The following is a 68,934-nucleotide window of genomic DNA, read 5'->3' as shown; positions in this document are numbered from 1 at the left end:
TAGGGGAAACTCATCACAAGCCGATAGCAGTGAGGAGCCAACAAAATGTCACTCAGCGCCTGTATGGAAGAGAAAAGCGATGGGCAGCAGACTGAGGCCCCACTAAGGAAGGCTGCGTGGGGGCGTCTGGTTAGAGTGTGCCCAGCCGTCCTCTAAAGACCAGCACAGCAACCCACACTGCCACCAGCACGACACAGATTCCCCAGCGGCCCGGCCGCCCTCCCTGGGTGTTTGCCGGGTCGGCGGGGCTGACTGCACATGTGTGAACTTTCTGTGGCATTTTCCCGGCCTGTTTTCCGATCGTGCTGTCTGACTTCCTATCTCTCCGTCCCGGCGGGCTCTGAGCCTTCTCCCTTCCCTTGCTTCCTTGCCTGACACCCTGTGATGGGCTTCTTTCTTCACGGCTGGCCCCTCCTCCCTCCGTTAGTCCGGAGGAGCCACGAGGGCAAGGGTTTGGTTGGTTTGCCCCGTCTGGGGTCTCCTGCCCCGAGGACTGGGCCTGGCACGAGGTCAGCGCCAACTAAAGTTGGCATGCACACACTGTCACTTCTCATTGGCTCTGCGCTTGGCCAATTTTCCCTTTGGATCTTTTCCTTGGCCTTGACCTTGGTGCACCGAGGTTACCCGTTGGACTGCACACCCCAAGGTCAGCACTTCAAAATTAGCAGCCACTCTGCCGGAGGAAAAAAGAGGCCTTCTCTCTTCCTGTAAGGAGGAGTCATAGTCTTGGTAACACACAGGGGCAGCTCTGAACACTGTCCTGGGGGGGTCACTGTGAATTGCACCCTACCCTTTTCGTGGAGCGAGGTGTCGATGTGAAAGCAGGAGCAGGCGCAGCCAACGTGGACTGTAAGGTGGCCTTGGAGACAGGCCAGCCCCAGCAGACATCGGGGTGGAAAGGCTGGGACCCTTGGGGGCTCCGGGGCGGAGAGGCTGCTTCCCAGTTGGGCTTTTCCCGTGGGGACAAAGCCTCGGCCGTGGCTCTTTGGGTGAAATGGAGTCCCTACGGACATAACCTGGGTCCCACCGGAGCAGGAGGGTGACGCGCTCCAATGGTGTTTTAGAGCGTTCAAGCTAGATGCCTCCTGGTGGACAGCTGAGGCTGGAACAAGGGTGAGCGTGGGGTCTGTCAGTCTGCCTCCTCCAGCCAAAGACTGCGGTGGACAAGAGTATGGGGTCGGCTGGGGTGGGTGGGTGGGCTTCAAAGACCTGCGGGAAAACAATAGTAAAGAGAGTCGACTTTCACCAGAAGCGCTTGACGCCCCCTCATCTACCAAGGGAGCTCCTGGGGAGCTAGTAAGAGCGCAGTGACCAACCTAGAGACGTGCTGCGGAGGGTGTGGAGAAGCAGACTCGGTCTTTGAGAGCGGAGCTGCGAAGTTTGGGTGTCGCTGCAGAACTCTAGCCGTCCCTACGAACTGGGACTGAGGAAGGGAACTGGAGCTGGGGGGGCCCCGATGGGCGCGCTAGTCACAGAGAGACATGACTGCCCAAACTTCAGTGCCCAGGCCAGGGGGAGAGAGAACGAAGCCCCTGACTGTAATCCCCAGTGCCAGGGAGCCTGGGTGACAGATGTGCCCACATAGGTCAGGCGCTGTGGGCACAGAGCTGGGGGGAAAGCAGGTCCAGGAAGAGGGGATGAGGGCAGAGAATAACCTGCCCAACACTGGAGTCCCTGAGCCCAGTGCACGTGTGTGAGCGGACAGGTCTCACAGTGGCCTCTGCCCTCGGACGTGTGAGCCTGCGCTCCTGCGGAGGAGACCCACACACTCTAAACCCTTGCTGGCCAGTCTGTTCCAACGATGCGTAGCAGGCGGTCCCAGAGGTCCCAATAGAAACATGCTTCCTGGGGCTCTCCAGGGCTGGGACCTCTCAGAAGAGGCGGCCAGGCCTTTCTTCTGATGTGCCTCTATGGACCCTAATCACCGGCATTTCACTTCTCAGTGAGCGTGTCAGGTACTGGCACCACCCAAAGGCTCCTTAGAGTGGAAGAAAGGGGGGCTTAGGGGTCTGCAGGAAGTGGGGGCTAGGAGGAGAATGGCCGGCCATCTAGCCCTTGGAAGGCTTCTGCCCTTCTCGCGGCCCTTCTTGCCCTGTCCTAGCAGGGCTGTCCCAGTGTCGCCTTCCCAGGTCTCCCAGGGCCTCCCAGGGCCTCGCCTCCTGCCACGGAGTGGCAACAGCCAGCCCGCTGGGCCCACCAGGATTGTGTTGCCTTTCCTGGATGCTCCCCACACACACCTGACATTCAGCAAACCATCTCGGGGTACTTGATGGTCACCAGACACTGAGCCAGCCGGCCACCTGGAACAGATCATAATGTGGAGGGGGATCCCTCCCCGGTCCCAGCCCCTCTGGTCTGCCCAAAGAAAGGAGGGCCTTTGGCCGTGGAAAGAACAGCTGTGTCACAGAAACAGCCTGGCGGGGCCGGGGGCAGGGAGGCTGGTGAGAGGGTTGGCTGTGAAGGTGGCCAATCCAAGGGCCCCTTTTCTCTGTCTTCCCTCGCCCACAGCCCACAGCCCACTCAACACCCAACCCACCGCCATGGAGTCGGTTCCTGCTCACAGCGCCCGCTCCAGGGCCTCTGAGATCCGTATCTTGACCGGAACAGCCAGCCGCAGCTTTCTGCCCAGGAGCAGCTGGGGGTCTGACCACGGACCTTCCGGTCAGCAGCTCACTGCCTAGCCTACAGGGCCACCAGGAGACTCACTGCCAGTGAGGGGATGCTGACTGACGGTGGTGACTCTGTAGGACAGGCTGGCACTGCCCCGGTGGGTTTCAGAGATGGTGACTCTGTATGGGAGTGGAAAGCCTCCTTCCCGGGAAACAGCTGGTGGTTTAGGACTGCTGTATCCCAATGGGGTTGAAAGGTCATCGGATGCATGTACCAAAGTGCTTGACACAGTGGGTCAAGCCCTTGGATAGAGGGGTACCCAGATAAGGCGGGCCCTTGGAGGTGTGGAGGGATGGTCACAAGGGAGGGGCTCCAGGAGGCAGTCTAGTCGGGAACAGCTAGGGAATGGGGGGTGGGGCTTCTTGGGGGGGGTCTACCTAGGGGTGGGGCTTCCTGGTACTGGGAGACCAGCCCACGTCCCCTCCCCCACTCACACACACCTGAGCCTCTTTCTTAATTACTGAATTCATTTACATGTGAACAACCCTTCACAGTTTCCAAAAAATGATTTCCTGGACTGGCCCTCAGTTGGATTACTGAAACAGCCAGGGCGGGGTGTGTGTGTGTGGGGGGCGCTGTGCTGTCCCAGCCCCTTCCCCAGCGAAGTGACTGAGAGCTGAGACACAGGGAGACATGACTCACAGGCCAGCCAGCAGAGGGGACGCCCCAGCTGCCTCAGGCAGGGAAGGGGAAGGAGCCCACGGTGGGGTGGGGTGGGGGTGGGGGTTGTGTGAGCAGTTTCTGTTTCTCTCCGTTGCCTGGAACCTGCCATCCCTGCCAGACTGGGCCTGGGGGAGCTGTCCCCCCGCCTTGCACTCCCAGCAGCGGCCAGCCCTTGTTCCTTTGACCCATGGTCTTATTGCTTAGCGTCCCCTCCCTTGGCCAAAGGGCCAGCAAGACCCTCCTCCCTCTGTGAATCCCCTGCCTCTCCTCCCCACCTCTCCTTGGGTGGGAGGCTGCTCAGAACCCCCTAGCTCCTCTGTTTCCGGGCGTGGCTCTGCCAAGGTCCACCCTGTGGTCGGGCACCGAGGGCCCTGCTAGGAGCCCCCCCAGAGCTCTGTGATCAGCAGAGGAGGGTGGGGGCATGGGGTGGGCAGGAGAGCTCTGCAGGGGGGTGTGGGTAGAAGAGGCATGTTCTGGGCAACCTGAACAAGAAATGCCCTCCACCCACAAGTCCTGGGCTCAGGGCGTGACATTGTAGGAGCCCCTTCCCCTCTTTGGATCCTAGTCTCCTGGCATGTAAAGTGGGTCCATGATACGCCCTGGGGCGAGGCCTGGGTGAGGAAGTGCCGGGGGCCATGGCAGCCCCTCCACTCTAGTCCCGTGACAGATCCCAAGGAGGCAGGGTGGGGGGGCCCAGAGGGACCTCAAGAGTACCCTGCAGCTCCAGTGGGGGGGCAAGCCCTGGGTGGGGAAGGGGTGTCACAGTGCTGACACATGCCACCATAGGACCAGGCAGGCTTTTGTGGGAGGAGGTGGTACCGTCCCGGGAAAGGTGTGTGTGAGTGGGGGGGGGGGGGGCGGGGAGTGAAGCAAACAGCGATGGGAAGAAATGAGCTCGGCTCCACAGAGGAGCGTGAACATGAGACGCGGCCAGATGAGGGGGCTGGTGGGAGCCAGGTCTCCCTCAAGTGTCCTCATCACAGAGAAGCACTGTGGCTGCACTGGGGGAGATGACAGGGAGGGACCGTGTGCGTGTGCGTGTGCGTGTGTGTGAGATTATCAGTCGTCTGATGGAGAGATGACGGGCTTCAAGTAATCCTGAAACCAGCTGGTTAGTTTGGAAACCTCGCTGTCACCTCACATGGGCCCCTGAACCAGCCTGCTGTGTCAACTGCAGTCACTCCACTGACTGGGGTCCCAGGCGCGGGCGGAAGGGACACCCTGAATCTCTGACCCCCGCACAAAGGAGGTGTTTTGAAATGTATTTCTCTCTTCTGGTGTTTTCTCTCTCCTTTCCAAAGAAAGTAATTTCTGGACCTCAGACAAAGGGGTGAGCGTGTTTGAAGTGGTCTCGCCTCTCATCAAACGTGGAGGGGTGTTCCCCAGGCCCTGCAGGTCACTTGGGTTCTGGCCCCTCTACTTGATAACCCTGAACCCAGTAGCCTTGTGGTTATGAATGCGCTGGGCTGAGAACTGCAAGGTCAGCAGTTGGGATCTGCCAGTGGCTCCCTGCGCACAAGAGGAGGCTGTCTCCCCCCGTAAAGAGCACCAGTCTGGGAGACCCACAGGCGGTCGCTCTGAGTCAGCATCCACGCGACAGCAGTGCGTTGGGTGGTTTGGTTTCTCCCCACCCCCATCTGTCGTTTGCTCTCCGGCGGCTCATGTGCTGCTGTGAGGCTGGAGGATCAGCCGCCATGGATTTCAGCTGACGTTTCCATCGCAGGCAGACGAGGACCCACTTCTAAAGACTGGCCAGTGAGACTCCGCAGGTCACAGCAGGGTACGGTCCAGTGCTGGGCTGGGCGAGTCTCCCCCACCAGGTTGGAAACCACTCCAAAGACACAGCGCTACACCCGTAACCTTGAGCACATCAAGACTGAAGGTGGCTGGCCAGGGTGACGTTTCCCACGTGGGGTTGCCGCGGGCGGGAGCAGACGGGCCAGCAACAAACAGACAAGGACACGCACAAGTGTTGCCAGACCGTGATGTCAGAACGTGGTGGGGCACGTGGTTGGACGTAGCTAGCACCCCTGAACACATTGCCAAGTGGTTCTTGTTTTCGTGGCCAGAATGAGGCAAGAAGCACTGAGGCACCCGGAACTGTGGGAACGAGAGGAGGAAGCTCCCGGGGTCAGAGCCGGGGTGGCTGCAGCTGCCCCAGGGCTTCTTGTCGGGCTCCTCTGGCCACCAGGGTCCAGGGCATGTGGGACAGGGGGACAGGCTGTGGGGGCCGGGGACTGACAGGAGCTGGTGCTGCTCTGTGCCCCAGCCCCGCTGGGTGGAGAGGGTGCAGGGAGGTGGCATGGGGGTGCATGGGGTGACTATCAGAGTTCTGTGGCCCTTCTAGGAGACATCTGCATCCAACCGGGTTGTCTTTGAGCAACGGAGAGAGTTACGAAAATACCACCGAGTTCAGGGAAGAACGAAACAGAACGCTGAGGGCGCTTGCCCACCTACACACCACAAGTGCATGGGGAAATTAATTACCCGTTAATTCCGCGAATTGTTATTTTTGTTATTTTAAAGATCATTTTAGTGGGGGCTGGGCGGCTCTCACAGCTCTGATAACAATCCACACATCAGTCGTATCAAGCATATTTGTCCATAGGTTGCCATCATCATTTTCTAAACATTGACTTTCTATTTGAGCCCTTTGTATCAGCTCCTCTTTTTACTCTCCCTGCCCCTCTCCTGCCCTCTTGACCCCTTGATAAATTATAATTATTTTCATATCTTACACCAACTGCTGTCCCCCTTCCCCCACGGTTTCTGTTGTCCAGACCCCTAGGTGTGGGTGTGTGGTTCCCCCTTCCTCTCCCCCTCCCCCTCCCCCTTGTCTTCACCCTCCTGGTATTACTATTACTCCCATTTCTGTTCCTGAGGGGTTTATCTGACCTGGATTCTGTGTGTCGTGAGTTCTTGTCTGTACCAGTGTACAGACTCTGGTCTAGCCCACAGTGAAAGGCAGGACTGGGGTCATGATGATGCGGGGTGAAGAAGCCTCTAGGAACCATCTGTGATTTTTTTTAAGCCCTCTTGTATTCTTGGGAACACAGAGGGGCAGTTCTACCCTGTCCTCTAGGGTCACCGTGAGTCGGAATTAACTGCATGGCAGTGAGTTCTGTATGTGTAGGGTGTGGGCATGGGGTAGGTGCATGCTGTCGTGTGCGGTGGTACATGTGTGCTGTGGATGGCATCCGTGTATGGTACAGGGTATGTGCAGAGCATGGGCATAAATGTATGTGGTGTGTGTGGATGGGTCTGTGTGGGGCCTGTAGGGGTGTATTTGTGGTATCTAGTGAGTCTGTGTGTGTATGTAAATATAGGAGTGGCTAATCATGGTGCATGTATGTTGGTGTATGTGTGTGTGTGATGCATTATGTGTGTCTGTGGGGGTGTGATGGTATATGTAAATGTGGATGGTACCTGGAGGGTGCGCTGTGTGTAAGAGAACTATGTGGCAATGGCATGTGGGATGGTGCTGTGTGTGGTATCTGGGGTAGGAGGTATGAGGCATGTGGTTGTGTGTGTGTGTGTGTGTGACAGATGTGAGTTATGGGACACTTGGTGTGTGTTGTCTCATGTGTGTAAGGTGTGTGGTGTATGGTATATGTAAGATGGGTGTGTGTAAGGAATTATGTGTATAGTGTGTGATGTGAACAGTATATGTATTGTATGTGAGATGTGTGAGTGGTTTGCATATGGTTGTGGCATGTGTGATAATGTGTGTGTTGTATATGAGAATGGGTGTGACCTTGTAAGGGACATAGTGTGGTTAAAAAGTGTGGTGGTGTACATGTGTGATATCTAGTGCATGTGCTGTATGTGAGGTGTGAGTAAGGGGTACACCTGTGGTTCTGGAGGATGTGGTGGAGTGCATGAGGTGTGTGTGGTATCTGATCTGTGAGGTTGGTGTGCGTGTGTGTGCAGGTGAGTGTGCGTGTGTGAGGACATGAACCTTTCTAGGTGTCCCCGGGTCACTCAGGGTGACAGTGGCAGCCTCAGCTAAAACAGGGCAGTAATCCTTGGGAAGCCTAATCCGATTTGGGGCTCTAATCCTCCCTGATCCTCTCCAGGCACTTCCTGTCTGCATCCGCCCCCAGCCATCTGGGCTGCCAACCCACATCCCAGCACCCTGTGCCCCTCAGCCTGGCCCTGTCGCCTCCAACCCCCCACCCCTCTTGGGGCTGCAGGACGGGAAAGCCCCACCCTGCCAGAGCGAGTGCCCTCTTCCCAAGTGTCAAACCGAGGCCAGGGGTGGGGTGGGGGTGAGCACCCATAGCAACAGCTGGCACTTACAGTCCGTCCCCAAGTGCCCTGTTTAGGCAGCAGATGCACTGTGGGTCTCTGGGTCAGGAGAGAGAACAGGGCTCCTCCCTCCCCGCGAAAGCTGTCCACCCTCTGCCCAGGCCTCCCCCACCTCGTTTCCCCATTGTGCCCCTGCCCAGTCTGCCCACAATTCTTGTGGGCTCTGCCCCCTCCACTTGGGTTCATTCTCATTGCCCACCGCATCCAAGCCTCTGCCCTCTGAGTCACCACACCAGCTCCTGACCAGGCTCTGGGGCCACACTGCCCCCTACTTCCCCACTTCCAGTGGGGGGGTGTCTGTTCGTCCAAGTGTCAATCACAGGTTCCCTCCCCTTAGTCAAGCCCTTCCACCTACTCCTACTGTTAAGCGAAGACCAAACTCCCCCTGGGTCTCACCAAATGCCCAAGGGAGTGCATTCCTCTGCTTTTGGTGATGCCCCCTGAGATAGGGAAGAGTTATGTGCCAACCTGGCTGATAAACTCATGTGGGATTAACTGAAGGGTGGAGGGATAAATGACTCAGTGAGCCTTGCCTTTTTAGTTCACGGGTCTCTTGCTTTCAGCCAGTTCTCTGCTTCAGCTGGCAAGACTCACTTCCTGCAAGACATCTCTGAGTAGAAGCCACATGGACCTACCCCAATGCAGCCCTGGTGCTGAAGCAGCTGCATGGAGACCCCTGCCAGCGCTGAGATGCTTACATGCTCACTGATTTGGCTTTCCTCCTGCAGTCGGCGTCATTGTGCGTGTTTTGTGAGATGGAGGAGGACTTTGTGGATTGGTGTTGGACATATGGGCTAATGTTGGACTTCTGGGCTTGGACTGGGTTGGGATGCTTTCTTAATGTACACTTACCCTTTATATAGAATTTTCTGACATATATATGAGTTTCTGTTGATTTGTTTCCCTAGTTTACCCATACTAACACCCCTCCCCCTCCATCCAACCCCTTCCCCGGCTCCTCTTGGTCCTTCTCATTCCCACACCGTGGACTGCTCCCCTCCCATCCCCCAGCCTTCCGTGGCTGCTCCCATCTCATGCATCACATTCTAGCTCAGACGCTGTCTCTTCCAAGAGGCATGGCGACCCCGGTGTCGCCCACTCCACTTATTCTCACCCTCCCTGGGGCTGCTTAGCCCACACCTTCCAATGTCTGCGGCTCCACAATCAATGCTTATGGAGGCAGCAGCCAGGATTTGCCCCTGTCGTGTTGGGCAAATCTATCACAAGAGATCTTGTTAGAGTGTTCAAAGGCCAAGGTGTCTCTGAGGAGGATGGCGGGCGCACCTGACCCAGGCCACGGTATTTCAATGGCCTCATCTGCCTGTGCAGGCTGGACCTCAGCAGACGTGATGCCTGTGAATTATGCTCTTGATGGAGAATATCGGCAGGACCCTGGACTGCTAGCAGAATAGACAAATCTGCCCTGGCTTCAGGGCAGCCAGAGTGCGCCGTAGAAGGGAGCCCGGATAGATTTCGTCTCACCGACGGTGGACACGTTAGGAGGAGAGACCAGTCCCTGGAGACGGACATCCTGCTTGGTAAGATGGAAGGTCAGTGGGAAAGAGGAAGTGCCTCAGGGTGCTGGATCGATGCAGTCTCTGTAGCCATGGACTCAAGCATGTTTTGTTCTGTTGCACGTGAGGTCCCTGTGGGCTGAACCTGACTTGATAGCGCCTTCCAACAAAATCCGGCGTTGTCTGACGTGATTTCATATACCCGTGTCCTCGGCTAGCCACTGGAAGGTCAGTCCCATGGAGATGAAAACGTTGTCCCTCTCACGGGTAGCCCTGGTACCTGGCACTCAGTATGGACATGGTGAGTGATGGAATGAAATGTGTTGACACACAGCTGCCCAGAGCCACCCAACTGTCCAGAGGGAGAGCTTGCCTTTGAACTCTGGACAGCCTGCTCCAATGGGGGTCCTTTCAGCCATATGACCATGGTTCTGATGATCTGGCACCGCCTTCTGCTCTGGGAACCTGGGGACACCTGTCTGTGGCAGGGTGGGATAGGAACCTAACTCCAGGTGTGGGCCTTGTAGGGCCCCTTGCTGACATTGGCTCCTGCTTGACACTGTGGACTTTGCGATCAACTTGCTGTTGGAGGGCTACCTGGTGGCCCAGGGGGAGGTCAGCAAGTCTGCAGGGATGCGCCAGCTCCCTCCAGGAGCCCCTCCCTAAGCTTCCCAACAGAGGCAGGTGGGCAGCTCCCAGGGTGTAGTCTAGCTGGGAGACAGACTGATGCCCCTAAAGCAGCAGGACCACCTGAGACTTTGACCTGTGGGGCTAGAGCTGTGGACTTGGGGGTCGAGGGTAGGAGGGGATGGGAAGGGTTGGGTAGGGACAGACTGGAGAGGTGCTGAAAGCCTGAGTTCAAACTCTACCTCAGCAACCTATCAGCTCTGAGACCATTAGCACATGACTCAGCTCGTACCTCATTTCCCCATTTTTAAAGTTGAGGTGCCCACCATTGCCAGGTCTCAGGGTGATTTGAGGTTTAAATACAAGGCTTCCTCTACAGGTCTCAGGAGTGCTCCCCAGTGTTGGCTGGCCTTGTCATTAAGGTAGTGGAGGCCTGGCAGGGAGGGTGGTTGGCAAAGGGGGTTGAGGCAGGGTACCATGGACCCTTCCAGGCCCTGCTCAGAGTGGTGGAATCCCAGGTTCAAAGCCCGTTCTCTCATGAATGCCTGTAAGGCCTTGGTCCAGACTGTGACCCCCTTTGGGCCTTGTTTCATAGCTGCAGAGATAGGATAATGACACCCCACCCCTAAACCTTGAAACTGGAGTGCAGCGATGTTCCCCGCGCACTTAGCAGCGTGCGGTGGGGACTCCTGTTTCATGGGGGCACAGAGAAGTTGACTTGATCTCCCACAGTTACCGGGGAGGAAGTAAGTCAACTGTGCTTGTGCCTGGTGTCCGTGGTCTTGGCAGAGGGGCTGGCTAGGTCTTCGATGGTGGCGAAGGAGTCTGCAGGGAGGAGGAAGGAGGGAGCAGTCACTGCTTCCCAGAGGCCCTTGGGAGCAGACACTGTGTGACCACAGCGCGGTCACATTTCTGAGAATCCGTCATCTCTTGCCCAACCGTGACCACTGGTGACAGGGCCCTTCCTTAGCAACCTCCTCTTCCCTCCTCGGCTACCTGGGCCTTAATCACTGGGACCTTTTTGCCAACAGGGTGGAAGCAGGGCTCGTTGTACCACTGTGGGAGGCATGGGTTGAGGGCCATGGATGTGCCAAGGGTTGGAGGCCTTTGCCTGCCAGGCCCCATCTCCAGCCAAGCCCTCGTGCTCCGATGCACATGGCGGTGGCGAGGACAGAGAATGTCCACTCCCACGTTCCTTCCTCAGGGCTGAGGGCGCCTATCTCCTTTGTGCCGTGTGGGGAAGCCATGACAGGAGCCGCCCTGCGCCAAAGATGGAAGGGGCCGCGGGGACCCTCTCTTGGGAAATGGGTCCCCCTACCTGCATCACAATCATGAACATCTCTGGGAGACGGCTGTGTTGCGATGAACCCACTCCATTTCCACAAACCTCACATTTATTTTAAAGGCAACAACATCATCTTCTAAATCAACATTTCCCAGAGTGGCTGATCCGGCCCCCCGATCCCCTACCTGCCCAGGGGGAGGCACTGGAATGGTCCAGTGTGGGGTGGGGGCCGAGGGGGAGGTCTATAAAAGTAGATATGTATACTTTCTCCTGATTCTAGCCTCTGATCTAAAAGCTGCCAACTGCCTGGGGAATGCTGAGTAATTCCCTACCCACCACCGGAAAGTGGGTGGAGGCCAAATCAGTTTGGGAACCTATGTTCCAAGTGGACCATTAGTATGGCTAACCCACGGCTCAAGAAGCCCTTGTGCATAGTGGGTTATGTGTTGGGCTGCTAACAGCGAGGTCAGCGGTTCAAACCCACCAGGATGCGGCTGCCGTTACAGTGGAAAGCGTAAGCGGGGTTGTCAGAGTCAGAATCACCTCCGTGGCAGTAGGTGTGAGTACAATCATGAACGCAGGGAGACCACAACCGTGGATGTGGTCACAAGATGGGCGCCTTAGGGATGTGTCCTCCTCACCCAGGCCTGCACCTGGCACGAGATACCCCAGGTCCAATCCCAACGTCCTGCCACCGAGTCTGTTCTGACTCTGCAGCCCTGCCGGACCGGGTGGGCCTGCCCCCAAGCTTGTAAAGAGCCTCGCCTTTCTCCCACAGAGGCTGGGGTGCCGGGTGGGGGTTGTGTCTAGCGCTACCAACGTTGTGGCTGTCAGCAGTCTGATGTGTCATCCCATGGGCCACCAGCCTCATGGCCACATATCAGAATGTCCCCAGAGGTCTGAAAGGATGCAAAGGCCTGAGGACGGCTCGAAGCGGCTTCGCCAGCTCCCCGTGGTCATTGAGTGGATACGGACCCGTGGCGGTGACTCTGTGTGTATGTCAGAGACAAGAGAACTATGCTCCACTGGGGGTCTTCAATGACCCATTCCTCAGAAGTGGATCTCCAGGCCTTTCTTCTGAGTGGCCTCGCCAGGCCCATGTGGAGACCTTCTTCTTGCCACGCTCAGAGAGAGTGCTGAAAGGGACAGGACTTCCTCACCATGCGACTGAGAGTTCTTTAGGGCCACGTCTGGCGGCCATCAATGGAGCTGCACACCTACTCACACAGCCTGGGTGTGGGGGGTGGGTGGGCGGTACACCCAGGAGGAGTTGGGGCACTCAGAGTGAGGTCAGATCTAGGCTGGCCCCTGCCCCTGCACATTCATCAGGAGGGACAGGGTCCCCAGAGGAGGGCTGGGGTGCCCACACAAGCTTCCCCATCAGGGCTGCGCCTGTGTGCCCCTGCCCAAGGTCTTGTGGATCCATGGAATATAAAGCCACAGGTGGTGACAGCCACCACTGCTCTCTGCTTGGCTTTCCCCAGGACCAGGCCTGGGTCCCTGCTCCCACCAGGGGCTGAGGGTTGGGGACCCCATAGGGAACCCTCTCTGCCCCTGAGGATTCTGGGACAGGCTAGCACAGGCCCCGCCTTGGGCTGGAGAAAGCCGAGGGCCAGGCACGTGAAGTCCATGCTGCCGCCTGGCCAGAGCCTGCCGGGATGACCACAGAGCTCCGTCACGTCACCAGAGGGCGGGCACAGGAGCCTTACGTGTGGTCTCTGACTCACCCCTCGGGGGTAGGGTGGGATGGGGGAAGGGCTGGGTGTGGGCCATCCCTCTCACCTTTGTGCCCACTCTGGCTCTCAGATCAGCCAAGCAGCTTGAGGTTCCCCCTCCCTCCCTGGGATAAACATTTTCTCCAGTGGGGGTTGGAGGGCAGGAGGAGGAAGGAAGATGGGCCAGCAACTGGGGGCCTGAGCTTCCTGAGTGTGGAAGGGCAGCTGTACTGTGCTGCCCTGGTGCTGGGCGGGGGAGGCTGGGGTTCCCGAAGGAAGGCAGGGGACAGATGACGCTCAAAGAACAGTCACAATAGAAGGTTGACCCAAGAATAATGCACTGGATCATTTGTTCCACTTGAGCTTCCAGGGCTTTTAATTAAAAAATAAGCCAATGGGCGCTGAGCCTCCAACTAGCTTGGTAGCTTCTGCCCTATAATAAGGCGGGGGGTGGGGGGAGAGGGGGGAACCAAGTCACAGCTGTCCCAGACAAACCTTCAAGCATGGCAGCCCCCACCCCCGAGCTCTGAGGGGTGGGGTCATTTGAGAGTGTGCAGCCAATGGGGCATCTGCCTACCCAAGACCCCTACCTGCACACTGCTCCCTCTGCTCAAGTCTGTGCCACACCACCAGGCAGGGCAACCATGGGTGTTCTTGTGGAGGTGACAGAGGGGCTGGCCTATGTACTATGACTAGGGGCTGGGGGGTATGCAGACAGAAGTGGAGGTGGCATGGCTGATTGATGTGGCTTCTCCCCCTTCCGCTCACCCGCACCGGGGCTTTCACTCAGTCACCCAGGGGGTGGGGGCTTCCCCAGTATGGGAATAGGGTAAGGGAGCCAGGTTGAGGGGGGGGGCTTCTTTGTGACTCCGTCACATCTCCTTGGGTCTGTGTTTCAGAGCTGGAAAGGGGACAGCCCCCAAATGGCAGTGACACATGTGCATCCCCTGTGGGCAGAGGCCACTGGTCCTGGCCTGGCAAAGCCCCCGGTGACTGTGACGTTAGAGCCAGTCTTCACTTGTAACCACCCCCACAGAACTCCCTAGCAAGGTTCACACCGTTCTCTCGGACACAGCCCAGTGTGGGTGTCCTTGGTCTGTAGCCCCTGCACGACGGTGGTGAAGCTGGTTCTAACTCCTGGGTCAGGGCTCCTGGCTGGCTGGGCCCTCTCTCTGCCCCCCCACCCCCACCCCCACCCCAGTGGAACTGAATGGCTGTGGCTGCCAGTGTGGCAGGTGACACCAGCCCCACCAGTCAGCAAAACAGGACCTGACTGTCCTTTGCATGCTCTGTAATTTGCCCCTGAGATCAGCCATCAAGTCATTTGTGCAGCTGATGCCAAGGATAAGGGCCCCATATCAGCCTCTGGGATCTGCGGGCCAGACTCCCCGGCTCTGTTGTGGGCTTTGCCACCTCAGCCTCCAGACTGACCCGGTAGGGAGAGATGGAGCCTCAGATGCAGGTGCCTAGGCCCCGGGGGCTTAGCCTTGGACCCAGTGTGGGTGAGCAGCTGGGCTAACATTTGCTCCCATTATACAGATAGGGATACTGAGGCATGAGAGGTAGTCTTGGTCCCCGGGAACCAGAAAGAGCCCCGGGAGCTTCTCTCTTGTAGGCCAGCCTCTGAATGTCCCCTCAGACCATACTCTCCCAACCTCTAGCACACATACATGTAGACACAGATCCTCAAGCTGTCTTAAACCGAGCCAGACTACATACTTATCAAACAGCGACACACAGTTCCTAAGTCAAGCGGGGACTTGGAGTCCACAGGATTGTCTGGGCATTGGGGGTTTTCAGGGGGTGCAGGGTCTAGGGAAGGGACAGGGACCGGGGATCAGGTCTGAGGGGCTGGGTTTTGAAATCCCACATTGCTGCTGAGGAAGCTGGGGGTGGAGGAGTGAGCATTGGGGCAACTCCGCCTCAAACACGGAGCCCACCCACCTAAGCCTCTCTGCTTCAGCTAGGTCTTGCCCCTTCCCAGGGCGTCAGGCACCCCACGCACACCTGGGGCTCGCCACATCCGGCTGGCAGCTGGGGCCCAGGTGGCAGGAGGTATGCAGATTCCCTCCCTCTGGGTCTCACTAAATGCCTGAGCTGCCAGTGGAGGGCTGGGCGGCTCTGAGCTCTGCTGGTGGCTGGCTGCAGTGATGTGGGGAAGTGAGGGGGTAGTGGAGGTAGGTTCTGTTAGTTCATATCCCTCTTCCCCTTCCTGAGGCTCCTGAAATTCCCAGGAGGCCCAGTGGGGAGAGTCCACGCCTCGGCAGAATTCCCCTTCAGAGCAGTCCGGTGCAGGGGGAAGTGCGTCGCCCAGTGCGTTGCTCTGGGCCCTGGGCTTTCCCTGCGCTCTGGGGGAAGACGTCTTGACTGCTTCTTAACTGGAAACTGGTCACAAGCCCCCAGAGCCCAGTCATCCCAGTACCCCAGGGGGTGGGGCTCGGGGACCATGTTCTGGCCTAGACCTTGGGAGCTGGCCCATAGGAGGCAGAGAGGAGGAGCAGGCAGGGAAGAGAAAGGTTTCTAGGTAGACGGCAGGGAGCTGCATCCTAGGGCTGGGTCCCCCTCCTCCGGTGTAGAAGCCATTCCCAGCTGTCCCAGAAATGAGGCATCATCCCAACGGGGTATCTAAGTGCAGAATGTGACACTGAACCCAGGGGGACGCACATACAGGTGTGCACTCACAGATGCACGCAGCCCCCTCATGTCCCCAAATAAACACACACACACACACTCCCACCCAGACGCACGGAGAGCCCACAGGGGCAATCCACACCCAAGCACACACACTGCCCAAGCACGCAGGCAGACTAATTGGGGCCAGTTTTGGTTGTAACAACCTCCATGGGGAAGAACTGTCCCCGGAGGGAAAGGGAAAGGGGTGGGGTAGGGGGAAAAGAACCATTGTCGACCAACCCCCCCACCCCGCTCCGTGCCAGTCTCTAAGGAGGGGGATGCCAAGTTGAGAGGCTGGGTTCCCCGTACTGCAAATCTTGGAGATCAAGGATGGAGCAACAGATGGGGAGCAGGGATTTTGAGCCCCACTGGTCCTGGTGAACACCTTCTTCTAAGAGCTGCCCGCAGGGTCTCCCCCCCCCCCCCCCAGCTCCCCGTTCCTGTGACTCTACAGTCACCGCCATCCTTCCCCGGGAGCCCTGCGGGCCAGCCCAGCCTGCGCCCCACGTGAGACGGCGGGGGCGGGCGCCTGGCGCCTTCCTGCCCTGTCCTTGTATGGCGACCCGGGGACCGGCCCACCGGGTACTTAAGCGCGCGCGCACCCAGGGGACGCCCAGAGCAGAAGCCAGGCTGCGCGACTGGCCGCGGATCGCCCAGGACGCGGAGGAAGAGGGAGCAGAGGAGCAAGAAGCGCAGGCGGAGGGCAGAGCCACGACCCAGCGAGCGAGCGATGGGGCTGGAGGCGGCCCGCGAGCTGGAGAGCGGCGCGCTGGGCGCGCTGCTGCGGGAGCCGCGGGAGGCCGAGCGCACGCTGCTGCTCGACTGCCGCCCCTTCCTGGCCTTCTGCCGGCGCCACGTGCGGGCCGCGCGGCCCGTGCCCTGGAACGCGCTGCTGCGGCGCCGGCTCCGCGGCCCGCCCGCCGCCGCCCTCGCCTGCCTGCTGCCCGACCGCGCGCTGCGGGCGCGCCTGGCCCGCGGGGAGCTGGCGCGGGCCGTGGTGCTGGACGAGGGCAGCGCCTCGGTGGCCGAGCTCGGGGCCGACGGCCCGGCGCACGTACTGCTGGCCGCGCTGCTGCACGAGACCCGCGCCGGGCCCACCGCCGTGTGCTTCCTGCGAGGTGAGCCCCGCCGCCCAGCCTGACCCCAGGCCCGCTGCCCACACCCCAGGCACCCCACCCGAGCCTCCCCACTCAACCGTGCCCGTCTCGTCTCGCCCGCAGGAGGCTTCGACAGTTTCCAGGCCTGCTGCCCGGATCTGTGCTCCGAGGCCCCGGTCCAGGCGCCACCACCCGCCGGGCCGGAAAACAATCACCCAGACCTCAGGGCGCCCTTCCACGACCAGGTGAGCTGAGGCCAGGGCTCCTTGCCACCGTCTACGGGAGAAAGGCCGCTGTGCGTGGGTGCCCCTGGGTGTGTGTGAGGCTGTGTCCGGGTGCCCCGTGGGCCCTCGGGTGAATTGTGGCTGGAGCGTGTCTTCATGGGCTTCTGTGGGCTAAGTGCCTTCATCTGCCTTTCTGAGTCGGATCCCAGGACCCAAGGACTCTGTGCCGGGGCCAGCTGGGGATGGTTCAGCCTGCTTGAGCTGGATGAGGGGAGGTGGGGTCGGGGGACCTGGCTCCGGCTGTGGAACTCACCACCTGCCCCCTTCCCTTACCAGGGCGGCCCTGTGGAGATCCTGCCCTACCTCTACCTGGGCAGCTGCAGCCATTCCTCGGACCTGCAGGGGCTGCAGGCATGTGGCATCACAGCCGTCCTCAATGTCTCGGCCAGCTGTCCCAACCACTTCGAGGGGCTTTTCCGCTACAAGAGCATCCCCGTGGAGGACAACCAGATGGTGGACATCAGTGCCTGGTTCCAGGAGGCCATCGGCTTCATTGGTAAGAGGGCTGCCGCCATCCCTGGGCCTGGGGGGAGACGGGTACAGGGAAGGGTCTGGGCCGCCCTACCCTGTGCTTCTTGCCAACTGGACCTGACCCAGCCCAATGTCTCCTGCAGACTCGGTGAAGACCAGTGGAGGCCGCGTGCTGGTGCACTGCCAGGCAGGCATATCCCGCTCGGCCACCATCTGCCTGGCGTACCTGATGCAGAGCCGCCGCGTGCGGCTGGACGAGGCCTTCGACTACGTGAAGCAGCGCCGTGCAGTCATCTCGCCCAACTTCAGTTTCATGGGGCAGCTGCTGCAGTTTGAGACCCAAGTGCTGTGTCATTGAGGCAGGGCCTCCTCTGCATGCCGGCCCCACCGCCGGCGGTCCTGCTGGCTCATGGGTGCACTTCTTGGGGAAGTGGGCCACGGGCAGCTGGACCCCAGTACATTCCCTGGGAGTTCTTAGGGTGGAGGTGCTAGGAATGCAGGGAGACTGGACTCTTCTACCTGGTGGACTTCTCAGTAGTATGAGGCTGGCCCTCATTTACAATGGGCACTCTGCCTGCCTCCTTCACCCCTCCATCCTTGGCAGAGATGAACCCAATTCTCTACCCGTGACTGCTCTCTGGGCCTGCCTTCTGGTTACGTGGTGGGCAGCAGAAGAGCAGCCGTCTCCGAGAAACAAGCTGTGACAACCAGGAGCCTGTCTGGGCATGGTCCACCCCAGGGCCTGGAGCTCCCCACCGGAGCTGGGCACCGGGAAGCAATAGGTGCCCTCTATTTATTGACCACTTGCTGCGTGTATGCGTGTGTGTGATTGTGAGCATTCTGGGCCTGCGATGGGGCTGGAAGGTTATTTGAGTTCAACTGACATTTAACACTCCCTCCTCCACTTCCTCCCAGCCCTGTGGGCGGGGGTGAGGCGGGGCGGCGGGGCTGGAAACTTAGCACTTTATATTTATACAGAACATCGAGGATGTGTCAATAAAATATTGTTTTCTTTAAAAATAAAAATCTCCCAAGCTTCTGGTCTCAAGTCAATGCCTGGGAAAATGCTTAGCAGCAGTTTCTTAAGCAACCTCCTCTTTCTGCTGCCCCTGTGTGAGGCTGGAGGGACGGAGGCTGAGGGCCGGAGGGCCAAGGGCTGGGTCTGATCTCTGGAGGCCATCGCCTGGCTCCCCTTCACAGAGGCCCTCTCTGGGCTGGTGTCCTTTCCCAGACAGTTCTGTCACTAGAGTTTCTAAGAGGCTGGCGTTGGCCTTTTGGCTTCTTTCCGTTACAGAATGGGGCCCAGCACCGCCCTGCAGACCCCACTTCCTCTTTGGAGCTGTGGGATGTATGCAGGGTTCACAATTCGTGGGGGAAAAATGGTCTCTCAATTCCACTTGTACAAGTGTTTTGAAACCTGTGTGTGTGTGCGCATCGGCACGTGTGGGGTGTTGTGTGTGTAAGTGTGTTTCACACATGTAGGTGTTTCTATGAGTAGATGTCTCCATGCGCCCACATAGCTATGTGTGTGCGTGCGTGCGTGCGTGCGTGAGTGCTGGGCCAGACCTCCACTTCCTCTAGAAATTTTCAGACTGGGGCCCCAGGCTCCAGGAGTCCTGTGTGCTGAGACTTTCTTTCAGTGGCCCTCATTCCAGAGCTGCTGCTTGTCCTCAGAAGGCCTGTGACCTGACGTTTAGTGGGAAGGACATGTCACCAGGGATGGGTTTCCCACTCCCCCACAAAGCCTGTCTTCATCGAAAACCAGTCCCTGGTCCAGCACAGGACTGTTGGTGTCTAGCGAGACTTGAGAGAAGAACCAGGCCTCCTCCAGGGGCAGAGGGCTGCTCTCCAAGGCCAGGGGCACCGCATGGAGGGGTTCACCTGAGAGCAGGGGCACTAAGTCATGCTCCACCTTCACCCCAGCTGCTCAGAGTGCTTCCAGCTAACTCCCTCAACCCCTCACACTCCGCATAAGGGCCACGGCTCGCACATAGTAGGTGCTCAGGACGTGTTCGCTGCTGGCGGCCCTAAGCGTGACAGTTTTCAGACGTACAGGTGTGCATCTTCACAGGGATTGGCTCTGGTTGGCTGAGCTCTGCGGCAGGTGGGGCACTCACTACAGTCTATTCAACAATGAATAACCTACTCCCTCAGCCCCACCCCACTGTCTTGATCCCTTTGTGTGTGTGTGTGTGTGTGTGTGTGTGAGAGAGAGAGGAGGGGAGAGGGGAGAGAGACCCCCTGGTGATAACAGAGCAGAGCTGGAATAGCTCCCAGGGCCTCTGATAGCAGGCTCTGAATGAGGCAGGTGCTATTCAAATCTCCACCCTCCACACCCAGCTTGGGGTGGGTGGGAACATGCAAGGCCTGGGTGTCAGACCCTTCCTACCACACAGACCATTTCACACATACGCCCAGGCCTCTGCCCATGTCGCCCTATCCTTCCTTACCCATGTGTCTCTCTATTTTACCCCATCCCACCTTGCCCACCGTCCCTTGATCTACCCCATCTGTGTTTTTAAGACAAGCAAAATGCATTCCTTACGAATGTGCTAATGAGTTAAAATTAATTTTTAAAAAATCAAAGATAAGATCTCATGTATTTATCTCCCTAAAAAACGTGTCACCTGCTTGACCCTGATTCTCCGTGCTTGGCAGTTGTGTAACAACACTATAAATGCCCGGGAGGGGATCTGATGTAATCAGGGCACAGCCCTGATCGGAGGTAAGGGGCGTTTCTCTGAGGTGTGGCCTGCAGCACTCTCTCTTTTTAAAATTTTAACAGTTCTATTAACAATTCACCTATCGTGTAATAGTTTAGACATGTTGAAAAGAGTTGTGCACTCATCACTACAACCACTTTCAGTTGTGTCAACGTTTCCCTTACAGGAGTTAAACGGGGCAAAGGAGCGGAGAGGAGGGGCTCTTAGCACTGAGAAAGAGGAGCTGGGAGGGAAGCAACCCCTCTGGATGCAGGGTCCCTCTGCTGAGAACCTCCTAGACCCAGGTACCTTTTCCCCAAAGTCGCCAGAAAGAGCAGCTCTCCCTCCAGAGCCAATGCCTTCAATTTGGGCTTCTAGCCTCCTAACATACATGAGGGTACATTTCTGTTTATTAACCCCCCTGCCTTGTTACAACGGTACTGGGTAACGGAGACCAAGGCTAACGTGAGGTTCTGGTTCACTTGAAGTAGACAGAGTTGAATGGGGAGGTCTGTCTGTGCTGCTCAAGCAGGAGAGATTCAAAACAAAACAATACATTCACTGAGGTATAACTTCAAGTACCACCACCATCTGTCAGCTTGGCACACGGTGCCGGCTGTGCCACCAGTATTTCCAATCCCAGCTGGATTATCCACGGTGCATGGACACGGCCCGACTTGCTTGCTTTGAACACGTACGTCATCAGCACGTGTCCATTGCTAGAGGAGGCTATCCTGCTTGGTGGAGCGGAGGGTCCGTGAGGGTGTGTTGGGTGGCCCTCCGTGAGAGGGATTGATGCAGTAGCCACAGCAGTGGACTGGAGAAGCTCACAAACACAAGGCAGACCCAGGGTCAGGGAGCTTCTCATGCTGCTGTCCATCGGGCTTCCAGCAGCTGGAGCGGACTTGCTGGCAACTTTCTGTGTGTGTATGCATGCATCTATACGCATGCATTCTGTATGAAGGAATGTATGCGCCTTACAGTAGAGTGTGCTGATCTCAAGCATGTAGCTCTGTGTCTCTTTATGTCTCTGCCCTGCCTGGGCCCGTTGGGGCATCTGCTTTTTCCTGGTGCTGTATGGTTCTGGGTCCTTTGAGAAAGCCAGGTTCCAAACACAGAGGCGATGCTGGTAGTTGCTTTTGGGCAAGACCTAGAGACCTTAGGTCATTCACTTCCACTCAGGGCACATAGTTTGAGAGGGTGTGCCTGCACCCCCAACTTGGGCATGCTCCCCGCTTCCGGAATTGAGATCCAGAGAGAGTCCTTGGGCGGCCCAGGGGACTAGGACAAAAACAGGTAAGGAGCCTTCATCCCCCAGTCTGTAAAATGAGCATCAGTGCTCTCGTGAGGACTGCAGGGGGAATGTCCAGGGGAGGGTGTAGGTAGCCAAAGGTGAGTGACCTTTCCCCAAAGGTGGGCTTCTCTGGGGGGCTGGTTGGTTGCATGGTGTTTGGCCTGTGAAGTGTTGCTGAGTGTGTGTTTACCTCTCCAATTTTCTGAATGTCTTCTAAAATAAACATTTATTTAAAATGTAGTGACCTCTCCCTGCTCCCACACTTAGGTTGGGGCACCCCTGGTCCTGGATAGTTCCCCACCAGGAGCAGAAGGCTCCCAGGTGGAGGAGGCGGCCCCCTTCTAGCACCCAGGCTCAGCTACCCCCAGCCTTTCTGCGATGTTTCTCTGCCCCCTGGTGGCGGGAGGGGATCTCAGCTGCCCACCATCCTGAATGGGGCCCCACCCTTACCGTGGCTGGTGTCCTGCCCTGCCCTGCTCCTGTGCTCCCCTCCCACCACTTTGGCCAGGAAGGAATCCACCTGGGTCCAGAATGCTGGGGTCCGGGTAGGAGCAGGAGTCCGCGGAGGGGCTGCAGGTGGAGGCTGTTGAGCCGGCCTGCATGTGGGAGCAGGAGGAACTGCTATTTAAGGAAGGAGTGGCCCAGAACGTGTAGTTACCCTGGCCTTCCAGTGGGTTAACCCTCTTGCTTGCTGAGGGGGCAGTGGGTGCCCACCATGGAAAGCACTGCCAGCCTCTGGGCCTGGGTGCTGGGTCTGCTATGCCTGCCAGGTAGGCCTCTTGCCCTCCCTCCCCACCCCCCCGGTTTTGTCTGGCTTCTGGAAGGCTTAGGAGCAGCTGGGAGAATGTGGTGGGGGCCAACGGGAACATTAGCTGGTCCGGAGTATGAGAGCTCTTCTGGAAAGTCCCAAGGAGGAGTCAGCTCTTAGGGGCCTGGGTCTTCTGGAAGCTCCCTGGGCCGGTGAACACATGTCAGGTGCTCTGGACAGCCTTGCTGTTTGCATATGGGGCACTCCCCTGCAGGCTAGAGCTGGCCCAAGTCCAGAAACCCAGGCTGAGAAAAGAGACTCCTTAGAAGGCTCCAGCCTCTGCGCTGCTATATCAGGGTAGAGTTGGGCATATTTCTGCCTCCCTCCCTCCTTCCTTCCTCTTCCCTGACAAACCGCCCCCCCCCCCCACAACACACACCTGTGCTGAGAACAGGGCTGGTTTTCCAACCAAGTATGGGTTTGGATGAGGGACATTGTCTATGCCTGGCACCAGCTCAGGCTCCTTACTGGGGACCTACCATTCCCAAAGAAGCTGGGTCTGTAAGTCCGACACCAGCCTTAACCCTGGCGTTGGTGTATATGTGCTTCTGTCTGTCTGTCTGGGCCAGGCTTGACCCTTGGAGTGCCCTCCATCTCCAGCTGCCCAGGAGCTTCTTGTGATACCAGCTCCCTAGAAGAGACCCAGGTGCCCGGGGGCAAGGACATCCTTGAGATTAACCAAGGTGAGGGCAGTGCGTGCGTGCGTGCGTGCGTGCGTGCGTGTAAAGGCATGAGGAAGACTTGCATGAGCAGAAGAGGCTGGGCTCAGGGTACAGCACACTCGGGGAGCTACGAGTGGGCAGTCGTTCTACGGGTGACCTGTTTAAAGTCTCTTCCTGTCTCCTATGGTGTGTACCGATTCTCTTGAAGAAGCGGGACACTCGGGCTTATTACAAATGAATGGATAACAGGATGGGTCCTTGGACCTCTGAGTCTGCGGGTGGAACATCATCATCAGTGGGGGGTGTGCGCAAAGGAGCGTGAGCACCAGGACCCCCGGATGGGATTGCTCCACTGAAGAATGAGAAAGGAACCACACCCCGATGGTGGAGCCGTGTGGTGGCGGGGGGCGGGGGCAGGAGGGAGAGGGCGGGGGGGCTTGCCTTAGGAGAGAAGGGGAGCTCCTGGGTGTGTGTGTGGGGGGGGGGGCGCACGGTGTGACCTGCCCGAGTGTTGTCAGTCCTCTTGGGTTAGTGGGCACAGAGGTGTGGTACCCCTTCTGCGCCCTGTACACGGTCAGATGGTAGCTAGAACTAGTCTCCCCTGGGATGGAGCTTCAGACCCTCAGCTTGAGTTACTGGTGCCCCTGAGAACTCTGGCGAGGCTGCTGCAGTCGATGCTCTGCCCAGGTGCCCGTCATTGGGGAGCGCTGCTCTGCCCAGGTGCCCGTCATTGGGGAGCGCACCGTTCCGCAGCTGCTGTGACTTCTGGCTACTGATGCCTCTCAGCTGGTGCCTCTCCACAGCCTTGCCCTGGGTCAGATGAAATGCTCCAGCCAAGGATGCCTGGGGGGGTGGGTGGGGGGGCTACTGCCTGGATGCCCACAGGCATCCAGAGATAGACAGAGTCTAATCTCTTGGCTCAAGGTGGAACAACTCTGTGGGACTATTCAGGTTCTAGAACTTTCCGTGGGACACAGTGAGCCTTCCCTTCAGCTGAGCTGTCTTCTCTGGCCCCTCTTGCTTCCCTCCCTCCCAATTTCTCTTGAGATCACTGCCCCAATAGCCACTTGCAGGAGACTTCCTGTCTCAGGCTCTGCTTCCAGGGAAGCCAACATAGGCACCAAAAGGGGTCATGAAGAAGGCAGCCTGCTGGGGCAGGAACTCTGGTGGGGGGATGGAGCAGGTGGACCTGTGTGGAGGAGAGCGTGAGCAGAGATGACACAGGTGGAGATAGCAGCGAGAGGAAGCCTGTGGCATGCTCCGAGGGGTTCCGAGCAGGATGGAGACGGAGGGACGGAGGGACGGAGGGACGGAGGGACGGAGGGACGGAGGGACGGAGGGACGGAGGGACGGAGGGACGGAGGGACGGAGGGACGGAGGGACGGAGGGACGGAGGGACGGAGGGACGGAGGGACGGAGGGACGGAGGGACGGAGGGACGGAGGGACGGAGGGACGGAGGGACGGAGGGACGGAGGGACGGAGGGACGGAGGGACGGAGGGACGGAGGGACGGAGGGACGGAGGGACGGAGGGACGGAGGGACGGAGGGACGGAGGGACGGAGGGACGGAGGGACGGAGGGACGGAGGGACGGAGGGACGGAGGGACGGAGGGACGGAGGGACGGAGGGACGGTGGGACGGTGGGACGGTGGGACGGTGGGACGGTGGGACGGTGGGACGGTGGGACGGTGGGACGGTGGGACGGTGGGACGGTGGGACGGTGGGACGGTGGGACGGTGGGACGGTGGGACGGTGGGACGGTGGGACGGTGGGACGGTGGGACGGTGGGACGGTGGGACGGTGGGACGGTGGGACGGTGGGACGGTGGGACGGTGGGACGGTGGGACGGTGGGACGGTGGGACGGTGGGACGGTGGGACGGTGGGACGGTGGGACGGTGGGACGGTGGGACGGTGGGACGGTGGGACGGTGGGACGGTGGGACGGTGGGACGGTGGGACGGTGGGACGGTGGGACGGTGGGACGGTGGGACGGTGGGACGGTGGGACGGTGGGACGGTTCAGTTGTGGGAGCCGTGGCTGCCGTGGCTATACTTGAGCAGGGGAAGGAGCTGGTCAGGCCAAGCAGCAGCACCCCTTTCGACTGGGGCTCAGAGGGGTTGCGTGCCATGCCCAAGGCCACACAGCCGCAGTTCCAGGGAGGCGCTAGCTCCAGAGCTGGAGGGGGAGGGGGAGAGGCCACTGTTGGGCTGTTTGACCTGGCCGTGAAGCCTCCTCTGGGTCTGCATCCAGGAGGGAAACGGCTAGCACACCTTCCCTTCCTCCTTCCCAGAGCTCTTCCCAGAGGAAACCCCCGAGAACAGCTTTCTCCTTGAGGGGGACATCATCCGGCCAGTGAGTGTGGGCGTGCATGCTCGGTGTCAGTCACCTCCGGATGGGGCCTCGCTCCCCCAAATCATGAGGGTTTTTTGGGAGGGGGAGCTGATCTTCAGTGCTCATAGCTTGGTAAGCAGCCCCTGTCCTCTTTAAAAGTCCGTCTGAGTGATACTTGTGAACAAGCCAGCCTTATGGGGAGGGAAGGCCACGTCCACAGTGGCAGCCACAGCCGGCCCGAGGGAGGCTTTCTGAAGGAGGAGGCTTGCACCCTGGAGACCCAGGACAGTGCCCCGCGGGGGGGAGGGGGGAGGATCTCTCAAAGGGTCGTGCTGAAGGAAGTCAGCACAGCTTGTGGGGTTGGGATGGGGGTGTGGCGGGGAAGTGTGAAGGGACCCAGGGGCAGCGGTGACTTGGGGAAGAGGACACGAGGCGGACTGCAGAGGCCATCTTTCCTGGGGCTGAAGGCAGCCCGAAAGGGAGGAGGAAATGGGGTGACCTTTGTTCAGAGTGGCACAGTGGCTGCAGGGGGCGGTTGTTTGGTTCTGTGGACACAGGGTCACTCTGGGAGGGAACCCACTCGGCACCTAGGGGTACACTCTGTTCAGGACAGTGGGACTATTTCTTGGGTGGCTGGGGGATCCCTGGTGGCACAGTGGTTACGAGTTGGGCTGTTATCTACAAGGTCAACAGTTCGAAGCTGCTAGTGGCTGGCTCCAAGGGAGAAAGATGGGGCTTTCCACTCCCATAAAGTGTTAGTCTCGGAAACCCACAGTGACCATTCTAACCTGTCTTCCAGGGTCGCTGTGAGTTGGCACTAACTTGATGGTAGTGAGTTTGGAGGTGGGGGTTGGGAGGATGGCAGACTCCCAAGTGGGACAGTGACTGGGTGGGAAGCCAGTGTGTTCCGGTGGTTTGGAGGTCACCCCTGGGGAGCTGTTGGAGGAAGCCAGGGTCCATGAGGAGGCAGATGGGCCCAGGGTGAGGTCCCTGGTGGAGCGGGAAGCTGGGTGACTGCCAGGGAAAGGAAGGGCGAGAAACGCGCTGGAGGGTCAGGACCTGCTTCCTGGGTTCAGGTTGGTGGGAGGAGAAAGGAGACCTTCGCTTTAGCTTGGATAAGACCTGCCGCTGCCTCCTCTCGACTTCGCCTTGGAGCACGGTGGGCAGGTGGCCGTCCTCTGGGGGGTAAGACCCTGCTGAGGGGCTGGGTCGCTCTCTGGAGCCTGGAGTCTGTATGAGCTGCCCTCTTGGAACTGCCCTCTTCGCTTTTATTTTCCTGCTCCAGAGAGCCGATGACAAGAGCAAAGGGCTATGCTTTGCACGCCATTCACGTGACAGCCCACGGTGATGTGCCCATGCAGTTTCTTTTGGGCTCCCCATCACAGGCCCCCACACTGCCCCTCCTATCTAGGGGGGCTCTTGTGGCCGGAGCAGTGGCAGCCCTGGGGGGTGGGCAAGAAGCGCGAGTGGTCTTGGTATCCTCAGAGACCCCCTGCACTACCTTCTCTCCTCAGAGCCCCTTCCAGCTGTTCTCGGCTGCCAGTAACAAGTGGCCCAAGAGCAGCAACGGGCTTGTGGAGATCCCCTTCCTGCTCTCCAGAGACTACAGTGAGTGGTGTGGGGGGAAGAGGGGGTGCAGGCACTCCGTGGTTGGTGAACAGTACGGTGCTCCTTACTCTAACGAAGCTCTGGCTTCTGTCACATTTCTCTTCTCTCTTCCTCCCCTGTCACCATGGAGCCCTGATGGTGCAGTGGGTTAAACCTTGGAATGCTAACCGAAGGTCTATGGTTCAAACCCATGGAGCTGCTCCGAGGGAGAAAGACAAGGCTGTCTGTTCTGTAAAGATGTACAGCCTTAGAAACGCTAGGGGGGCAGTTCCACTCTGCCCTGAGGGGGTGCTATGAATCAGAACGGACCGGAGGCCAGTGGGGGTTTGATTTTGGTTCTTACTTCACCACCCCACCCACCCCCGCCTGTCCCCCATCATCACCCAGATCCCAGCTCCAGAAGACCCTCCAGTCCATGTCCACTTCCTCCCCAGGTCTCCTGAGCTCGGAGAGTTGCAATCCAGAAAGAGCTGATGTGGGGAACCCTTGTCCATTTAGAAACCAGTGACTCACTGTCTGAGTCACGGTTGGCCTGGAGTCTGGCTCCTCTCCGACATGCTCTCGCTGCCCTGTCCTGACCTTCCCCTGGGGAGAGTCCGAAGCCTCAGGCCCAGACCTCCAAGGACCCAGGGAGGGTGCTCATTCAGGGTGTCTCTCCCCCAGATGAATCCAGCCGGCAAGTCATCCTGAAGGCGTTTGCCGAGTTTGAGTACCTGACCTGCATCAGGTTTGTCGCATACAAGGGCCAGAGAGACTTCATTTCCATCGTCCCCATGTCTGGGTAAGTGCCCCCGAGTCCGCGGAAGGAGTGTGCGATTAGCACGCATGGGGACCGTGGCTGCTTTGGCTTCCGCATCCAGCCCGGAACCCTCACCTGCAAGGAGGAGCCTTGTCCGTGCCGGGCTCAAGCCCTGACCTGCTCATCTCAACGTTGGCAGCTCCAACGTTCCAGCCACTGCACAGGGACAAGATGCAGTCTCCTGTTCTGTAGACATGTGGGCTTGGGGACCCGAGGGAGCGGCTCTCTTCTGTCCTACAAGATGGCCAGGCGCTGCCATCAACTTGATGGCAGTGGATCATGCTCTCCAAACAGTCTAGAGCAGTGGTTCTCAACCTTCCTCAGGTCGTGACCCTTTCCTACAGTTCCTCAGGTGGTGGTGACCCCCAACCATAAAATTTTTCTTGCTACTTCATCACTGTCATTTTGCTACTGTTAGGAATCATCATGTAAATAATCTGATAGGCAGGATGCATTTTCATTGTTACAAATTGAACATAAACATAAAGCATAGTGATTAATCACAAAACAATATGCAATTATATATTGTGAAGTACTTATGTGTTTTCTGATGATCTTAGGTGACCCCTGTGAAAGGGTCATTGGACCCCCAAAGTGGTCTGGACCCACAGGTTGAGAACTTCTAGTTCACACTGTTGTCCACAGTGCCCCTGCCACTCCTGTGGATTCGCCTAGTGGGCGATGGGCCTGCCGCTCTCAGTATGGGGGGGGGGGGGCAGAGTTACCACCGGGCTGGCACCTCTTTTCTAAAAGTCCTCAGAGGGAGGGTCTGGTGCGTAGTGAGTACAGGCTTTGGGGAGTAGGCCTGGCTTTGAATCCTGACTCCAGGATATAGCAGCAGACGTGAGTTGCTGACTTGGGGCAAGTCCCCCGATTTCTGAGCCCCTTCTCTGAGAGGAAGTGGGAGAGAAATGCCTGTCTGAAAGCCCACTGGGGAGCAGGGGGGGGTCTGAGATCCCATGAATGTAAGCAGTGACCCCGGGCCACGTTAATACCGATGCCTGCCTTCTCAGGCACAGCTGGCAGGGTTCCATTAGACCATCTCGGGAAGCCAGGCAGTGAGGGGAGCGGGCCTGCGGCTGACAGGAGGGGCTGACAGGAGGGACGCGCCTGGGTCCATGGTGCTGACCATTTCTCCTGGGCCTGCAGGTGCTTCTCGAATGTGGGGCGCAGTGGAGGGATGCAGGTGGTGTCCCTGGAGCCCGTCTGTCTCCAGCAGGGCCCGGGCATTGCGCTGCATGAGCTGATGCACGTGCTGGGCTTCTGGCACGAGCATGCCCGGGCCGACCGGGACCGCTACATCCGTGTCAACTGGAATGAGATCCTCCCAGGTGAGTCGGGTTCTGCTCGGGTTAAGCAGGGCCTGGGAGTCTCTGGGACAGGACGGAGTGGGGAGAGGGCAGCAGGCTCAAGCCAGGGCCTGCAGAGATGCCTCACTCTTGGAAGAAGTCCACCCCCACACCCCACACCTCCCTGGCTAATACCCATGGGGAGAGTGGTGTTCTTGCTGCTCATTGGGACCAGGAGACTGGTCCAGCTGCTGCTGTGGATTCCATGCCTCCCCCCCCCCCACCCCAACCCTCTCTCATGTGCCAGGCATAGGGGTGTGTGTGTAAGGCTCTGCTCCAGCTGGGAAGGGGGATGGTGGAGGAGACAGCCCTGGAGCCTCTAGGCTGCTTGTGGCAAGTGCCAGGTGAAGGGGGCTGCAGCAGGGGCTGGGGTGCTTGCAGGCACCAGGAGTCACATGCTGGGGCTCAGCTGGTGGGGGAGGGGGCATTCTGAGGAGTGCTGATGACTGGCAGCTGTACTGGGCGTGAGACTGAGCACCTGACCTGGTCCCAGGAGTTGGTGGGGGTCCCCATCCTGGTGGGGTCAACTGCCCACTGAAGGTGAGGTGGGTAAAGGCCAAAGGGTTTCATGAGGGGAGAGGAGAGCTAAGTGCATGGTCGGGTTTGGTCTGGTGGGGGTGCAGAGAAGGAACTGGAAGGACTGCTAGCAACCAAAGGGCTCTTATGGGTATACACGCCTCTGCTGCCCCTGGACTGAAGCATCTGACAGACCGGAACCAGCAGGCCTAGAGCCCTGAGGAGATGGTATTTGGGGGAAGATGGGGAGCAGCCCTTGCTACTGATGGGATGAGGGTTGAGACCAGAGGATAGGCTGGAGAAGTGTAGGGGGAGGTGATTGGTGATTCTGAACCCCAAACAGACGATAGTACCCTTTCAAGTGCTCATGGGACTACGTGTGAAAATTTACACAGAGCCATGAAAAACCTCACGTGTGTCACGGTAAGACATGTTCTGGTCATGCTATAGTAAAAGGAAATCGTCAAAATTCGCAACTACTTCTACTTGGGAAAATGTTAGAAAGCACACATCAAAAGTTGCTTAGCTCTTGAGTTACAGAAGAAATAGATATGGAAGGAATTTAAGTCATCGCGATGGTCCTGCAGAGGAGAATAAGTGCTTCAGACCCGGCAGCGCTTGGTAAACGCGCATGTGGACTAGGGAAACGGGAGCCCAACTAGGAGAGGGGAGGGCAGCCAGGAATAAATGAAGGTGCAGAAATTATTGCGTTAGAAAACACACAGCATTAGATTTAAAAAAACATTTTTAAAGTTTAAAATATCAGGTACCTTAACTGAAAAGTCCTTTCCTAACCTAAGAGTGAAGGAAAATGAGGATCTATATTAATCTATATAGAAAAAAGCTACAAAGATATACAAACTGTCATCAACTTCTTATACTAGCAGAGATGAACTGTTACAGGGGTGGGAGGAAAATATTGAATGAGAGACTTTCATATCTTATAATTTTATCTCACAGCCATGAGATGGTATGGCCTATTCAAAACCATGTCTAATAGAAGCGTCTTAACAGGAACAAATGACTTCTCTAGAGTCAGATATGTTTAGGGTAGGCAGCATGGTGGTTTGCATCCACCAGCCCCTTCCTGGGATCAAGATGAGGCAGTCGGCTTCAGAAAAGATTGACAGCCTTGAAATGTCTTTGGGGAGCCCCATCTGCCTTGTAAGGTCACTGAGTCCGAGTCAACTCAATGGCTTTGATTAGCATAGACACTGGACAGCCGATTAGAGAGAAGGAGGCTGCTGGTGGCCTTGGGAAATGTGGAGGCATGAAAGCTGCCAGGCCCAGGGCAGCAGGGTGTTGGGGCTACAGGGTCCTAAAAGCTGCCCATGGAGTAGGAAGAGCATCCGTGCTGTCCCAGCCTTGTGTGACTTCATAGAGGCAGACTGTCAAGCGAAGATTAGCCCCCCAGATGATGGATTTGAGGAAAGGAAGAGTCGAGAGGTGGGTAGAACTATTGTGACATCACTAACCATCCAACGGCCATACTGTCCAGGCACCTCCCAACGGTCTAGGAAAAGATCTGACGCCCTCCCATGGCGGGAGGGTGAGATGATACAGGTGCAAAGGAGACCAGGATCCGTGTTGGGCTGGGGCAGGTGGAAGACACAGGGCGATCATTTCTAACTGCTCAGGATTGATGACAGCTTCCCAGAAGTCTGAAAAGTCAGATCCACTCCCCCGTCCATATATCGTCTGCTGTCTTCCGTACCTCCCCTGCTTCTGCCTTCTTCCCACATTCACAAGTGTTCTTTTTCTGCCAGGCTATGAAATCAACTTCCTCAAATCTCAGAGCAGCAACATGCTGGTGCCCTATGACTACGCATCAGTGATGCACTATGGGAGGTGAGGGCCTCCTCTTTCCTTAGTTCTTCTCCTGGGTCTTGCCCTCCCTGGGATCCAGACTCAGCTCTCTGCCTGCTGGGTTCTAGGCTTGCCTTCAGCCGGCGTGGAATCCCCACCATTCTCCCGCTCTGGGACCCGAGTATCCCCATCGGCCAGCGGTGGAACCTGAGTGCCTTGGATATCAAACGGGTCCTTAGGTTTTACGACTGCAGACCCAGTGGCTACAGCTCCCCTGGCAGAGGTGAGTGATGGGGCCAGGGTGGTCTGAGGAACAAGAACAAGATTTAAAGAACCAAGGGCGGAGGAATGGATGAGGGAATTGCAGTACCCTTGCGCAAGGGAGCGTCGTGGCAGCAGTGGAAAAGAAGTGAGCCGCAGCTACACACAGCGATGGCTCTCCGAAGCATAATGCTGCTCAGAGCCCAAGCCACAGAAAGCTCAAAACCGATAAGACACGAGGTGCGTGATTGAGGGATATGTTCAGACGTGGTAAGAAGGAAATGGGCTGAGCAGAACATTCCGTGTGAGAATCACCTCTGGGTGGGGGGTGGTGGCAGATGAGAGCGTATGGGTCATGTTGTATACTGGCCGAAACTTGGTTTGACCCCCTGGGGGTTCCCGAGACTGTTTACAGGAGTAGCAAGCCCAGTCTTTCTCCTTCGGAGCTGCTGCTGGTGGCTTTGAACTGCTAAGCGTGGTCCCAAGTGTTGAGGTTGTTCGTTCTCCTCAGGTAACTATCCCCTCTGAGGCCCTGGTTGGAGCAAATGCCGTTTCTTGACTACCTGGTGGTTCAAAGCCACCCGGAGCAGGTGCCTTAACACCGTGCTTGCCATCTGCTTCTAGAAGGTGCCGCCTGCCAACTCGTGAGCAGTTTTACTCTGTCCACACGGGGTCGCCATGGACCAGGACTGACACCACAGTAAACAAAACCAAATCCGATAGGGACTGTGTAACATATGTGCCCTACAGCTTGTCCATTTACAGTAGACGGCTCGGTGCTTTTAATGCACAAACAAAACTGCAACCATCCCAGTTAATTCTGACTTTCCCATCATCTCAGAAGCAACTCCATGCCTACTAACTGCCCCCCCCCCACCACCTTGTGCCCCTTGGATTTGTCCATCTGAACATTCCATACCAATGGAAGCAAGTGTGTGGCCTTTTTGTGACTGGAAGCCTTCGCTTCGTGTGCGTTTCTGAGGCTCACTCCTGTGGCATGAACCCTGCCTTTGGGGTGGCTTGGACATACCCAATTATATTGGACAGCGGGTGACTTTTGAATATTTCTACCTTTGGCTTAGGGACACCTGTGTGCGTGGGGACGTGGCGTTAGGTTCTCCTGGGTATAGACTCAGGAGCAGAATTGTTGGGTCAGAGGGAACTCAATTGAAGTTATTAGGACGCTGTCACACTGCTTTCCAAAGGGGGGTGTGCCCTTTCACATTCTCGCCCGGCCACCTGGGAGCTCTGTTCCTCCTCTTCCTTGTGAACAGTGGCTGCCAATTGCCCGCTGGGTTAGTCACACCAGTGGGGGACACGGCATCTAGTTGTCACTTTGCTTTCCCCTGAGGGCTAATGGCACAGAGCACTTTCCCATGTGCTCATTGGCTGTGGGTAAGTCATCTTTGCAAAATGCCCATTCAAACTCTTTGCCCATTTTAAAATTTGGCTTAGAATAAGAATTCCTTATGTATTCCGGATACCAGGCTCAAATCTGGTAGGATTTGTGAATATTTTGTGAATATTTCTTTTCCCTTTCCTGAATGGTGTCGGTGGAGCTCAGGTTTCCACTTTGAAGGAAGTTCCATGTATCTTTTTTTTAACCCCTTGGTGCCTTTGGTGTTACATCAGAGAAGACTTTGCCTAAGCCGAGGTCACAAAGGGTCACTCTTAGGCTCTCCTTTGAGTGTGAGTTTCAGTTCCTTACAGGAAGGGCCTGGGTCATTGGGGGTTACTTTTGTGTGGGATATAAGGAAAGGGCATGTAGCTGAAGCCTTTCACTTGTGGACAGCAAAGCAGTTGAACGCCTTTTGCTGAACATGTGGATGAGTCTCCCACACACACACTTATGTAAATAAGTGGTCTTTGAGATGAACCAGAGCAGAAGATGTGCCGATGAACTTGGTGGTTGCCTGGAGGGTTGAGTATAGTGAAGTTGAGGGACTGGACCTGGGAGAGGCTGCGAGCCGAGGGCGTTGATAAGGGTGGACTTGGGAGCATGCAGAGACGACCCACTGGTGCTGGGGAAGGGAGATGCTTCAGCAGCGGTTCTCAACCTATAGGTCTCCACCCTTTGGGGATCAAACGGCCCTTTCACAGGGGTTGTCCAATTCCTAACAGTAGCAAAATTACGGCTATGAAGTAGCAATGAAAGTAACTTTATGGTTGGGGGGGGGTCACCACCGCATGAGGAACTGTATGAAAGGCCGTGGCATGAGGAAGGTGGAGAAACTCTGCCCTCGAGCATCTGGAATGTTTGGAGGGAGGCTGTCCTCGGGTAGGAGCTGAGAAGCTCTGGACTTGATGGGGAGAAGAGAGACAGATGGAGTCCCATGTTTGCTTATGTGGATCTCTTAGGAGGAGACTTTGAGGGATTGGATCTTAGAGCAGTGGTTCTCAACCTTCCTAATGCCATGACCCTTTCATAAAGTTCCTAATGCTGTGGTGACCCCCCACAGCCATCAAATGATTTTCATTGCTACTTCATCGCTGTCACTTTGTTACTATTATGAATCAGGCGACCCCTGTGAAAGGGTGTTCAATTCCCAAAGGGGTCGTGAACCACAGGTTGAAAATCACTGTCTTAGAGGGTGACATAAGGTTGCCCAGCTGACAAGTGGCAAGATCTGAGTGTGAAAACCTAGGGGCAGTGCTGCCCCCAGCCCGCCCCAGCTGGCTGCTCAGGTAGTAGCTAGGTGTGGGCTAGCTAATTGGCCATCAGGACTCAAGTTGTGTGGGCAGAAGAGAAAAGGGGTTTGAAGATGTCTCCAGAAGGGCAAGTTCAGCGGTGGGGGGCAGCAGAGTCTTGGGGGGTGGGGGTGGAGGCGGGGAAGTACAGAAGTGATCAGGCCCAAGTGCTCAGGGGTCAGGGTTTGTGCTCAGGGGTCAGGGTTTGTGCTCAGGGGTCAGGGTTTGTGAAACAGCGGTCTGAGGAGCTTTGAAGAATTAGGAAACTGAGTCAGCTGGAAGGTAGAGGAGGCTCCTGTCAGGATGAGTTGCTAGACACAGATTGAGGCCCATGGCGGACATGGGGAGACCTTATTAGTTGACACTGAGGTGAAGGCTTTGATGCTTGGGCAGGAGTGAGGAGCAAGAGGCCGCCCTTGGGGGGTGAAGACTTGTAGGACTAGAAACCGGGCCTGGTTTTGGACGTGGCTACCAGTGCTCTCTGATGCAGGATGGGAAGTAGGGGGAGTTGCATAGAGTGACCAAGGTTGAGTGGGATCACAGAGAAGACTGGGGTAGGGTTAGGAGAGGTCATTGGGGAGCTAAGAGACCTGATCATGGTAGTGACCCTGGAGCTGGTGGGGGGTGTCAGGTGGGGGCAGGAATACCCCCATTCCTACTTGTTTCTGGTGGGAAAGTGAGAATATGGGAGTCTTGAGGGTCTTGGGCAGGGACTCAGCTGGGGTTGAGCCGCTGGGTCTATTGTCGATGGTGGCCTGAGCTTTATCTCTGAAGAAGGCTGGAGCTAGGGCCCCGCTCTTTGAACCTGGGCCCAAACATCTTCCTTCTGTGATGCTTGGACATGACCACCATTCACTCCTGTTCCAGGTTCTCAGGCACACAGCAGCGGCGGGAGCCCCACACCTGACACCAGGTCGCCCTTGCAGAGGCTTCTGGAGGCCTTGCTGGTGGAATCCAGGAGTCCCCCGCCCAGTGGCACTAAGGCTGGAGGTCAGCAGGTGGCACCAGGATCTGGAGAGAACTCACCTGTGCAGGCGTCCTCTACTGGGGAGCGATTCGGTGTGGGGGACCCTGCGAGGCGCTCTCAGTCCCTGGCTTCCAGCTCAGTCTCGGGGCTTGGAGCAGGCGCTCCTGGCATTCCCGAGAGGTCTTGGTTAGCCCAAGTGCCCATTGTTTCCTCTGCCCCATCTCTAGAAGCAGACAGCCAGGCTGCTTTGGGGAGTCCAGCTCTGTCAGGAGGCCAGGCACCTGGAAATCTCTTGGGGAGGTCCAGAGGTCAAACCTGTGTCGTTTGTCATTAAGTGGGCAGGGGAGCTTCTGTCTAGAGAAGTGGTAATGCCCATCTCAAACCCTCACCCTCCCTTGGCCCATCTGTAGCACCCCTGGTCTTCCAGCCCCGTTTGCCCACCACCTCTGAGACAGAAGCTTCTCCCGCCTTGTTCCCCACCCCCCCGAGGCCTGCTGGGGACAGACGAGCACCCTCAGTTGTAGGGGAAGGCAGGCCCATTACGAGATGCCTGGCTCTGTCTGTTCTCTTTCTGCCCTCACCCTGGAGGATGTTGGGATGGGAGGTGACATTTCTCCAGGGCACCGGGGACAGCAGGTCCTATGGGATGGGGAAGAGGCAGGAATTAGTGCTGAAGCTCCCTGGGAGCCTGCAACTTTCCCAACTCGTGGACTAATGGTGCTGATCCACACCTCTCACAGGATTAGGAACAGGACTTGAGCGGTGCCTGTGACTGGGACCCTGGACACACCCCACCATACCCCACCCCTGTCTGAGATGCCAGGGCTAAGAATGTGGTTCTGCAGGCTTTCTAGGAAACATGGAGCTCACTTTCCTCTCCTGCAGAGCAGAAACCCTTTAGGTAGGAGGTACCCAAATGTGGGGTGGGGTGGGGGGATGAGGAGCCAGGAGAACTGAAGCCCATCTCTACCCCAATGGCCCCTATCGACATTCTCATCCCATCTCATTCCCTAGGGCTTGCCAGGAGAAGTCTCTTAAAAGCAGAAGGGTGGGGGAGGGGGAGGGTGAAACCCCACACCTCCCTGCACATGTCTCCCCAGTCACTTTCTCAAGTTCCTGACCTTTCTTTGAAGGTCATTCCAGTTATGGAAAAGTCTCCAGCAGGACCCAGCCCCTTCTGCCCAGTGTCTTGTAGCCAGTCAGAAACCAGTGGATGCTCTTTGGGTGGGAGGGGAGCAGTAGCTAGCACCCAGTCCTGGTGGGGGCCAAGGGTATTTTTGGGGCAGAAATAAAAATGGAGTCCTTGCTCTGTTGGGCACTGCTGCTTCACACACCCAAACGACTCTCTCTGACTGCCTTGTGAGGTGGGAGCCAATGTGGTTACAGCCATCTTCCAGATGAGGAAACTGGAATTGATGGGCTTGTCCCACGTGGCATGATTAGGGAGAAGCAATGCAGGATTGAGGTTTTGGGCTGCCTTAAGTTGGGGAGTGTGGCCTTCCCCACCATCCTGGGTTGGTTACAACTGGTGCTGGGTTGGTGGGGGTGAATGGGTGAGGAGCTGTTCCGGACCATGGGGTCTCCAGCCTTCTGATGGTATTGGGTTTGTCTTTTTTTTCCTACATACAATTCAGTCAACCCAATCATATCAAGATTTGTGTGAGTATCCCCATAATCCCTTCAGAACATTTCCTGTCCAGTTCATTTATCTGTATAGTGACTGTCCAGGTCTATCTAGGCTGGATTTCATAGACCAAATCATGCAAAATAGGAAGCAACCCCCACTTCCCCAAACACAAAACCCAACTAAGACTAGACAAAAACACAGATAAAACCCAGTCACAAGGCAGAATATAAACTGAAAACTTTAAAATAGGTCAAAAGAGATCAACTGATAAGTATGACATTTAACACTCTGCCCCCATCGTCTTTACCATGCTCTGCCTGCGGGCAAGGCCATTTAAATCTCCCCACCATGGTCGGGACTCACCAGAGGTGGAATCCAGGCGGGGACCTTGTAAGTGGACACTCATCCAGAGCAGCCTGTAAACTCTGATACCATTCCCTCAGGATTTAGATTTTAGTTACAATCTTGGGGTCACACAGGCTGGTGTGTTTTCATGTGGACTTGGCTGGCTCTTCACTTAGATGGTTGCTTGTTTTAAAACAAGTCTTCAAGACCCCAGACCACATTCCTTCTGGCAGCCAGGTCCCATCTGGCGTCTTCGTACACCACTATAGCGTTGGGCTTCAGTCTCAAGAATTTTCTGGGACAGGGCATGGCCTAGCTCCAACGTTAGCTCCAGAGAAGGATTGCTGTGGGGGGGGGGGGGAGAGAAACATACTGGCCCTCTTGCTTCTTGACATGGTGTCTGAGTTTGCAGGGGGTGGGGCTCTGTCCATGTTCCTAGCAGGTGACAGTTCTGGGAGGTCCTCAGGCAGTGACCATGGGACACCTATAGGACAGAGGTGATGTGTGTTGTATGTTTACTTAAACCAGAAATATAACTAGGAGGCTGAGCCAAGTGTCTGGCATGTGCCTGGGGTCCTTTGGACCCTGTGAAGGCCTCCAGGCTCTTGGTGCTTTCTGGAAGGAACATACCATTAGTCTCTGATTCTGGGTTCTTAAGGAGGGGAGGCTGGCTGTGTCTAGTGGTACGAGGGGACACTAGGTTCCTGCCCTTCTCGGGGTGGTTACAGACAAGGCTCTTTGTCAAACCACTCACCACTGCAGAGCCTGGTCCTTGGGACAGTTCTGGCTCAACGTCTATGCCACAACCCCCCACCCTGCAGAGTGCCTGGTGGTCCAGTCCTGGTTCAGCTCCTAAAGCGCCAGCCTGCAGAGGTGGGGTGTGATGAGGTAGGGTTCTGAGGTGCTAGCCATGCCCCCTGGCATGTTATGACCCATTGGTCTTGTTTCCCGAGCACACAACTGCTAGGGCTTGCTCAGCTGTTTATATACTCAACTGGCACTCTGGGTCAGGCAGGCTCTGCTACTGAGACCGAGAGGAACTGGTGCTTTCATGGAGACTAGATTCAAGGGTGGACAGTACATGACAAAGCATCTAGTATTGGTAAGTGATAGTGGATGTTTCTTTTGGTTGCAGATTGGAAAAGGACTCTGGAGGAGGTAGTGTTTCGGCTGAGTCCTGGAGGATGGGCCTGCCTTGTTAAAATCCTGGGATAGAGCAGTCAGTGCAAAGGTCCTGAGGCAGGGAAAAGGTGTGCCAGGTCTGTGTGTGTGGGGAGGGTGGGGGGAACACATTAGGACCTTTGAGAGATCTGGTTCGTGAATTTCATATGAAGCCAGGTGATGTAGTGTTTTCCTCAGAAAGCCCAGCTTGGCCACAGGCAGTGAGTGGGTGGACGGTTTCGGATGGACCAGGCCATCGCCACAGAGTTGATTTTGAGTTGTAGTGGCCTTACAGGATGGGGAAGTGTCCCGTGGGGTTGACAAGGCTGTCATCTTCCCAGAAGCAGACTGCCACACCTGTCTCCTGCAGAGTGTTAACCACTGGTTAACAGTTGAGTGCTTAACCGTTGTGCTACTAGGGCACCTTAGGTCTGGCCCAGAGAGGGCCACCACCTTTCTCAAGGGTCTGGGAAGGTGGGGAGGTGGGTGATCTGGGAGTAAGGATCTCTAAGCTTGGGTTTCTGGGGACGGCTGAGGTAGGGAGCCTGATAGGGTACTTGCATATGTGTGTGTAGGGGGGATTGTGGGGTGGGGGGCAAGCATTGTGAGCTCCAGAGCCTTGGCCACCATCTCCCCTCTCAGGTCTAGATGTGGCCCCGGGGCTTTGCACTGAGACGGCACCTTTCCCAGTCACAGATGGAGTGCCCAGGCCCCCTTTTCTTTAGAAGAGATGATATCACTTTTGTACTAAGTGACCTGTGCTACTCTGGGGACATTAGAGAAACAAATCTACAGAAACTCGTGTGTATAAGAGAGTTTTATATAACGGGTAAGTGTACATCAAGAAAACATCCCAACCCAGTGCTGCCCGAGCCCACAAGTCCAACATTAGCCCAAATGTCCGACACCAATCCACAAAGTCCTCCTCAAACTCACAAAACACCTGCAATGATGCCGACCACAGGAGGAAAGCCAAATCAGTGAGTGTGTAAGCATCTCAGCACTGGCAGGGGTCTCCACACGGCTGCTCCAGCACCCAAGCCTGCATCGGGGTAGGTCCATGCGGCTTCTCCTTGGGGATGTCTTGCAGGAAATGAGCCTTGCCAGCTGAAGCAGGGACCTGGCTAAGGCAGCTGCACATTGGTCCAACCATTACAAAGCAAGAGACCCAAGAACTAGAAAGGCGAGGCTCACTGAGCCATTTATCTCTCCGCACTTCAATTAACCCCATGTGTTTATCAGCCAGTTTGGCACAATAAACTTTATCTCATCACCTTTCTTCCTGTGGTCCCTCTTCCCAAGGATGTCCCTCGTTACCTTTACCTGGACATACACTGATGCCGCAGTCACTGTCCCCTCCCACTTAGGTGTTGCCACCAGAGGGGGAGGTCCACTTGGAAGGAGAGCGCAGAGTTACCTCTCAGGACCGAAGTTGGGGTTTAAAGTGGGCGCACTGATCCTGGAGAACAGGAAGCCATCTGCCTAAGGGGGTGGAGAAGGGAGGGAGGAAAGGGTGTTTCCGGCAGAGCAAACAATCCCTGGAAGGCCTAGAGAGGGGAGGACTCATGTGTCCAGGGGGCCAGAAAGGGACTCCAGTGCCTTTCTGTGCCCCAATGGCCTTTACCTGCACCTCTTTCTATGCAGCCCAGATGCCCAGATGTGGCTGGGAATCTTCTAGACAGCTCCAGTTGTTGGCAGGTCTGGGCCATGAACTCTGTCCTGGTGTGGCAGGTCAGCTCTAGTTTGGGAAGGGCTGAAGAAAGGGCCATGGACCTGCTGGGTGGGCTTTTGCTCTGCACCTGGCAGCCTCATGGCAGCTGGGTGTGTGTGTGTGTGTGTGTGTGTGTGTGTGGCGGCATTGGGGAAGGAGGATAGAGCGGGACACACAGGCAGCGCCTGAAGGTGCATGTGTGCGGGGGAGATGGAGAGCCCAGGAGTGGAACTGAGTTGTGTAATTGACCCACCACCTGGAGAAAGGCTGGCGCCCACACTGCCCTGGACTGGGGGTGGGGCAGAGAGAAAGGTGACACTAGGGCCCTGGGCTGTAACTGAGCCCAGGCGCCTGGACACTGATGCTGCTGACGCTGGCAGGCAGCTCCAGCTGTGGGTGTGTACTCAGCTCCCAGACCACTGCCCATAGACTATCTCTGATGGCTCCCTCCTGTGCTGTTAGAGATGTAAGCAGGGCACCTGGGCAGGTGAACCCATAGTCCTTCAGGGAAGGCCCTGGAGAGCACCTCTCAGTGAGGGCTTGCAGGGTAGGAGGATGTGGGAACCCTGGCCTCAGGCCCTGCAGAGCCCAGGAGCCTCTGGCCTTTAGGAAGCCAGTTCAGACAGAAGGCTGGGATTGATTTCAATAGAAACCCAAGGTTCCTTTGGGGACATGCCCACTGCCACCCTTGTCTGAGTATGCATGGTGAACAGTGGCTCCTGCCTACTGCCTGCCCTGTGGCCCTGGGTGCCCAGGTTCTCTGTGCCCTGGATCAGGGAGTAGTGGGAAGAGGCAGGGACCAGGCTTCACAAGCCTTGCTTTGCTCTAGAGCAAAGGGCTGAAACTGCTGCCGGACATGGCTCTGGGCTGTGGCCTGGAAGGGAGCTGGAGGCTTCCCTAGAAAGACCCCCACCCCACCCTAGCTCTGCCCTCTCCCCCACAATCAGGTTTCTGGCATTTTGGACCTAACAAATAGCCATGTCATCTGGTAGGATGGCGGGGATGACCCAGGACTAAGAGAATCTATCAACAGAATGCAGAATGCCACCCCCTGCTCCTGCCTCACCCATCGCCTGGGGTGGGAGACAGCGTACTGCGCATCTGAGCCGGGGTAGGGCTGAGGCACCGAGCTCCCCCCCCCCAGCAGGTACATGCCTGGCGGGCAGAAGCAAAGGTACAGTGGGCTGTCGATTGAAGGGCTGGTCCTTTGAAGGGGCCAGCTTTCCGCCGTGGATTGATGCTTATTTATACACACAGAGGAGCCATGCAGAGCTGGCGGCTATAAATACAAGACAGACCTCTAGGCTGGACTTGCAACATCAGGGCCTTGTGAAGGTCTGCAAACAGTGCCCGGGGATGCTCAGGCTGGCCGAGTGGCCCTGGCCACATGGACAGTGAGTGGGGAGAGGGGGCCTGAGGCAGAGCCTCAGCAGCCCATTGAAGGGTAGGGGGCGGGGTCGTCTGAAATGTATCCTTATTCCAAATCTGTCTTCCCCTAGCGCCCATGGGCTGTGTCTGGGATGTATTTGGGGGAGGCAGGCAGCATGGACGTAGGGAGTGGGACAGTCACAGCCCAGGGAAGATGCTCCTTCGCGCAGGCAGCCCCCAGATGTACTTTATTTCTGGGAGTTGTGCCAAAAAACATCCCACCCTTGCCACTCCCCCACCCCCCTTACCGGCTCTGCACCAGGCCAGAGACCCCTTCTTCCTACTGGTCAAGGTGCTGGATCGTTTGCCACCATTTTGCCAAAATACAAAGCCGTTTGCTGAACCTCGGCTGTTGCCTCCATTGGAGTGCAAGCCAATTTCCTTATTGCCTTTGCTCTTCTGGGGGGGGGGGTGAAGCGACGGAGGCAGCTGAGGAGGAACGCGAAGCGGAAGCCACAGGACCCAGGATCCAAGCACCTGCTTTACCTGCTCATCAGGGTTGGGAGCCCCAAGGACCGCGCAGGGAGGCGCGCGTGCGTGTGCGCGCACGTTCCCAGGCTGAGCCACGGGAGGCGGCAGAGGGCGCTCGCCACCCAGCCACGCGCCCGCGGCTCCTCCGGCTCTGCAAGCCCGGGAGAGTCCGACTGGGATGCGCCAGGATTTGGGGAAGGGCTTTGGGACAGTCGCCACGGGCCTCCCAGGTCGGCTAAGAAGCGTGGCTCCTTGCGTCTCGGCGCGCCAGCATGCTCACCCATCCCCTCCTAGGGGGTTTCGGTGGCGGGAGAGATGCCAGCTCTGCCCCGCACCCCCGCCGAGGACCCGCGTGCTCTCTAGTCTGCAGGAGAGGGGTCCCGCCTTGGCGTCTGCGGATGCACTAGCCCCGCTGCCCAGCACCCAGCGCAGTGTCCTTCCCCGGTTCAGAGCGCCCAGACGCCTGACCTCCCGCGGCGCGGACGGTGGGGGCACGGGGAGAAGGGGTAGGGACGCCGGGGAGGGGGCACCCGGCGGGGGTGCTCGGCCGCTGAGCGATCCTCCCCGGAGGAGCATCTTCGTGGGTCATCCTGCCGCCCTCCCCGCCTCGTGCTCCCGCCCAGTCTCCTCCCCGGTCCCGCCCCGCTTGCTCGCTTGCTCGCCTCCCTGCTCCCCTACCGCGGCGGGCTGCCTGCAGACGCGGCTCCAGACGCGAGGGAACCGAGAGCGGAGAGGACGCCTCGGCCTCCGCACCTCCTCGGAGCACTGCCTGCGCCCCTTGCCCGGCCCCGCGCCCCGGGGTGCGCCCCGCAGCTGCGTGGTGGGACCGCGCGCCCCTGGTGCAGCACGGACGGCAGCAAAACAACTTGGAAAACTTATCTGGGGCGGACCACCAGGACGTAGGACGCTGGGCTCAGGGGGAAGGGCATGTAGAAAAGCTGGACCTGGAGGACCCCTGGCCTCCAAGGTGCCCTTCACCGGGACCATGAAGCTGCAGCACGTCCATGGGCCCCCGAGGGCCCCATTGGCCGTCTAAAGGAATCCAGCTGTGCTGGGGCGGGCAGTACTCACGCCCGCCCCCTTCCCCCCCGGCGAGAGCGCCCCCTGCAATCGCACCCCGACCCGCCATGGACCACCAGGAGCCCCACCAGGAGCCCCAGCAGGAGCCCTACTCTGTGCAGGCCACGGCGGCCATCGCGGCGGTCACCACCTTCCTCATCCTCTTCACCGTCTTTGGCAATGCCCTGGTCATCTTGGCGGTGCTGACTAGTCGCTCGCTGCGGGCCCCGCAGAACCTGTTCCTGGTGTCGTTGGCCGCCGCGGACATCCTGGTGGCCACGCTCATCATCCCTTTCTCTCTGGCCAACGAGCTGCTGGGCTACTGGTACTTCTGGCACACGTGGTGCGAGGTGTACCTGGCACTGGATGTGCTTTTCTGTACCTCGTCCATCGTGCACCTGTGCGCCATCAGCCTGGACCGTTACTGGGCCGTGAGCCGTGCGCTCGAGTACAACTCCAAGCGCACGCCTCGGCGCATCAAGGGCATCATCCTCACCGTGTGGCTCATCGCTGCCGCCATCTCGCTGCCGCCCCTCATTTACAAGGGCGACCAGAGCCCCCAGCCCCAGGGGCGCCCCCAGTGCCAGCTCAACCAGGAGGCCTGGTACGTCCTCTCCTCTAGCATCGGCTCTTTCTTCGCACCCTGCCTCATCATGATCCTCGTGTACCTGCGCATCTACCTGATCGCCAAGCGCAGCAACCGCCGGGGGCCCAGGGCCAAGGGAGACTCCAAGGGCGGGGCCTCCAAGCAGCCCCATCCCCTTGTCCGAGGGGCTTCAACCAAGCCGCCAACCCTGACCTCTTCCCTGGCTGTTGCTGGAGAGGCCAATGGACACTCTAAGGCCGCCGGGGAGGAGGGGAAGACCCTAGAAGATCCTGGGGCAGTGACATTGCCACCCAACTGGCCTGCCCTTCCCAACTCAGGCCAGGGCCAGAAGGAGGGTGTCTGTGAGACATCTCCAGAGGAGGATGCCGAAGAGGAGGAAGAGGGTGGACCCCAGGCTCTGCCAGCCTCCCCAGCCTCTGCCTGCAGTCCCCGCCTGCAGCAGCCCCAGGGCACTCGGGTACTGGCTACCTTACATGGCCAGGTGCTCCTGAGCAGGGGTCTGGGTGTTGCAAGCGGCCAGTGGTGGCGTCGCAGGACCCAGTTGACCCGGGAGAAGCGGTTCACCTTTGTGCTGGCTGTGGTCATCGGCGTCTTCGTCCTCTGCTGGTTCCCCTTCTTCTTCAGCTACAGCCTGGGTGCCATCTGCCCCCAACACTGCACGGTGCCCCACGGCCTCTTCCAGTTCTTCTTCTGGATCGGCTACTGCAATAGCTCACTTAACCCTGTCATCTACACCATCTTCAACCAGGACTTCCGCCGTGCCTTCCGGAGGATCCTTTGTCGCCAGTGGACCCGGACAGCCTGGTGAGCCCGCCTGCCTGCCTGCCTGCTGGCTGTGTGGGGTGGGTACCAGGTGGCACCAGGGCCATCCTACTTCTCACCCTGCTTCGTGCGGCCACCTTCCCAGGGCCTCTGGTCTCTGCCTGGGTCCTGCAGCCCCATCTTGATAGCCTCCTGACAGGGACGAGGGTGGAAGTGCTGTTCCCAGGGGGTCCATTGGAAGCTGCCCTTCTGCGGCCTCGGCTTGGAGAGACCTCTTCTCCACGCCCTGCCTGAGCTCCAGCAGCAGGGTGAGGCTTGGCTCTTCTTGCGTGTGGCCCAGGCCAGGCTAGAATAGTCTCTGCCTCCTGAGCCCCAGGGTCCTACAGCCAATGGATGGGCCTCCTTTCTCTGTGTTCCCTAGCAGGCCACTTGCTGTGGTGTTTTTTGTTTTGTTTCCTCATCTTCCCCGCAAAGAGCAGGAGCCTGATTGCCACTCTTCCCAGGGAGGCCTGCTGCCGAGGAGGAGGAAGAGGAAGAGGAGAGGAGGCAGCAATGAAGATGCCACCCATGTAGGGCACCCGTAGTCACCATCAGGGGGCTAAGCTGGAGCTCCGCGGCCTGGCAGTGTCTCTGGGCTCTTCTTCCCCCTGCTGCCTGCTTTTGAATCTGTGGCTCATTTAAGGCTAGAGCCAGGCACTGGGGTTCTTGCCCTCTCACCGCCCCTCTGGAAGTCCCGCCAGTGCCTGGATGCCTCAGTGGGGCAGCCTGGAGACCTGGCCGCTGCCTCCATGGGAGATCCCTGATCCCTGGCATTCACCCCCTGAAAAAAGAAAGCAGGGCACAATAGCTTGCCGCCCACTTGCCACAGGGAGATGAAAGGCTTGCCAGCTGCCAGCAAGCTTTGAGCCCCGTTGGGGGAGCTCACCAGTGAACCAGTCAATGTGATTGACCCTGCGGGATGAAAACCCCCTTTCTCTCTGTTACCACCCCCTGTCTCCCTGTAGACTTTTGTCCTGTGCCTGGGGTATGCGCATTCTACCCCGAACCGGAAGCGGGGAGTGGCAGTCACGGCCCCTCTGCCAGTTCAAGGCTTTCTTGGAGAATGGGCTCGTGTGCCTGCAAAGGTTTGCGTCCTTAGGCTGCGTGACAGCTCCTCTGCCTTTCACTGCAGTCCCAGTGGCGCGGGGCCCTCCATGTGTCACCAGGCAGGCCAGCCGTTTCCCCAAGGGAGCAGAAAGTACCCACACCATTGAGGACAATCTGAGATGAGCCCCTGTGGTGAGGGGACAGAGCGCCCCAGGCAGGCAGCGAGCAAAGGCCTGGGAAGACATCGCCAGAGTGCCTGTGTTGCGCTCCAAGTCCCCAGTGGCCCTCTGGGAAGGGGACCTCACTCTGCTTTGGAGCTTCCACCCATGGCTGGGGCTGCAGAGCCCTCTCCCCCCCAGGTCCCCTCCCCCAGCCCAGGGCACAGCATCTGGAAGCTTGGAGAGTATGTGAAGCCTGTTTGGTCTTGGCCACAGGGGGGGTCCTGGCTTCTGGACTCAGTACATTCTGCAACAGGCACCAGTGGGATTCGGATGGGCCTGCCCAGATTTGGAGCAGGGCTGAGGGAGCATTGTGGGGTGAACCTGATGGAGGGACCCAGGGGAATCCCTCCTGGGTCCGAGGGTATCTCGCGTGTTCCTTGGTGTCAGCTCAGAGGTCTGGCCATTGCTCTGAGGTGTTGTCTGGGCCCCCGGGAGGCGCTAACTGGTGACATCTGCCCCACCCCACTCTATACGTGTGACTGCAGCCTGTGGCCTCCTTGTGTGGCACACAGGTGTGTTGGTTTTTTTTTTTTTAAGTCTGAGCTATTTTATCAATAAAAGATATTTTGTAATAAAAAAATAAGCTGCGTCCTTCCTTGTTGCTCATGGCTTCTGAGATAGTTATTTCTTAGTGACTGGGACATCTGACTCTGGATGAGGGCCCCGTGAACGGGGGGCTCCTCCCTCCCAGGGCCACTTGCTGTCCCCTCATCGGGGTCTGACTGGCTGGGGACCTTCCGTCTGCCCCAGTCTCCCTTACATCTCATTAGAAGCCTCGGAGCGGAAGGGGGCCAGAGGGACTAGCAGGAGTAGACCAGGAGGAATTACCGGGACGGTTTGGAGCAGGGATGCAGCACATGTGAACCCACAGTCAAACTCGCTGGCATGGAGTTGGTGCCACCTGATAGGACAGGGTAGAACTGCCCTGTGGGTTTCTGACACTGCAACTCACTATGGGCGTAGGAAGCACACATACAGGCATGTTGTATTCAGAAACTGCGTCACAGATTTGGAGAACCCCAAGCTAGCCCTGCCGGGTGGCCAGCAGAGGTGGCCAGATACCATCACATGGAGTGGGTGACGGGAAGGAGATGGGCAGGCCAGGAGTTTGAAGCTGCTGTCCCTCAGGGAGAGGAGCCCTGGTGGAGTAATGGCTCCTCATTGGGCTGGGCCCTGAGGGAGGAAGACTGGGCTTTCTACTCCCATATACCGTTCCGGTCCCGGAAACCCAGAGAGTCAGCATGGCTTCAGTGGCAGCCAGTTTCGGTTCGGTTTGGTTCTTCAGGGAAGGCCAGGAGAGTCGGGAGCAGGGCTGCTTTGCATCAGGTGCTTGCTCCTCGCAAAAAGATTCCCCGCAGACCTCTGAGCTGGGAGCCTTGTAGACGTCATGCTCAAATGTTTCCTCATTGCCCAGAAGAGGCAGCTGTTTGAAGCCCCGACGGGAGGGGGTCACGCCAAGACCCCCTGTGAGTTGGGCTGAGTGAGCCCTCCCATCTAGATTCCTCTTTGCCTCCTTCAGAGCGGGCAGCCTCTGAACTGGAGCTAGGTTGGCGGGGATCTGAGGGCAGGGGAGATAGGGCAGCTAGGGGTGTATGCGTGGGCAGGCAGCAGGAGGCCTGGGGAGGGCTGGCACTAATTTGTGGCCAGTGGAAAGAGGTGGGCCTGGAGGGGAGGGCTGAAGGAGGGTCATGAGGCCCTAGTGTCTGATGGTGTGGACCACTGCCCTGCCCCCACACTGACCCAGGATCCAAGAGTCCATGTGCTGGCTCGACACTTTCTTGTAGCTACGGCTTCTGCCAGGGGCAACCCCAGAGGCTCCCATGTACCGTGCCAGCCAGTGCAGACGAGACACAGACTTGACAGCCTTGCCTGGGATCCCCCTGTGCCACCCCCTTCCCCCTGGACACTGCCCCAGGGCACCACCTCAGGACAGAGCAGACTGCTTGCTTGGCTCCCATTCTATGATTCTTGGATGAGCTCGTGCGATCTTCACGCCCAAGACAAGAACCTGTTTCTGAGGGGAACTGAGGCTCACACAGTGTCATGACTTGGTAGCTTCCTTAGCCTACCCGGCGCCTCTGCCTTCTGCAGACCCATCGGTTTCTTTATTCTTTGTGGAGACCCTTTCTTTGGATATTTGACAGAAGTTAACAGAAGGTCCAGGGGAATTCCAACAGAGGAGAAAGGTGGAAAGGTAGGAAGGGGGTGGCGGGTGGTGGTGGTGGTGGTGGTGGTGGTGGTGGTGGTGGTGTGTGTGTGTGTGTCTGGAGCTACATCCTCTGTGATGTCAGGCCTTCAGGCCCCAGGGGACAATGTGAGACCTTGGGGCAGCTGTTGAGGAATTCAGGGCAGCAGGCAATTCTTTGGAGCTTTGTTGCAGGAAGCATTCTTGACCCTCACTGTGATACCCCGCCCCACCCCCTCACAATGGGAGGGGTTTATTAGGGAAGTTAATAGGGTACCACTAGTCAGGATCAGGAAGCAATACAGATACAGTTGTTCCTCTCTGCAGCCAGCAGTCAAGTCTCCCTCTATCCTCAGTCCCTCAGCCACGTGCTAACCAAGTCTCTCTCCCCTTCTGAGTCTCTCAGCCACGAGGTCCCTTGGCCTTTACCTCCACGGGTGAGGAATGAAGACCGTCTGCTGCTCTGTCCCACAGTCAGTAGTCTCGGGCCATATAGGGAGAAGGTTCTCTTTAGTTTGGGCACACCACAGCATTTGTGCAACTCCCTCATGTAGCATGAGGGCTGGGCTAACCTGCCGCCAAGACTCCAGGTGGAGGGAGTTCATGTGTAAACCAGGGCCTCTTACAGCCTCCCTTGCCTCATCATGACCGTCCAGGTGTGGGGTGTGGCACTGGGAAGGGAGTGTGAGACCCTGCTGGAAGACCACCTGTAACTTGGGCACCTGTGGCTGCTGGCTGTGGAGAGGGCATCTGCCCAGCTGGGGTCTGCATTTGGCCACCTCTCACTTCCTCATGCCAGGCCAGCGGCAGGGCTGAGGTGACACTACTTGGCAGTAAAAGTCACAGAGGAGAGGTGGCCTGGAGACTGAGTCACGTCCTGCACCACCAGTCTGGCTCTCCTGGAGCAGGCTTTGTTTGTCTCTTTCTCTCGGGGCCTGGGTGTCCTGCATGCCCCGGGGTGGGGGTTGCCCCTGGGGTCCCACGACTCTCCAGCTGGGCTCCATCTCAGTCCCGCCCCCACGGCAGCGCCCTCCAAGGGTCAACTTGGAGTCAGTCAGTTGTTCTAGAGTCAGGCTCAGGGTTGTTTTCTTCACCTTTGTACTCCAGGTGTCCCGTGTAACGGGTCACTTTCTGCCCTGGGAGGTGCCCAGTGGCCAGGAGAAGGATAAGTTCTCTCTCTCTCTCATTCTTCAGGCTCGGCACCGGGCTCATTGCCCGCTACGTGGCATCTGAGATTAGCGTAATTAGCCCCATTCTCCTGGGGCAGAATCCGAATCCGTGGAAGGGTGAGGGACTTGACTCAGGTCATCCAGCACACAGCTTGAGTTCATCCAATGGTGGCGTAGTGGTTGTGCTGTAGGCTGCGATCCTCATGGTTGGCAGTTCAAAACCCTCCAGCAGCTTCGAGGGAATGTTCTACTCTTGTCAACAGTGACAGTCTGGGAAACTCACCGTGGGTCACTATGAGTCCGCAGTGACTCGATGGCAGTGAGCTGGGTTTTTATTTTGTGGAGAATCTGCACTCTGCCACTAAGCCAGCTCAGCGCGTCCCTGTCTAACATGCAGAGGGGAGGGGAAGCCCGGCTCCAGCCCAGCCCAGCACAGCCGAGCCCAGTCCTGCTGGTGCATGAGCTGGGGCTCGCTTGTAAAAGCATCTCCATCAGAAGCAGGAGCCCAGGCCCAGGGTGGGAGGCTCCTGCCCGCCAGGCCCCCTGCTCACTGCTCACTGTGAGCCAGGGAGGCCGGAACACTGTGCTAAAATTAGATTCTGGGATTCTGAGTGCTCCCCTCATCCGCATCCGTCCTTCCGTCCGTCCGCCTGGCCCTGGCCTGGCATGGGGAAGGCTCTTGTCAGGAGGCCAGGGCTGGAAGGAACGTAGGTATCAGCTTGTTGCTCCCCCGGGCTTGTCTGCTCTGATCTCACATGCTCACCCGGCAGTGGGCCAAAGGCTTCCGTCCTTGGCTTGGCCTTGTGGACAGGTATTGATCAGCGGGGATTTCAGAGGGAGAGACACCCCCACCCCCCCACCCCGAGTCTGTCTGTTTCTCCTCTCTTCCATCCTCTCTCCCCTCTGCCCTCTTTCCTGGTTCATTGCAGGATCCTCAGGACCTGGCTCCCCTCTGTAAGCCTCCCACTGGCTGACCCTGCAGGTGCTCGGCTGCCGTCCACACCCCCTCACCCACACCCCCAGGATGGGTCCTGCCTTTTCCAGGGGCCCGCCGGCTCTGCGGACCACCGGTGCTGCAAAGGGACCGGAACAGAGCAGAGACCAAAAAAGAGCCTCCCTCCCTGGAAAGCTGGGCTATTTCTGGTCAGGCTGGAGCCCCGTGGGACCCCAGCTCTCCTTAGGCTGAGAGGGAAGTGGAGGCCTAGCTGAGCAGAGTGGCAGGGTCCTGACTCTGCTTTCCCTGAGAGGCCCCTTCAGGTTAACGCCACAGGTCATGCCCGGCCTCGCTCAAGGAGTCACTAGGCTGGGTGGGCCTCGGCAGCGGGGAACCCAGGTGTCCATGTGGCCCAGTTCCCAGCCCAGGCTGCTGCAGCTGTGGGGGATGGGTGGGAGAGGGGGCTTGAGGCTGCTACCTGGCTTTTCCAGACACTTGGGGTGTGCAAGGGTTATCTACCACCCCCCTCACCCCCCACATTGTAGGCGGGGCTGGGTAGGGTGGTTAGAAGGTGGCAGATGCTACCAGGTCCCTGAGCGGTCTTTGTCAGCTGTTCTAGCTGCATATCTGGGAGGGCAGTGCCCGCTTTCTTGGGGCATGGGGGCACTGCAGCTGGAGTCAAGGCACACACTTGCCGGCAGCTCTTTGAGGGATGTGCCCAGCTCAGTTGAAAGCTCTGGCCATGATCCACAGGCTCTAGTCAGGGTCCCAGCAGGGCCGCCGAATTGCTATGTGGCCTTCAGCATAACCCTTCCCTGTTGCCCTCTTGGGGCTTCCAGGGGCTCCCAGTCAGACGGAGTAGCTGGACTAGAGCAAGGCTCACACCCTGTCCTTGATGCTGCCTGGACACCATCCCAGGCTCTGGAACCAGTCCCTGCATCTTGGGATGCTTTCTTGTGGTGGGGGACAGAGAGAGGCTGAGTCTGTGGTCTCCAGGGTCTCCTGCTCCAACCCCACCTTTGTCTTTTTCTGCAAGACCCTTGGGGCTACATCTCCAGAGTTAGCCCTGTAGTCGCCATGACCTCTCTCTGCCTGTCCACCCCCAGCGCTTCCCAGGGTGCAGCTCACCCCAACCCAGTCCTAGGCCCCCTCCAGTGCCTACCATGTCCACACTCTGCCCCCATCCCCACCCCACCCCAGGTCAAGGTCACATCGCAGTCCCCTTGTTGCTCTACCATAGCGCCCGGGTCTCAGAGGAGTTGGGTGGAGTGAGGCTGAGAAGAGGCGCCTGGAAAGACAGTCACCAGACAGGCTGGTGAGGGTACAGGTGGGAGGTCTGGCAGGGTAGATTGGGGAAACGAGGAGCTGATCGATCACAAGGAGCACCAGAAAGGAGAAATGGTTCTAAAACCAACTGTGGTGACGACGGTCCAAGTGTTCAAGCTACGACGGAATGACTGCATTGTATATTGGAAACCATAAGGAGCAGTTTTACCCTGTCCTGCAGGGTGCCTGTGAGTCCCAATGGGTTTTTCGGCAGAGGGAAGCGAGTGAGGATGGGCACCATTCTAATTACACCCAGGAAGGTGAGCTGGCAGCACCCCTGGCCCCACTAGGTGTCCCTAAGTCACAGTTCAGCAGCCAATGCAGGTGGGAAGGGGAGGGAGGCTCTGTCCTGGAAGATGGCTGGCTCAGGCTCCATTCAGAATCTCCTGTCCCACCTTGCCCCGCCCTCTGTCTGCAGGCCTCCCCAGCCCCCCCTCTTTTTCTTCATTTTTAAAAAGTAATCATTTTATTGGGGGCTTTTATAATCCATCCAGTTGTATTAAGCACACTTGTACATAAGTTGCCACCAACATTTCCACAACATTTTCCCTCTACTCGAGCCCTTGGTATCAGCTCCTCTTTTTCCCCTCCCTCCCGCACCCTCCCGCCTTCGTGAATCCTTGATCAATTACATATTATTGCTATTTCCTGTCTTACACTGTTTGTTGTCTCCCTTCATCCACATGTCTGTATTCGTCCCCCTAGGGGGTAGGCTGTATATCCAATCTTGTGATGAGTTCCCCTTTCTCCCCCTTCCCCTCCCCGACCACCCCCCTACCCTCATGATATCGCTACTCCTACTACTGTTCCTGAGGGCTTTATCTGCCCTGGATTCCCTGTGTGGAGAGCTCTTATCTGTGACAATGTGTATACTCCAGTCTAGCCGGATTTGTAAGGTAGAACTGGGTCATGGTAGTGGGGGGTAGGAAGCGTTCAGGAACTAGAGGTATGATGTGTGTTTCATCGGTCGAATTGTTCCTTCCTGGGATGTGGGGAATGTCCAATTGTCTACAGATGGGCTTTGGGTCTCCACTCGGACCCCTCTCTTTCGCATCGACATGACCGATTGTTTTCCCAAGCCGCTCTCAATTGAGAGCTGCGGCCAGGTTCTCACAAGGTGCAGCGGGGAGTGGACGGCGCGCATGCAGAACAGGCCACACGAGGAGGAGCCCTTGTGTGTCCGAGGTACGCGCGGGGCTTCTAACAGAGTGTCAGCAGCTCACCACCACCAGCTGCTCTGCAGGAGTACGATGGGGCTTTCTACCCTGTGAAGAGCGACAGTCTCAGAAATGCGCAGGGGCAGTCACACCTGCCCTGTAGGGTCGCTGTGAGCTGGCGGCGACTTGACGGCAGTGAGTGTGGTTTGGGGAGCTGTCATTCTTGGTGCCCAGTCGTGACATCCATTCAGCCATCAGACCCAGCACTCGCCCGGGAGCTGGGCAGGCCCGTCATGTGCCTGGAGCAGGAATGAGAGAGGAAGTCCTTTGGCTCTCAGCTCTCTGCAGCGCCCCCACTTGGCCATCAGGGCTGGCCATAGAAGGAACAGTGGGGAGGGGCAAGGTGGTAAAGGGGGCTCTCTGGGGACCCCACCCAGGGGCGAGATCCCAGAGATCCTGAGAGAACCCCACTGGAAGCCAGATACCGAGCAGGGGCGGGTATGGGGCCAGCAGCTGGGGTGAGCCCAGGCCGCTGTGGGCATGGGTGAGGGTGGGCCTTAGGGCTGGAGACAGGCGGGGTGGTGGGAAGGGTCTTATTCTCTTTGGGCATGTGAAGCAGGGCAAGGTTGGTGGGAGGCCACCCACTGCTGGTGTGCCTGCCCTTCTCTGGTCTGGGGTCAGACGGGGTCGGTCCCTGTGTTGCTGGGGTGGCATTGAGCCCAGCGTCTGCGCTGGGACCTGTAGCTCCTATCCTGACTCTGACATGCTCCTATGGCCCAGCCTAGCTCCTTCCACCCATGTCTCTTCTTCCTTCACCACTTGAGGTTTTCTGCTCCGTACTCATCACCAGCTAACGCACCACAGAAGGAGCCTGGTGGCACTGTGGGTTAGGCATTGTGATGCTAAGTGTAGGGTTGCCAGTTCAAACCCACCAGCTGCTCCTCAGGAGAGCGATGAGGCTGTCTACGCTCACAACATTTCACAGACTTACAAACCCTGGCTCATCAACTCACAGGGGCGCTATGAGTCAGAGTGGATTTGGTGGCAGTGGGCAACTCTACATCCTTCCCATGTTTATCTTGCCTCCATCTCTGTCTGTATGAGAGCAGAAGTGGCTTGTCCCGTGTCACTGATCCACCCCTGTGTCAGTTCCAACTCATAGCGACTGTATAGTACGGAGCCGAGTTGCTGCAGAATGATTCCAAGGCTGTAAATCTTCATAGGAGCAGACAGCTTCTTCTGTCTTGCTTGGAGCAGCGTAACCGGCCACAATACTGACAAGACAGTGCCTGGCAAACAATGCAAGCCTAAAGGCTGCACTTGTCCTTCACCCTCACCCAAGGCTCCCAAGGTATCCCTGGGCAGGTGACAACCATGCTGTTGAGAGGTCATGCTGGGGAGGGAGCTGGTGGTGGTGGGAGGGCTATTTGAGAGGGTGTGAGAGACGGCTTGATCAACACCCAGCTGCCTTCTGGGAGAGGGGAGGTGGGTGGCAAACCCCTCTCAGGACAGCTTCAGTTTTGCTGATATATGTGCAAGGTTGAGGCCTGAGGGGAATTATTGGAGACTGTGGAGGTGGACAGGCTTTCCCTGAGGGTATGGCCCCTTGAGTCACGCCCATCTTGGCTATAATCACAAGATGGACAGACAGGGAGTCCAGGAGAAGCAGTGTGGAGGGCGACATGCTGAAGGGTGGTTGGATGGACTCCCTGCGCTGCCTGTCTGGTGGCCTGAGCTCGGGGTCTGGCTGGAAGGACCAGAGAGAGAGAGAGGGACCACCCCGCACCTTCCAGGAAGTGACGGGCCCAGGGAGGCCATCAAGATCAAGGGCACAGAAGACTGTGCTTTGAGGGACAGAGTGCAGTGACACTCGGAGGGGGGGGTAGTCTTTGGAGAAGGGGGCAGGCAGCAGGGAGGGAGGGTCTACTGCACAGGACTGGTGCCTGGCATGGACAGGCACTGCCTCAGGGTTGGGTGGGGGCGCACGGTCCAGGCCACGGCCCAGGTGTTGGCTCTCTCACATTCTGAGGTTCCTCTGGCCCCAGACTGTCCCTCAGGGGCAGGGGACAGGGAGGGGTGAAGCCCAAGGCCAGTGTCCTCAGCTTCCAGCCCTGCTCTGGAAGCAGCTATCTAAAAATAAGTCTGGAGGCCGGGGCTCTTGCCTCCAGGAAGTGAGGCAGGAGTGTTGAGTGTCAGGGGGGGCCAGACTCAAACGCCGAGGAGGAGGAGGAGGAGTAGGGTGAAGGGGGGGGGCGGTGAGGGAGCTGGGGAGGGGGAGGAATAGGCGGAGACTCAGCCAACCAACTTGTTTGTTTATTTTCTTCTCTGTGGCTCCAAATCTCTCAGGCTGAGAGGAGTGAAGGGTGAGGAGTGAAGGGGTGCTTGTCTCCTTGGGCCTGTGGGTCTCCCTGGCCCCTCACTACCTGCCCATGACCCCATATCCGGTGTGCTCCTCCGACCCCTGTCAGCAGGAGGCGGGGACTTGTGGGTGAAGACCCAGAAACCAGCCTTCAAAGACCCCGTTTGGAGGAAGCCAATGGGCTGTTTGCAACCGTTCTCTGTGAAGATGCAGGGATTGGCCCAGTGATGTAATGACTGGTCTCTGGCCACTTGGCTGGTGACACCTGCAGCCTCCCTGAACCCTGAGCCTGATGGCCAGTGTACAGCTCTCTGCAGGGGGTTTCAGCGGACACGGGGCACAACAACACCCATGCCGCCCTCGGGCAGGGCAGGCAAGCCAGTGAGGACAATCAGTCTAGTTCTGCTAGCAGGCTGGGCCCTAACCTTCCCACAAGCCACCACGGTTCACAGGACACCCACCTTGGCCCACTGGCAGGCCTTCCGGACACAGTGCTGGCTGGGCTAGCTGGGGAGTGCCCGCGCCCCAGGCTAAGCCTGGCCCTCCGACCCTCAGGTGCTTGCTGTGGTATTCCTCTGGGGGTTTGGACATCTCCCCCTGGGCGTGCTGGCCTCTGCACTCTGTGGGCAGCCCGGGCCTGCTTTCACACAACCACACAGGCCTGGCAGGCCCAGCCTGCGCCCAGTGCACTCCCTCTTCCCCATCTTCGCCCTCCTGCAGAGCAGCTGCCTCCAGGGGTCATGGTCCAGCTGGCCACCCCCTCGCCTCAATGCCGAGGGCCAGGACCCTCTGCATGCCTGTGGCTTTTGCTCTGGGCCTGGTTGGCCCAGGCAGGCAGTGTGGGGGGAAGTGAACTTGAGGGCAGGCCTGCAGCCCGTGGGGAGGGAGTCAGGGCAGAGGAACACCCTGACAGGTTAGTTTCCCACCCCCCCCCCCCAAGCCTCCACTTGGTTCTCTTTTCTGGACTCCTCCCGCCTTGTTTTTCTTGTTTCCATCAGATCTGATGGGAAACGCAGATGCCCAACGTACAGGTCCAAGGTCTGTCCAAACCACGCACTCACGCTCCTCCGCTGGGTGCCAGCACCAGCCACTCCGCAGCACCTCTTCCTCAGAGGACCCTATGAGGTCACACTGTCAGGGGCGCAGTCCTCCAGCGGCTGTCTATGTCCCAGGTGCCAGTGAGGCCACACGGCACCCTGACCTCTGCTCCTGGCTCCTGCTCGAGCTCACGGGAAGGAAGGCTGTGCTTGGCTTCTGTCAGCCGTTTCATGACAAACAGGGGGCTGGGGGGCTGGGAGGGGTCTTCACACAGTCCCCCGTGGCCCAGCGATGGAAGCACTACCCCCGCAGGGCCGTGCCTTTCTTCCCGACCAGGAAGCCTCTGGGACCTCTGTGCCTCTGAAAACCAGACTCACTGCCGCCGGGTCCCACTGAGGGACCCCATACGACAGGCTATACAACACCCTGTTGGTTTCCAAGACCGTAACTCGATGGGAGTGGAGACGGGCAGCTGGTGGTTTTGAACTGGTGATCTTGCGTCTGGTGGCCCGGTGTGTAACTCACGACGCCACCAGAGCTCCTTCCTGCCCTGTGGTTGGGCTGGGATGCCTCTGTGGTCTCGTCAGTGGAAATAGTCAGGTTAGGTGTGGCCTGGAAGCCTCATCAAAGACATCCAATCGCCTTGAGTCCCCTCTCCGGAGCCCCGGGTAGGAAGGGACCAGACTGTTTCTGAGAAGGGCAGTCCCACAGGCTCCCCCTCCGCCCCGGGTTGCCAGCTACCCCCTTCCTTCTAGCAAAGTCTCAAGGAGCTCTGGTGCCCTAAGGGGTTTGGCATTGGGCTGCTAGGCACAGGGTTGGTGGTTCACACCCACCAGCCACCCCATGGGAGAAAGGTGAAGCTTTCTGCTTCCAGAAAGACTGGCACTCGTGGACTTGGAAGCTGAGAGGGGACGGCTCTCCTCAGCCCTGTAAGGTTGCTGTGAGTCAGAATCGACTTGATGGCAGTGACTGTGGTTTTGGTGAGTAAAGTCTCTCTCTCTCTCTCTCTCTCTCTTGCTCGCTCTCTCAGAGAGCGACACACACACACACACACACACACACACACCCCACCATCACCACCACTACCACCACCACCACCACTCCACCACCACCACAACCACCACCACCACTCCAGCCCTTACCTCTCTCTTCCTCGGGGCAACGTGCGCTGGTGTTGCTCCTGGGAAGCACTGAGGGCCCGGATCCCACGCTTCTGAGGGATTGGTCCTGGGGGAGGGTGGGGTGCACAGGCTACCTGTCGCCCTGAGGCCAGCTAGGCAGATCTCTGGACCTAGAGCAAGGTCCAGGTCTCTGTCCCCCAGAGAAGTGGGGCTGCACTACCAACCATGCCCCACTGGCCCAGGCCAAGCATGTACTTCCGGCTGCCCTGCCTTACCCCAGGCCGGGTCACTCCCTCCCGGGCAGTCCTCTGCTTGGAGTATCCATCACCCATGGCTGTGGCTCCCAGGTGGACATCCTAGAAGCTCAGAAACTGGTGGTGAGCCCAGTGTCCTAGAGCAGGAGACAGCTGGGACGCCAGAGGCATCATGCCGGCCTCTCCCCAGACTGCAGGGAGCTGTGTGAGTGGCCTTGGCCTCTTAGCCTCCCCTGCCCTCCCAGGTTCTTAAGAACCCAAGGAACATAGTCCAGTTCCTGTCGTCACTAAGTGGGGGTCACAAGCTCCTCAATTTCCAAAAAATATTTGGAGGGGTACCCAATACATTGCAATGCCACCCTGCCCTGTGCTTGGGGGCCCAAGGGTCCTGGCTGCTTGTCACCAGAGTGCCTGCATGGGGCAGAGGCTATCACCCAGCAGATGGTGGACCCCCAGGGCAGGTCGCTTTCCTGCTCTGAGCCCATTTTCTCATCTATAAAATAGAAATAGTAGGATTTATCTGCAGGGACGAGGGGGATAGTGTCTGTAGGGGGCCAGGTGTGTGGAGCATCTTCTGTCCCCCTCATCCTTGTCCTTTTTCCTCTCCCAGAAGTGTCCCCTGGATCTTCCCAGCAGGTGTTTCCAGAGTAGCCTGTCGCAGGGATCAGGTCTGTAGACCCTAGGCGGGAGTGCTGTGCAGAGCGGCAGGGCTGCCTGCCTTCTTGCTGTGCGGCCTCAGAGAAGTTACCCTGTTTCTCGGACTCGGGTTCTCACACATTAAAGTTTCCTGCTGCCCGCTCTGAGGTTAGTGCGTGCATGCGCATGTGCCATTACGCTGAGATGCTGGTTGAAGTTCACTGCGCAGCACCTGTCAGAGAACCGCTGTCCGCACCTTCGGGTCCAGGCTGGATGGAGAGTGAGGCAGGCCTGGGGTGTTCCCATATTACCACCCTCTGGAGACCCTGAGGCTGGGCATGTCTCAGAGGGTCTGCCCTGGGGCAGGGGCTGGGCCTGCAGAGCTCTTGGCTGGGCTGGGGTTGGGGCGGGGACTCAGGCTCATGGGGAGTTGGAGCTGCCTCTGTGACACCCCCACCCCCTGGGCTACAGCACCAGTCTGGGCTGCTACTTCTCTTTGTTAGTCACCAGAAATTACCCTAAATGCTACATCTGTTGTCATGACAACATTCTACCCATCCTTAGGTAAAAGCCCTGTTTGCAGGGGAGTTGGCTGTCTCCAGCTCCCCAGGCTCCATCACTGTCCCCCACGGCCCCCCTGGAGGCTCCCCAGCTGCCCCCATTTCCTACATTTCCAAAGACATTCTCCTTTAGCGTTGTCTTCTCTCTCCCACTCCCCCCCTCATAGCTCCGTCTCTTCTTGCTTCCCCTCCCTTCTCGCTCTCTCTTCCCGGGGATGCTCTCTGCCCATCTCGCTCCTGATCCCCATCCACAGTCGCATGAAGGAGAGTGGGGCTGTTTGTGGGCCTGGGGCTGGGACAGGCCTGCACCCCAGGGCCTTCAGGCAGTGTTGGGAGGCTGCTTGCCCTGGGGGAGGCGAGCCTAGGTTAGACCTGCTGAGGGCCACTGACTCGGTGGCCAGGAAGGCTTCCACCAACTGCTGACGAAGCTGGGGCCAGAAGCAGTAGCAGGAGCTGCATTTGGTGCTCCCCCCGCCCCCATCCCCCAACACCACCAGCGTGCCCTGTGGCCTGTCTCTCTCTGGGCCTACAGCTCAGCACCACCCGCACAGCGGTTTTGTGACGGCTTTAGGAGGTCAGGTGGCACGAACCCATTCTACAGACCAAGACATTAAGGATCAGAGGCGTCAAGCTGGTGCCTAGAGGAGGCAGGATCTGGTCTCTTAATGGACCCTGGTACCATAGCAACAACACTGTTTACTGAGTGCTGCCAGACACGCGGGGAGCCCTGGTGGCTTAGTGGGCTATGAGTTGGGCTGTTAACTGCAAAGCCAGCAGTTCGAAACCACCAGCTGACCCTATCTACTCTCCCATAAAGAGTGGCGGTCTCAGATACCCACAGGGGCAAGTCGCCTGGTCCCATCCGGGAGCATGTAGAACCAACCCACTTTTCCTCTGTGGAGCCTGCGGGGTTGGGACTCGGGGTGGAGGGCCCAGTGGCAGGTTTCAGTGTGTTTCTCTACAACAGTGGTTCTCAACCCTTTCACATGGTTCCTCATGTGGTGGGGACCCCCAACCATAACATGATTTCTATTGCTACTTCATCACTGTCATTTTGCTACTGTTCTGAATCGGGTGACCCCTGTGAAAGAATCGTTCGACCCCCCCCAAGGGGTCACGACCCACAGGGTGAGAACTGCTGCTGTACAGCATGCCTGAGTCAGGGTGGAGCCGGGATTCGAACCCAGATCTTTCTGCCTCGAGAGCCTGGACTCAGATCTGTGTGCTTCCACCACCCTCTTCCTCTTCTGTGGGGAGGGAGGGAGGGACCCCCCAGGGAGAAGGAGCAACATCTGAGGGACTAGGACATGGACTCCACAGCCACGCAGGGCCCTCCTTTTCCCCATGGCCCGAGAAGCCGCCTGGGGCCTGAGCCACGGAGGTCTGGGGGAGTCAGAGGAGTCTCCTCCAGGGTGGGGCTCTGTACGAGGGCGGCGTTGAGCTCCAGGCCTCCAGATTCTGTAGCCCCTTGCACAGCTCTGAGGAGACAGTTCCCCAGGACTGCCCCCCAGGCCCCTGTTACTGGACTCAGCACCCCACTCTCAGGGAGCTGGTGGCCTGGCCCGTGTCCCGGAAGCCTGGACAGAGGCAGGCCTGGGGGGTGCTGCCCCCGGCACCCTCTCCTGGCCCTGGGTCGGCCGGGAACATCCACTGCCCTTCTCGCCCCCTTGCTCTGGTCCCTAGAGAGCAGCTCCGGCCTCAGAACACATTGTCCCGAGTGCGCTGTCAGGATGATGGAGAGGCGGGTTATTTTTAACAGCTGAGACGCATCGACAGAAGCCTCTTCCAGGCTAGGGGGGGAGAGACATCAAGGAAGGGGGGGCACCCCAGGCTCCATGATCCTCCCGCCTTCTTCCCGCCCTCTGTTTCCCTCACTCCTCACCCCGGGAACCTTACTTCGCTGGCTTGTCTGCAGGCCCTGGGTGTTGACAGGATGAAGCACCTGGCTGCCACCTTGGGGTGGCCCTCACCAGGGAGGGCCGGAAGTGCAGTTGGGCGGGAGGGGCTCAAAATGGGGGCTCTGTCCCTGCCCTAGAAGCTGTAGGTGTGGCCTGGGACCTCTGCCGAGGCTTCTTGGCTTCATGGAGGGAAGCTGTTCACTCTCCGGGGATCCCAGGGCCCTCTCTCCCTACCCGGAGCCCAGTGTGGCCTGGGAGATGGAGCATGGCCGCCACCAGTCTCAGAGCTCCTAATGCTGGTCCCAACACCCAATGACCCTGTCCCAGGAAGCAGGCGCCGCGCTGGAGTGCCCGTCACCCTGCAGAGGAGGGGAGCCAGAGGCCACGCTCTGGGTGTTTCCATTCCTGGAATGACGCCCTCTCACGCTCCAGGATTTCTGCCTGGGAATGGCTGCAAGGCTTTTCACAAGACCTCCGTGCCCACAACAGCTTGCTGCTGACAGCGGACCTGATGGAGAGGCCAGAGGCCTTGCCTGCGAGGAGCGAGATGGAGGAAGATCCCTACTTGCCTGAGGCCCAGACCGGATGTACTGTTGGGGCTGAGGCCCCACCAGGCAGATCTAGGCTACAGAGATGCTGCACCCGATTTAACACGCCCCCTCTGGTAGTTTCGGAATCAACTTGAGGATCATAAGGGTGAAGGGGTGGCGTCTACCCTGAGGTCACAGCCTGAGGGTATCTCCCATGGGTGTAGCCCTCTGAGTCTGATGAGTTTTCTGGGAACTTCCTCCTTTTCTCTGGGGAGGTGGGCCCCACTCCTTCTCTGCTTCACCTTCCTGGTGACAAGCCGCATGGAGCCAGACTGAAGGCAGCCTGACCCCTGGAGATGCTTCCACTGCCACTGGATCCACAAGACTTTACACCCACAGGCCTGTGATCTTCCTGCATTTGGCATCATTGCAAGTGGCTAGGTGAGTCTGGAGGAATTTATAGATTGGTGTTGGATATAGGGGGCTAATATCGGACTTATGGACTTGATCTGGGCTGGGTTGGGATGTTTTCTCAATAAACAATTGCTCTTTGATATAAAACTCTCTTATACACATATGAGTGTCTATGGATTTTTTCCTTTAGTCTAGCCGGCCTGACATCCTCCCACCCCACAACACACACTTTGTCTGTGCTTCCCACATGCCCCTTCCCACTCTACGCTCTGGAGCGCCTTTAATGAATTATATTATTAAAAATCATTTTATTTGGGGCTCTTACAGCTCTTATAACATTCCATACATCAATTGTATCAAGCACATTTGTGCATGTGTTGTCATCATCATTTTCTAAACATTTGCTTTCTATTTGGGGCCCTTGGTGCCAGGTCCTTGGCTCCCCCCACCTAGGCGCCCACCCCACCTCTGTCTCCCTTCACCCATGTTTCTGTTGTTAGTCACCCCCCTGGGGTGGGGCTATGTATCGATCATTTTGATCGGTTTTTCCCACCTCCTCCCTGAGGGGTTTATCTGACCTGGATTCCATGTGTCATGAGTTCTTATCTGTACCAGTGCCCATCCTCTGTTCTGGCCAGAACTGAAAGGCAGGACTGGGGTCATGATAGTGGGGGGTGAGGAAGCCCCAAAGAACCTGAGGAATAATGTGTGTTTCACTGGTGCTATACTGTGCCCTGGTTGACTCATCCCTTCCTTGTGACTCTTCTGTGAGGGATGTCCTATTGTCCACAGATGGGTTTTGAGTCTCTGCTCCGATCCCCCTCATTCTCAGCAATGTGTATTTTTTCGGGGGGTTCTTCTGGTGCCTGTTACCTGATTCCATTGACACCTCATGATCACACAGGCTGCTGTGCTTCTTCCACGTGGGCTTGTTGCTTCTCTGCTAGATGGCCGCTTGTTTAACTTCAAGCCTTTAAGACCCCAGACACTATATCTCTTGATAGCCAGGCACCATCAGCTTTCTTCACCACATTTGCTTATGCACCCATTTTGTTTTCAGGGATCATGCCAGGCAGGTGAGCATCACAGAATGCCAGGCTGTTGGAACAAAGTGTTCTTATGTTCAGGGAGGGCTTGAGCAGAGGCCCAAAGTCCGTCGACTTTCTCAATGTCTTGCCATATAAATAAATGTCTATAGGGCCAATACCTCTATTGTTATGAATTAATATATTTACATAAGTGCACACCTATGTTTATACCTCTATCCATAGCTTTTCTTCCTAGATCTTTCCTGTGTTTCCTTTGACCTTTCTCCTGCCCACCATCACACTCGCCCTTCTTCTGCCTCTTAGTAATCCCTCTTAGCTAGATTGCTGTTGCTCCACCACCACTGGAGTCTCTACTTTCTCCTCATTGCTGTTTTTAATTCCCTAGTTGTTCCCCTCTCTATGGCATTATTGGCTCACCGCTCCCTTCCCCTGCCTCCTCCTTCCCCCAAGTCCCTCTGGAACCATTGGTCCCATTGCTTTCTCCTCAGGTTTGCTTCCTATGTCCATCTTATACCTGTAGGCCAACCAACAATAACAGAGACAAAACAAAAGATTGAATAAAAAGAGCGGGGGGAGGGGCCGTGGGGGAAAAGAAATTAGCATCACCATCCCCAAACAACAACAACAACAACAGCAATAACAACTTGAAAAAGCATACATAATTCCAGGTCTGTCGACTGACCTATATGACTGTCTCCCCACTGGTCCTAGGGGTTTCTAGGAACTGCACCCCCTAGCCTGAAGTCTATTTTGGGGCTCCTTAGGGGTCTGTGGCTTGGCTTTGCTCCCATTGCTGGTCTGTTATGTTCCCTTCTTGGTTCATCCCACTGTGGAGCGTGGTCGGACCAGACTCACTCCCTGCCATGTGTCCCCAGTATTGTCCTCTGTCTCGGTGTGGTCCAGTGAGGGGACACCATGTCTTGAGCTGTTGTCAGCCCTACAGTCCTCTCTGTGCCTTAGCGGGTCCGTGAAGGGCCGTGTCATCCTCAGCGCTTGGTGTAGCAGGATGGGGTCTAGTCCCTCACTCTCTCTTTTTCCTTCTTGGCTTGTTGCTGCGTGGGTATGGTAGGTCGACCCCTCTCTCCAACCTCTAGGTTGTTGTCCTATGCAGCACACACTTCTAGGTGTGTGTGTGTGTGTGTGTGTGTGTGTGTGTGTGAGTTTGGCTCTGATTGGGGCTGGCCCTGTAGACCTCAGAGGGGCCGTTTAAAAAGATCACTGATTAGACTGTGATGTGCACAGGTCACTATTTTCACATGTATACGTAGTCTCTGGACAGTGTAATGGTTAATGTGCTCAGCGGTCAACCAAGAGGTTGGAAGTTCAAGCTCACCCAGAGGCACCCTGGAAGAAAGTCCTGGTGTTCTGCTTCAGGAAGACCAGTCGGGGAAATCTCCACAGAAAGCAGCTCCAAGTTGACTGCTGGTCTAACTGGTAAGACCTGCGTCAGCCCCATGATGCTTGAGGACAGAGCCTTTGTTTCATTGTGCTATTGACCTTCAAGTCAGCCCTGATCCATGGCGACCCTCAGCACAACAGAACAAAGCACCGCTTGAGCCATGGTTGTCACCACGGTGCCAGCCATGTCGTTGAGGGTTCTCTCTCTCCCTCTCTCTCTTCACCCTGGAAGCCCAGTCCCTGGAGAAGGATGTCATGCTCGGTAAAGAAGAGGGCCAGAGAAAAAGAGGCCAGGCCTCAATGAGATGGACAGACACAGAGGCTACAAAAAAGGGTTCAGCTTAGGAACGGTTGTGAAGAAGGGGCCAGCCCGGTCGGTGCTGGGTTCGGTTCTGTACAGGGTTGCTGTGGATCAGAACGAACTCAATGGTACCTAACATCCACAGCAACTCAGTGTGCCCCCTCAGAAGATACTCTGACTTTCTTACCATCGATTAGCTTCCCTCTCCTGGAAAGGTATGTAACTGTAACCAAGCGTGTGTACTCTTTTTGTGTCTGTTTTCTTCTCTCGATCCCATGTCGGTGAGAGTCATCTCTGTTGCCTCAGGATTAATAATTCATGAATCGTGTTCCGATGTGTGGATTTTCCACAATTTATCGACTTGTTCCCTGGTTTATGGGTGTTAGGGTTATCACAACTTTGTGATACTGTGAAAAAAGTTACCATGGATGGTCATGAATGTAGACATGTCTTCTGGTGGACATGTCCACTGGTTTATTTCGGGTAGATACCTACAAATGGAATCGATGGCTCATATGATAGGCAAATGTTTAGCTTTAATGGAAATTTTCAATTTTCCAAAAGTAATTTTACCAACAAACACATCCCCCAGCAGTGTCTGAGCCTTCCACCTGCTCCACATGTCCTTAGTCTTTTCAATTCTGGCTATGCTCATGGTCACGGGGAGCATCTTCCTGTGTTTTTAACTTTCACTCCCCTTGTTGATGATGCTGAACTTCTTTATATCTCTCTCTTTAATATTTGATTATGTTTTGGTGAGAGTGTTCACAGCAAATCAGGTTCTCTTTTGACATTTTCTACACAGATTGTTCTGTGACAGTGGTTGTTTTTTCCACCATGTGTCAATATACTCTTCAATTCCATTCTGGCTGTCCAGTTTCATATGGCATTGTTTTATTTTTATTGTCGTTGCGAACACACACACCAAGGTATAGACTACTTCAAAAGTTCCTGCATGTGGTGACCTGGCTCTCATGTGGTGCATTCAGCCCCGCCTGTCTCCTGAGTCCCCCTCGCTCACAGCACCGACTCGCTGCCCGAGGGAACTGTCTCATCCCATCTGGGTCTGCTCCAGGCCGACCGGCTTTTCCTCATGGAGGAAGCTTTCTTTATGCTCTGGTGTCCTCCCTGGCGAGGTGCCTGGTGAGGGGTCCGATGCACATTTGAAAAATTGAGTTATCTTACTCTTTAAAAAAAAATCATTTTATTGGCGGGGGGCTCGTACAACTCTGATCACAATCCACACATCAATTGAATCAGGCATGTTTGCACAGATGTTGCCCTCATTCTCTTCTACACATTTACTTTCTATCGAGCCCTCGGTACCAGCTCTTTTTCCTCTCCCTCTCCCCCGATAGCCCCCCGATAGATTGTACATTATTATCTTCATCTCTCACCGACCGCTGTCTCCCTTCCCCCATGTTTTCTGTTCTTCCCCCGTAGAGGTTACTCTTTTTGAATGAACTTTTTTTTCTCTTTTCAAAATGTTTTCTGGATACCAGTATTTTGTTAGAAAATGTGTTCTCGATCCCTGAAGAAGCGAAGCGTGTCCCATCCCAGGGCCCTTGCACCTGCTGTTCCCTTTGCCTGGAATGTTTTCCCCATCAATTCCTCTTGGCTCCTTTTTTTAATAACCAGTAAGAACTTCTGGAATTGTCTTCCCCCTAGGGAGGCCGTCCCTCATCACTCAGCACCACATTGCCCTGTTTCAGTTTCCTCACAGTGCTTTTAGCGTTTGAAATTGTAAATCCCCGCGAATAGTCTTCTGTCTTAGTTACTGGGTGTGATAGTTAAGTTTTATGTCAGCTTGTCTGAGTCAGGATTTTCAGTGGTTCACAGTTCCTCCTAGTAATCCCTCCTTACCTAACCCCAATCAGTTGTAAGAATATTAGGACAGGACACAACACGCGTGCACAGGCCATAGCCCTGCTGAAAGCCCATTTCCTCAGGGCTCTGGCCTTCTGAGATAAGTGGACACCGTAGAAGGACTTGTTTGCATCTGTCTGGCATCTGCATCTGGCTCACTGACTTCCGGTTCTCTGGGTTTGAGTCAGTGACTTACCATGCAGCCCTGTCATCCCAGGAGTCATCAACCACCTGCTGCCCTTGGATTCAGTGGCCTCTGCAGCCTGTCATCTCACTGCTAATTTGGGGTTCATTAGCCCCTACAGTCAGGAGAGGCCTCCAGCCTAACATCTGACATACAGACTCAGGAATCTGCTTGAACTTGGACTTGCCAGCTTTTATAACTGCATGAGTGATTTTCTGGGCATAAATCTCTCTCAGTATATGTACACATGTAAACATCGCTGGTGAGGGTTCTCTGGAGAAGCCAGCCTAAGACACTGGGCATAAAGTGCCTATGCCCAACAGGGACAAAAAACACCGTTCCCTCATCTTGGCACTGCTTGGAATGAACCCATCTTCTGAGACTGTCTCGGAATGCCGGCTCCTCCTGTAGCCTTTCCACCCCTTCTTTGTTGGTGCTGTTGTTTGCCCCTCTTCTGTCACACGCGGGTTGGACACATCTGCTCCTGCATTTGCTCGGAAGCTCCCTGAGGGTAGGAACCCCCCTTGTGTGCCCATCCCACCCTGCACTCAATAACCCTGGTATTGGCTTGATTATAGAGGACTCAGGTGAAGGTGACTTGGGCAAGAGGCTGACCAGAGCTTGGTGACCATTGGATAGGATTTCTGCTGAGAGGCAGTCAAGGATGATCTTATAGCTGTTAGCCTCTGGACTTGGAGATGACCACCGTTCTCCGATCAGAGAGGAGGAAACCGAAGGGCACCCATCGTGTGTAGACGAAGACAGTGCGTTCAGTGTTTGTACAGCCGGGAACCGTGACCACCACTCTGCCAGGTAGACGATGTAAGCTCATTTATGCAGGAGGAAACCGAGCTCAGCTCAGCGATTTGCTCAAGGGGAAATAGTTCATGAATTAGAAAACCAAGATGTTTACCCAGGTCTCAGACTCTAAAGGCTCCTGCCCCTCCCTGTGTTGCCCTCTAGCATGGAGCTAGAGCTACAGGGATGATTTCTGCCCCAGGCCTCTCACCCCGGGATGGCACCAGGTGAAGGCAGAGAGAGAAGGCGGGCATGATCCCAATACGGACAAAGCGACTCTCTGTGGGCAGTGAAGCCTTACCATGAGGCACCCACCAAAGCTCTTTCTGCAGCAGACCATCAGTGGTTTTCATTTAGGTGCCGTAAGCCAGAAGACAAATACCGTGTCAGACAAGGTCCTAAACTATGCAAGCCACCACCTCCCTAGGGCCTCCCTCTAGCCCCTTCTCAAAACCCTCCTTGCCACCCCCGCGGAGAGGGCTGGTGGACCTCTCTCTGCAGACGTACAGCCTCCAGCTTGCCCGCTTCCTTTTGCATCCTTCTCTCTGGCTGCTTCTGCGAGTAGAGGCAGGTGTCTGGGTTCCCTTCCGTCCTGGGACATCAGGAAAGTGTGTGTGTGTCGAGAGAAAGCTAGAGAGATCCAGGAAGAGGAACACGGTGGACAGATGTGGAGAAACGAAGCAAAAGGTCGAGGGGAACAAAACAAAGGGAAGAGAGACAGCGAGGCTGAGAGAGAGGTAGATGCTGGAGCTCCAGAGAGCTGACCCCACTGGCTTACCGCCATTCCCCACCTCAGGCCTCTGTGGCGAATGATGAAGGTGACCCATCCCAGGGGTGGACGGGACTTCTCAGGCTTGAGGAGCAGGCTCTGTGCACAGACCATGCCACATCACCAGAGTGCCCAGAATCCTCCCCAGGGGCGGGGGGTGGCGGGGGAGGCAGGAGGAGCAGGGAGAGCAGGTGGGCTACGTTGGTTGGGATGGCCAGTGTCAGATTACTCCACAAACAAGGTAAGCGTAGGCTCACTGGTGCTGACTTCCTATGATCTACATTCATTTTTGATGTGGTAGAACCCATGTGAATTTTTCCACTACAGATGAGTAAGTAAGCACCAGTAAGCCCCTGCTTACCACCTTGCATATTGGGTAGTGTCTCTGGGCATGGTCGTGCCCTGAGTATCACTTGAGGGGTCTGTAAGTGTACACCCATGAGCAGTTTCCACACCCAGTGCAGAGGCCAACCAGCAAGCGAAACCATCTTTCCATAGCGCAAGTTCCCTGGAAAAGGACAGAGGGCCGAGGAGAGCGAGGGGGACCAGAGACGGGACAGAGGGGGCAGCGATCCAGGAGAGACACACTGAGTGCATGCTAGCCCTCCCCGCTCTGCACGGGAGATGGCAGTGCCCAGCGGTGGTGGGTGAAGCTGAGCTGAATGACTGGAGTCTGAGCACAGGCACACCCAGGGGCCAGTTCTGGGGAGGGGAGGTCGCTGTTGTGACCACTGTGGGGACCTGGGAGGCTGGAGATGATGGTGAGTAGAGGGTGGGGAACAGCCAGCAACTGTGGTCAGGGGTGGGAGGCTGAGGTAACTCGGCAGGGGACTCCCTCACTGCCTCTTGTCCACAGCGTGGAGAAGGAAGGGCCTAGAGGGGATGGGGAAGGCATGCTGAACGGGGCAGAGGGCAGCGTAGGGGCAGCGAAGGGACGTGGCAGTGGCCATGCACAGGAGGGGATGGCTGTGCCTCTCCCAGCCAAGGGAGAGCCCGAGACAAAAGGCCAGGTCGCCCACTGGTCCCAACAGGGCTCTCCCTGAGGAGAAGCACCATTCGTTGAGTTCCTTGCCCACTGTCCGGTATGCCCACATCTTGGTGCCAAACGAAGCAGGTGGAGAGTCAAGAGACCAGCTCGGGCCTCTGTGCATGGTTTTCAGATGCTCCTCAGCCTCCTGAATGGCCCCACCAAAGCCGACCTCCTGTCTCCCGCCCCATGGCCCTGTATTAATGAGACAGCTGGGAGATGGTTTCCCTGCAGGGCACACTCAGTCCAGGTTAATGGGCCTGTGCTGGGCCTGAGTGATGTCCCCGGCGCCTAGAATGAACAGAATGCGGTTATTGGTCCTTCTGTCCCTGCCAGCTCACAGATGCATGCAATAGAATTACAGACACATGTCATCCTGCTTCCT

At 57.2% G+C, this 68,934-nt stretch overlaps 3 protein-coding genes across 3 annotated transcripts; all 3 read left to right on the top strand.

Annotated features, from left to right (window-relative positions):
* Positions 1 to 16,085: 16,085 nt before the first annotated feature.
* Positions 16,086 to 18,332, top strand: DUSP2 (dual specificity phosphatase 2). The gene is made up of 4 exons (XM_075562556.1): positions 16,086 to 16,573; positions 16,676 to 16,797; positions 17,113 to 17,332; positions 17,451 to 18,332. The coding sequence occupies exons 1-4, from the start codon at positions 16,186 to 16,188 to the stop codon at positions 17,663 to 17,665; spliced, it is 945 nt and encodes a 314-aa protein (XP_075418671.1). The 5' UTR covers positions 16,086 to 16,185; the 3' UTR covers positions 17,666 to 18,332.
* A 3,686-nt stretch (positions 18,333 to 22,018) lies between these two features.
* Positions 22,019 to 42,877, top strand: ASTL (astacin like metalloendopeptidase). The gene is made up of 10 exons (XM_075562674.1): positions 22,019 to 22,073; positions 22,681 to 22,794; positions 25,064 to 25,125; positions 26,619 to 26,712; positions 27,376 to 27,493; positions 28,661 to 28,842; positions 31,143 to 31,224; positions 31,311 to 31,465; positions 34,999 to 35,294; positions 42,539 to 42,877. Exons 1-10 carry the CDS (start codon positions 22,019 to 22,021, stop codon positions 42,875 to 42,877), a joined length of 1,497 nt encoding a protein of 498 aa, XP_075418789.1.
* A 91-nt stretch (positions 42,878 to 42,968) lies between these two features.
* ADRA2B (adrenoceptor alpha 2B) lies at positions 42,969 to 44,315 on the top strand. The gene has a single exon (XM_075562673.1). It carries the CDS (start codon positions 42,969 to 42,971, stop codon positions 44,313 to 44,315), a length of 1,347 nt encoding a protein of 448 aa, XP_075418788.1.
* The last annotated feature ends 24,619 nt before the right edge of the window (positions 44,316 to 68,934 follow it).

Source organism: Tenrec ecaudatus, chromosome 11 (assembly GCF_050624435.1).
Source record: "Tenrec ecaudatus isolate mTenEca1 chromosome 11, mTenEca1.hap1, whole genome shotgun sequence".
Taxonomy (NCBI): Eukaryota; Metazoa; Chordata; class Mammalia; order Afrosoricida; family Tenrecidae; genus Tenrec; species Tenrec ecaudatus.
This window is presented reverse-complemented; position numbering and strand designations above follow the sequence as displayed.

Bases quoted from the DNA above. Each gene is read 5' to 3' on its own strand.
- ASTL (XM_075562674.1), top strand. From the start codon at position 22,019: ATGGAAAGCACTGCCAGCCTCTGGGCCTGGGTGCTGGGTCTGCTATGC. The intron at 22,074-22,680 runs GTAGGCCTCTTG...TGTCTGGGCCAG, and splicing joins GGGTCTGCTATGCCTGCCAG to GCTTGACCCTTGGAGTGCCC. The intron at 28,843-31,142 runs GTGAGTCGGGTT...TTTTTCTGCCAG, and splicing joins CTGGAATGAGATCCTCCCAG to GCTATGAAATCAACTTCCTC.
- ADRA2B (XM_075562673.1), top strand. From the start codon at position 42,969: ATGGACCACCAGGAGCCCCACCAGGAGCCCCAGCAGGAGCCCTACTCT.
- DUSP2 (XM_075562556.1), top strand. From the start codon at position 16,186: ATGGGGCTGGAGGCGGCCCGCGAGCTGGAGAGCGGCGCGCTGGGCGCG. The intron at 16,798-17,112 runs GTGAGCTGAGGC...TTCCCTTACCAG, and splicing joins GGGCGCCCTTCCACGACCAG to GGCGGCCCTGTGGAGATCCT. The intron at 17,333-17,450 runs GTAAGAGGGCTG...TGTCTCCTGCAG, and splicing joins GGAGGCCATCGGCTTCATTG to ACTCGGTGAAGACCAGTGGA.